Raw genomic sequence first — 71,595 nt, 5'->3', positions numbered from 1 at the left:
AAAATAAAAATGTAGAGAATATTTTTAAAATACAAACCATTTTGAATCAGCTATCCAACTTTTCAAAATTTTATTTTTACTATTCAACCTTTTTTATGTTAGATTTGACTCCATCAGTGATACTTTAACTTCAAAATTTGAATGCATTATTTAGTTTTACAGGTTTATCATACATAGTTAGTTAATTCAGATTTGGCAAAAATTCGATACAGGTATAATTCGGATAAAATTCGTCTTCTAATTTTAAAATTCATTGACAAATACGGCTAAAAAAAGGATTTGTCAATTAATCGGATACGTGATTTATACGGATATTATACGTTCACCAATTAAAAATTCGGGATAAAAAATTCGGCTATTAAATTAAGTTTTTTTCTCTCAAAATTTATGCTATTAGCATAAATATTCATATTTCTTAAGAATATAAAAATTATTAGCTACAAAATTAAGCTAATTAAGTAAAAAAAAGCAAATTCTATTATGCCTCGAAATAAATAAATAATTAAGCAAAAAAAAATTAAGATAGTGCATAAGAGATTAAACCTTTTTGATCGGATGATTTTTTTTTTGGGGTGGGGAGAGGGGCGAACATTCACAAAAGGATTTTTTTTTTTCTTTTTTCTGTTTTGGCGAGACAAACAAGGGTTTTTTTTTTCTATTTTGGGCGAGCCACGAGCTCAATCCCGCGAGCGCGAGCCGCGAGGCCCGCGACCGCGACAGCGACCGCGCGCCTTTTTGGCCGAATAATTTGGCGCGCGCGAATTATTCACGAATAAGTATTTTTTTATCAAGAAAATATATATTTTTCGAATATTTTGGAAAAATACGAATAAGTCCGTTTAATTCATTTCTTCAAAAATTTACAAATAATTCGCGAATTAACTAACTATGTTATCATATACTTCATATAATTTTTATAACTAAATTTATTAAAATAATTAATTAAATTATTAAATTTTTATAATAAAAGAGAAAAAAATTAGATTAAATTAAAAAATGAGTAGTCTTCCATCCAAATTAATGAAGAAAGTAAAAAATTAAAATAAAAATTAAAAAAAAAACTGTCCTATCTCTACCCTCCACCCATACCCTCTTCTAGGTGGGCCCAACCTAAATCTGGCAAACGAGCGGGTTGGGTAACCTGCGGGTGGGTTATTGTATCTGCGGGTTACTTGGGCAGGGATAAAATTTACCCGCAAATTTTTGGGTAGCCAACATTTTTATCCATACCTTCCCACGAGTGGGCGGGTGGGTATGCAGATTATCCGCAATTTTTTTTTGTTCTTATATTTTTTAAATGCAAAACATATATATATATATATATATATATATAAGTTTTAAAAGCGTAATATAACTCATTGCTTAAAATATTATAACATACAATAAAAATATTTAAAGTCTTAATATAAAAATATTTTATAATATGAAAAATACGCAATGAAAAATTAGGATTAGAATTTTTAGGATAGATAAATAAAAAATATATATTAATTGAGAAAATATATTTTGTAATTAAGAAATATATGTGCGGGTATCCGTAGGTTACCCAAAATGTCCACTGTTTAATGGATGCCCACTCGTTTTATCCATAATTTTTTGGGTTGGAAAAATTGGTATCCATACCCGTAAATTTATGGGTAACCCGTGGATACCTGTGGGTTTGGATCAAGATCGTCAGGTTTAGTCCCACCCCCCATTTTTAAATAAAAAAAAACTGGCCTATCTCTACCCTCCATGCACCTACACCCTTTTTTGCGTGGGTCCCACTCCCCAACCCAACCCCAAACCCTACTCCTGCTTCCCTTCCCGCCACCTGGATCAAACTCTCTTTTCATTATATGTAATTATTATATGTAATAGATGTAACAGATAGATTGTGACTTTGTGTTAAAATATTTTCCATTCTAGTGACATCGAGTTAAACTATGTGAAATAATTATTATTTTTAATAATTTAAACTATGTGCCGGTCACTAGTTTCACTATTAGATATGTATAGTAAAATATAATATGAGCAGGGCTGCCGTGCTCTCAGGAGCACGGAGGCCTCCGTGCTCCTGAGAGCACAGCAGCCCTGCTCAATATAATATAATGTAATTTTTTACTAAATAGTATAATATTTGTTCAAATAGTATATAATTCTTTTTACCGACCATTTCTGACGCAAGTGGTAAAACGCTTAGTAGTTGGTACCCGAAATCCCAAGTTCGAAGCCTAACTGTTTCACATTTTCAACTAAGTTTATTTCTGAAAGAAATAAATAAATTTTAAAATAATGCAACATCCTCTCTGTCGTCATCGTCTCCAACTTCGAGGAACTTCAAGCAAAAGTTCACCGTCTTCTTAACGCTCAGGAACACCATAATGTGGACATGATGGAGGAGTTGGTGTGGAGGCGGCGGAGCTTGTATGAGCACTTGAGGTTGCAGTCGATGATAGAGACATGGGCCCGCGAGGAATGGGCAGAAAAATTAAAGGACGTTTACGACTGACGATTTTTTAAATTTCGATCCGAATTTATAAAAATAAAAAATAATCTAGTTTTACAAAAATGTAAAACCATATATATATATAGAGAGAGAGAGAGAGAGAGAGCAGGGCTATCATGCTATTAGGAGCACAATAGCTCTTGTGCTCATAATTTCTAACCATCAATCAATTTTAATAGATAATTAGGATAAGAGAGAGAAGAAAAATTAGGAAAAAATTTAAAGAGAAGAAAAATTAAGACACCAAATTTCTTTCTAATTTTTTTTCCTTTTTCTTACCCTAACCACCATTAAAACTGATGAATAATTAGTAAATTAGAAGTATAAGGATTGCCGTACTCCTAATAGTATAATAGCCATACTATATATATATATATATATATATATATATATATATATATATAGAGAGAGAGAGAGAGAGAGAGAGAGAGAGAGAGAGAGAGAGAGCTAGGCTGGAATACTATTGATAGCAAAATACCTTTTTTGCAATCAAGTTTTTAACCTTGGATCAATTACTTTCATAATTTCTAACCATTGGATTAAATATTATAACCCAGTAGAGACCACTCAATCTTAGGAGTATCATTCAACCCTGAAGGACTAATATCATTCTAATCTTATAATTTTTCATTTAAGGGTTAAAAACTTAATAGCAAAAAATTTTTTTTGCTATCAATAGTATTCCAGCCCCTCTCTCTCTCTCTCTCTCTCTCTCTCTCTCTCTCTCTCTCTATATATATAAATATATTATATATAGCACGAGGCTCGTGCTACTAAGTTGTTTTTAATGATCCGGCTATCCAATCGACGATCGACCGCGCGGCTCCGTTAACTTTGATACTATTTGATTGAAAGATTGAAAATTAATTTCAAATTTTTCGGCATCATTTACCTATTAACAAGTAGTCTAAAAATGAACGGCTGAAAATAAAAATTTCATAAAAAATGATGATAAAAGACTTGAATTTAAGATCAGAGGTACTGATCTTACTCTAAATAGTGAAAAGAATTTTCTATTAAAATTTCATCCCATTTGGATTGTTTTACACCGTTAAATTCACAAACACATCAAATCTACCATTAAAATTGTCAATTTTGAGACATTTTGATCACTAGCCAAATGATGTCAAAAAATTATGAAATTTAATTTCCAAATACTTTTAATAGTGTAGATCAAGTCTAACGGAGCCGATCGTCGATTTGGAAGCCGCATCATTGAAAACAACTTGGTAGCACGGAGGCCTCCGTGCCACCGATAGTATACCAGCCTAGCTCTATATATATATATAGACACGTACACAAAAAGGCTTAAAGTTTTATACGAGTCGCATTGCGCAAACACCTTCACTAGCTATAAATTCATGATAACTCAGGGGATCACAAACATATATTTCCCATGTAAGCATGACATAACTGACACCTCCAGCATATTGGATAGTTATGGACACACAAGTGTGGGATGTTCTTGGCAATGACATGAGATGCTACAAACACACACACCCCTTTCCCAATGGAGCAATTGAAAACCACAACTAGTGATGGACATTTAAGTTCCTTTTTAATTAGAAGATTTTTCTTCCCACTTAATTTTAGAGTTTAGATTAGAAGCAGGACATACTAACAAATTATTATACGGGAGTTCTATTCTGATTGTATATCTTACTTTAAGTAAAACTTTTAACTAGTTGGATCACAATTTTTGGTTACTTACGGAACTATCAATGGAACAGAAAAAATTGCAACGCATGATTAGGATGGAGCTTTCACGATATAGTTTGTTAGCGTGCTTTTTGTCCCACTATTATTTTGGCTCTCAAAGTAGTGTGATCATACACGTAATCACAATTACGGCTCCACGAACTAAATGTAATCATCTAGCACTTTCATAATGTTCAATTAATTAATTAACTACTTGTCTCTCTTCTTATCCATCCATGTGGTTTAGATAAAGGAAAGATATTGAAAGGTTTGAAGGACATTTTGTAGCTCTTGCTATATCAGGATGTGCTCAAACTACACTTGTAGTGAAAAAACAACTATGTCTCTTTCCAATTTTCTTTGGTCCATCAATGGAAGATACATATCCTACAATGAATGGATGGCTTAATATTTTCAATTGTTAGTAAAGACTTTTTTTTTTTTTTTTTTTTGAGAGAGATAGGTAGCACGCTGCCCGCTTCGTTTATTTCATTTAAAAATAAACTTAGCTGGAAATATGAATCAACTAGGATTCGAACTTGGGTCTCGGGTACCAACCACCAAGCCCTTTGTCACTTGCTCTAGAAACGGTCGGTGTTAGTAAAGACTAATTGAATTGGATAGTGATGGGGTCGTTTGGTTTCTAGAAAAAGTATAAAAAAAAAATTTGAAAAATAATGATTTTAATGAAAAAAAATTCTCATTTTTGCCGGTTTGGTTTCAAGAAAAACTATTTTTTTCTATTTTCTTTCGGATTTCATGAAAAGCTCGTATTCTTGTTTTTCAAAAATACTTAGAAAACGAAAATAATTCCATAAGATCTAAAAAAGAATAAAAAAATCTAACTTTTTTTTGGAACTAAACGAACAAAAACCTAAAAAAAAAGTTTTTCATAAAAAAAATTTTCCATTATTTTTGTTTCATACTTTTTCTAGAAACCAAAGAGACCCTTATTAAGATACGGAGCATATAGGTCAAGATCTTGATTCTCCCCTAAATGAAAAACGAAAGGAAAAAGATAAAAAGAGAAGGAATTTAGTAGCTATGCTTTACCTTATACACATTTGATAGAGATAAAACCAAAATTACTTTTTTGTTACACTTGTAGTCATTGTATAAGTTCTGGTAGAAAATAGTACAAGTAAAGTTTGCATGATGAAAACTATAACCTTGGTGAAAATTGATACTTCTGCTTTTCTAAGTTGGTTATGTGGTAGAAAAAGATAAATGAGAAACGTCGATTAAGCTAAACCAGTAGAATTCTTAGCTGTAAGGCACAAAAAAGGCTTGATGGTTGGACCAGTCTCACCCACATCAGATGGAAAAATGATTCTGGTTAGAATATATATGAGACGTATATACTAGTAATAATAATTGGACTTAAGTATGTTGGGCCCGTGGTTTGAACATAACGAGTTATTATTATTAGCAGGTCGGATCGTTACAAATAGTATCAGAGCCAGCTTACCAGTCGGAAATGTGAGAGCTATGCGGGACAAAGTGTTACACCATCGGATTTGATGGGAACCACCTCTTGAACCCGTCCATAGGAGCCAAGATTTCTTGAATCTTACATTGCCTGGTAATTCTAATCTGCATATGTGATCTGGTTTGGACCCAATGAGGACGTCAGGGTCTAAACAAGAAGAGTTTGTAACGTTGATTCTGAAAATGATTCTGATTAAAATATATATGAGGTCTATATACTAGTAATAATAACTAGGGTTAAACATTTTGAGCCGATAGTTTGGATCCAACGAGTTATTAGTACTAGCGGATCGGATAGTTATAATTTTTAAAAAAATAAAAAAAATAAACGAAATGAGTAACATGCTCCTTCCTCCGAAGTGAGTCAAAAGAGAAGGCACCGGAAGGAAAAATTTGGGATTATGAATTTGCACCCGGCAGGGGACTCAATCACTCTGGGTTAGGATCGATATAGGAGGGGACCAAGCTCCTAGTTTTGAAAACAAACAAAATATGTGTTTATCTAATAGATTTAGTGCTTAGATATTACTAGTGAGGTTACCGGTGCATCGCGACGATTAATTCCATAGAAACAAATGAATAAAAAAAAAAAGCAAACAACTGACGAATTTCAAATTGCACGGCCCTTCTTGAACAACAAGTATACTGTAAATCGAACAGATGAAATGATGCAGGAGTCATTTCCCGAAAAATAGATCGTACGCAAGTGACTTCCACTGTAAACAAATTCAAACTGTAAATCACTTACAAAAAAATCAAAATCGAAATCAAAACCAAAACCAAAACCAAAACCAAAACTTTTGATGAGATTTGTAGATGCTTCCAATGTAATCTTGCAAGGGGTAAGGCAGTGACATTTTTGTATACACATGAGAGGATTCAATGCATTAATTATGGGGTACCCAAATCTTGGGCATCTAATAAAAAGGGGACACATGCATTGCACACCACTCATCCCCCACTGTTTGTTACTTGTTCCCAATAATGCACCAGCACAACTTGCATGGCCCCCTCCCTTGTCTTGTCTGTCTCTAGGTTGATTTCCTCATGACCCATTTTATTTTAAATGATAATTAATTGTAGAAATTAAAAAAAAAAAAAAGATAATGCACCATAAAAGGTCAATTGTGTATACAGAGACTTTCTGAACTTTCATCTGTTTTGATTCAGACTACTTCAATCGCACGAATCAAAATTTTTTTTAAAAAAATTTGCGATTGTATTAGTTCTTTCAATTGAAAAGCGAATAGCGTCTGTTATGTCATTCAGAACGACTGTTGATTTATTGAAATTGTAACGCCCCCAGAATGCTAGTAATAATAACTGAATTTAAGCATTTTGGGCCGGGTCGGGTCGTTGAAATACCAATCAAAATCAGTATTCCATTCGATGTGGGACTATTGGGGCGTTACAAACTCTCTATATTTAGACCCTGACATCCTCGTCGGGTCCAAACCAGATCACAGACAGACAGATCTGGACCATTACCAGGCGATGTGAGATTCTAGAGGTGACTCCTAAGGATAATTGTAGAAATAAAAAAAAAAGAAAGAAAAAGATAATGCACCATAAAAGGTCAATTGTGTATACAGAGACTTTCTGAACTTTCATCTTGTATTAGTTCTTTCAATTGAAAAGCGAATAGCGTCTGTTATGTCATTCAGAACGACTGTTGATTTATTGAAATTGTAACGCCCCCAGAATGCTAGTAATAATAACTGGACTTAAACATTTTAGGCCGGGTCGGGTCGTTGAAATACCAATCGAAATCAGTATTCCATTCGATGTGGGACTATTGGGGCGTTACAAACTCTCCATATTTAGACCCTGACATCCTCGTCGGGTCCAAACCAGATCACAGACAGACAGATTTGGACCATTACCAGGCGATGTGAGATTCTAGATGTGACTCCTAAGGGTTCAAGAGGTGGCTCCCACCAAACCCGTTGGTGTAGCACTTAGTCCCGCATAGCACTTAGTTCTCACACTTCCGGCTGATATTCGTCTCTGATACCAATTGCAACAACCTGACCCGCTAGCAACAATAACTCGTTGGGCCCAAACCATCAGCTCAAAATGCTTAAGCCCAGTTATTATTATTAGCGTGGAGGTCTCATATAAACTGATCGAAATCAATATCCCATCCGATGTGGGACTATTAGGGCGTTACAGAAATCTCCATTTTGATTGATTTAAAATGAATTAGAATAGGTGAAAGCTGAGAAGGTGCTGTTTTGTTAGTAAATAAAAGATTAAGTGGTTATTAGTGGTTGTTAAAGTTGAAGAAATTATTGATGAAACCAAAAATACTTCATAGCATTATTGAGGCTTTTTTGAAATGTTTTTTTTTCCTCTTTTTTAAGTAAATTTCAATTAACCCAATGTAGTTTAGTAAATTTATATTTTACCATCTTAAAATTTTATATTTTTATTATATTTGAGGATCTGTCATTAAATTAGTTAGTAAAGTATTATATTTTACAGCTCACATGATGATTAAGTGCCTACTATAAATTTTATAAAAACTTATACATAGTTAGTATACTATAGCATTTTGCTATCCTATCATCTACAAATTTTCTATAGAAGAATAAAAAATAAAACCACAAAAAAAAAAAAAATTAAAATCATAAAAAGGAAAAACTAATAATTAAATGTATTTTGTGAGAGTAAGACACATGTAGGGGAACACCTGGTACACCATGAGCTTGTCAGAGTTGGCATGCGCATTCAATTTTTGCAGCTTTTTGTTGCGAGAACCATCTAGAAATTGGAAAGATAATGATGTATTTTGTAGAAGAAAAAAATTTTAGAAAATATTTGGTTTTTGTTATGCAAGCTAAAAACTTTTAATTCGGCTACAGCAATTTAGGCGGTGACGAGCAAAACTAAATGACTTAAACCTAATGTGCAAGTTTTTTTATATGTTAACAACCAATGTAATAAAATTTTTGTTTTATCTTCATTTTATTTTAGGACATTTCTTGTGGAACTAGAAAAAAGAAAGGCTAAATTACAGAAAATTTTCATGTCAAAATTTAATTTTTTACCCCTTTTTTTTGTCATTTAAAAACTTACATTTTGCCTTCTTGTAAAATAAAAAATATTAATTTCATCTCCTATCATTAGTGATCCGTTAGGATTCCATTATAAAATATTTTTTTATGCTAAAAATATCCTCCGCCTTCTCTACTGCGCTACGCCCTCTTCCGCCTCGCTGTCTCGCCGCCTCACCCTCCTCCACTGCCTCGGCCTGGCTCACATCTTCGTCCGCGTCTACAAACACCTCCTCGTCCTCCTCCGCCGCCTCGCCTTCGCGCTCGTTGCCCTTACCCACCTCTCCATCCACACCCACCTCGATTTTCTTCCTACTGTCGCCGAAATGGAGGGACAACGAGGGTGCAATGAGGAGAAGGGGAGCAGGTGGAGAAGAAAATGGAGAGGAATCGTAGCCTATTGAGACGGCGGATGAGCAAAATGAGAAAGGAAACAAAAATGGTGAGGGACAAAATGATAATTTTATCATCACAGTTCACACCGTACTCCTCCGTGCATATTTTTTATTTTATAAGAGAATAAAATATAAATTTTATTAATAATAGGAGAAAAAGTAAAAAAATTAAATTTTTACAGAAAAATTTTATACAATTTAGCCAAAAGCAAATAAAATGTGTGTTTCTTAGGATAGATGACAGGCCAATTTGCATAAAAAATCCACTTATTTTAGGCTTTTGCAAAATCGGGCCACCTTTTTCGTTTTTACAGATTCGGTCCGCTTTTTCAGCAAACTGACCAAAATGCCCTTGTACCTTTTTCTCTTTTTTCTTTTTTTTTTGTCATTCTTTTTTCCTTTCTCTTCCCAGAGAGCAGAGGCAGAAACGCCACCCCTGCCCCGGCGACGTCGCCTTCGTCCGCTCCGGCGACGTCGCCGGCAACGAGCCCCTCTTCCCTGCCTCGACCCAAATCCTCCGACTCTGCTAAGGCCGCGCCGCCATCCTCTTTTTTTTTTCTCTCTTTCTTCTCTTCTTCTTCTTTTTCTTCTTTCTCCTGCAGGAACAGTTTTCTTTTTTTTTACTCTTTCTTTTTTTTCTTCTTCCTGCGGGAGAAGCTTCCTTCTCTTTTTTTTTTTTTTCCTCTTTTCTTCTTCTTCTCTTCTTCCTCATGTACGCCACCAGTTCTGCCACCCCGCCACCAACCTCTTTGCTCTCGCGCGCCACCAGCCTCTGCGGCTCCGCCGCATCCCCGCCGCCCCGAACAACCGCTCCGCCGCCGGCACCGCCCTCCTTGATTCTTTTCTCTCTCTCTTTTTTTAAAACGGATCAAATCAAGGCGGGCTCCCCTGGCTCGGGATGGTGTGTAGCGAGGAGGGCGAGGCGTGCCGGAGTGGACGTAGAGGGAGAGGGAGGAGGCGCGAGCGGACAGCTACGCTGCGAGGAGAAGCGGCGCGGCAAGGGATGGTCGGCGCGCGCGGGAGGCGCGGCGCATCGAGTGTGGGAAGGGCGCCGACGGAGTGTCGGCCAGCGGGACGTCGCCGCGCGTCCGAGGGCGGCGGTCGACGCACGCGCCCGCGGCTCGGGCGGGCGCGTGCACCGTTAATGGTCTGTATTATCGGCTATTACACCATTAAATGGATGTAATGCGTGTATTTCCCACCATTGAAAGGTGTGCAACCATTGCCACCATCGTTGGTCTGGTACATCTACCACCATTTAACCAATTTAATGGTGTACATGGCTTAATGGCGTGTAACTGCGTGCACACCGATTCCTTCCCATTGAACGACGAAAAAGACAGCGCAGTAGCCGCAGGCCCCCCGTGCTCCCGGCGCCGCGCGTGGCGGGCCACCGCCCGCCGCACCGGCCTGCCGCCGCCCTCCGCCCTCCTCATCGCGTACGCCCGCCACTCGGCACCGACCGCCGCGATTCACCCGCAAGGCCAAGAGCGGGCTGGACGGAGCGCCGTCACGCGAGCATGGTCCTTATGGCATTTTTTTATTTTTGTTCGAAACACCTTGCGGCTAGAACAAACAGAGTATAAACAGCGAGGACTCTCTCTCTCTCTCTCTCGTCTCTTCTCTCTCTCGTCTCTCTCCCTCTACTCTTCGCCTCCTCTGGTGGAGCTCGTCGAGCGTGGAGATAGCATGAGGCTCGCGTCGGTCGTGGGGCGGCGAGAGGAGGGCGTGGGCGAAAAGCGCGCGTGCGGCGGGGCAGCTGCGTGCGGGGGCACGCCGGGAGCAGCGGCGTCGCCGCGCGGGCATCGGCTTGGCGCCAGGCGCACCGACGACCGCGTGCCGGCGCGCCCGGGGGCCTGGGTGCGCAGGCGACCCGGCGAGCGCGGGCATTCAGGCGCTGCGGCCCGCGGCACGGCGGCGGCCTGCGGGTGTCGAGATCGAGCGGAGGCGCGGGGTTCAGAGTCGCGGTCGGCCGCGTGCCACAGCAACGCCGTCCCTCTCCGCTTGCGGTCGCCGCGGAGGAGCCAGCACGATCGACCCCGGCGGCTCGCACGCCTCGTCCGGGGCGTGGCCGAACGGAGTCCGGCTGGCGGTTCTTCATAATGGGTGTAATGGCTGCACCATTTACACCATTAGATGCGCTGATAATTACACCATGCTCACCGCTGTCATGCGGTATGTACAACCATTAATGGCTGTAACCAAATGGTGTAATGGTCTACACCATTAATGGGTGTAATTTTCATCCATAATGGTGTAATGGTGCACCATTACACACCTAATAGGTTGAATTACACCATTACACATATTAATGGTGGTATGAATGGTGTAATTACTACATTAACGGTGCCGCCGCGCCCGCGGAGCGAGCCGCGGTGGAGCTCGTCCGAGGCGCAGCACGAGGAGGGCGCCGCAGACCTCGTCTCCCGGCGAAGCGGCAGGGCGCCTGCGCCTGGCGCGTTGCGCCTCGCGGCGTGGTCCGGGCTCGAAGGTCGGGCGCGGGAGAGGTCCGACCGACTGAAGTAGAGCTTCCCGGCTGAGTGTCGCGCGTCGCGGGTCGAGCGGCTCGGGCTCCGCTGCAGAAGGCCGGAAGTCGCCCGTGTGCGCGCCACGTGCATCTTACAGGAGAAAAAGAAAGAATGCAAGAGAAGACAACAGAAGAAGAAGAAGAAGAAGAAGAGGGAAAAAAAAAAAAAAGCTCCAGCAGGAGGAAGAAGAAGAAGAAGAAAAAGAAAAAGAGAAAAAAAAATTGCTCCTGCAGGAAGAAGAAGAAGAAGAAGAAGAGCCCGCCTAGCGGTGCTCCGGCCGTCGCTTTTTTTTTCGGCGAAAAAAAAAAAAAAGAACGAGAGAACGAAGAGGAGAGAGAAAGAGGAAAGAGAAAAAGTAATAAGGGTATTTTGGTCAGTTTGCTGAAAAAGCGGACCGAATTTGCAAAAATAAAAAAGGTGGCCCGGTTTTGCAAAAGCCCAAAATAAGTGAATTTTTTATGCAAATTGGCCTAGATGACAAATGAAAAAGGAGCATTTATGATTTTTTGTTGTGCTTCATTGCAATAAATCTTTTAAATGCACTTGTTGTACTAATTTGTCTTCTCCATATTAACCTCATTTATCTCATAGAGAGACAAAAAAAAAAAATCTAAAAAGTATTAGTCCCATCAAACAGTGTGGTATCTTCAATCAATTAACTTATTTTTTTAAATTTCACTCATTTCATCCTAATTTTTTTTAAAAAAAATAATTAGATAGACATAAATGTTGTGGTGTAGTGGCTAACTCATAACAATTTTATAATTAGTTAGGGAGTATTTCGTCGTAAAAAAATTTATTTGGAGAGAAAATATTAGCTTTATTATCCATTTTGAAGATATGAGAAAAGTTTAATAAATAGGCATGAGTTTAAATTCTCGAAAAAATAATTTCCTTTGAAATTATCCGAAATCTTTCGTGAAAAGATCCAAAACCTATCCTACGACTAGATAATGAATCTGTCTGATAATATACTAGTTATTGGTAAGATCAATAATTTTATTTTTGCCGGACTCGGAGGCCTCAGCTGCCTCCACCCTGTGCGCTTTATTCATCTTGCTTTATAAATAAAGCAGATAGCTCGCTACCTATTTCTCAAAAAAAAATAATTTTATTCTTGCTTAACTTGATTTTCAGCCAAATTAGAATTGCGTCGATCCAAACACTCGCTAAGGATCTGTCTTAGATTAACTTGGTGAGAGTAGAAATACTAATTTTGTCGTAGCAATTAGGGATGTCAATGGGTACGGATACCTGAAATTTTATCCGAAGCTGAACCCGTACGGAGCGCATTTACCGGATACTAAACAGATATGGTTTTGAATATGAATATCAAAAACAAAAAACCGATGGATATAAATTCTCGGATATGGATTTTGACCTGAACTCGCATTTATTTTACATTATATATTATATGTATATAAAATGTGATGTTATATTTTAATTTGTATTTTAAAAGTTTAGATTTAATGTAATATATTTTGAAATATTGAAAAGAGAAATATTTATTTCGGTTCAGATTTTCGTATTCGGGTTTGGGTTCTGAATTTTTGGTCGGGTTTAGATTTGGATATAGATTTCTAAAATCCGTCGGGTTCGGATTCGAATTCGGATTTCGGGTTTGGAGTCGGGTTCGGGTTCGAATTTTTGAAAATCCGCCCCAAATCCAACCTATTGACATCCCTAGTAGCAATATGCCGAAAAGATCTCGTGGCTCAATTTCGTACACCATCAAAAAATCTTCTCGACACCGTCGACTGATCAAGTCGTTAACTAATGTTTCTGATCTCACTATATATATAATTTCGGCAAAATTATAATTACGCCGGTAAAAATGCCCACAAGTGAATTACTTTCCATAAATTTTCACATAAATTAAAATTTAGTTTCCAACCTTAAGAAAATACGAGTTATTCACAAAGGTGTTTTAACACGATTTAAATTAAATTGATCAATATTAATGAGTCATTTTACATATGAAATGAATAAATGGACTGATTATTTCATAAATAAAATTAAAATATTATTTTATGATCTGAAACTAAAATATAATATATGTGAAAGAATTAGAGAGTAAAAGCGTGAAAATGAAATATCCTATTTCATTTAAAAAAATAAATTTAAAATATATTTTAAACAGTGTTCTAATACAGCTATATATTTTAAATTTATTCTTTTAGTCAGAGTAATAGTGTGGGCCCGGGCCATATGGGGCCCACTCATTTGTACGGATCCCATCCAATGGTTGAGGTGCACGTGGCGAAGCCACAGCCTCTATTCCTTGTCACGTGCCACGCACGTGCCTGTGGTTGGCGAAATAGTAATTACACGTACACCATCTAAATAAAAAAAATTTTAAATACATTTCCAAAAAAAAAAAAACATAGATTTATTAAATGTAACAACATTCAAATATTTGATATATTTGAGGTGAAATTTTACGTGTTATGAATTATTGATATATTATTTAATTTTAGATAAAAATGTACAAATAAAGTTTATGTGAATCATGAATGATTTTAAGTCAAAATTTTTTAATTTATTTGATTTGAGCAAGTTAGTAGTATTTTAACTTCAAAATACTAAGCTAANTATATTTCTATAGAATTTAACTTTCATATGTTATCCCTATAAAACTCTTGATGTTTTTAAATATGTCATTGTCGTTAAGATCCGTTAGAAAAAATTAACTATAGTAAAATATTTAATCTTAGCTAGTTAATAAGGTGAATTGACCTTTTTACTCCTCTTCAATTAACAATTGAAATTTTTTTAAAAATATATTTGTGATGACAAAAATGTCATTTTACTTATAAAATAAACAGTGTTTTAACGGTAACAAACTAGAGAGATATATTTGAAAATATTAGAACTTTTATAAGGACAATATATGAAAGTTGAACTTTGTATAAATATATTTGCAACTCACTATGTTTGTAGAAATCTGTATGAAATTAATCCTTAATTTTATGGCTTTTCAAATTTATTTTATTTGATTGATGAAATAAAATAAAGATAAAATCATATAGAGAAATATTTCTACATTTTTTAGTGGAGCCATATAAAATATATCATGAGCGACTCATTGCGCTATATACTGAGTGCGATAATACGTATGAATATATATATATATATATATATATATATATATATGTTATTTTTTTATCATATTTTCACACTGCTTGTAATGTAATCTCTCTCTGTAATGTCAAATAGAGTCTAAGTGATTTTAGTCATATAAATTAGTGATTAAACAAACATCTTGAATATAGAGATCGCAAGCGATTTAACATTTTGCTTTCTCACATAATTTACACCAATTTATATAAAAATTTATTTAAGAGAATAAAGAATGACAATGATGCCAAATAAGGCTTAAATTTAATGAAACTTTAACATAGCTAACTAAAAAAATTCAAACAGAATACAAAAAAAAAACTAAAAGTTAAAACAACATTATTAGTAAAAATAGAGTAAAACTAAAAGGCCGATTCCAATATACTGTATAGTTGAGGGGTCTCCGTATAATTTTGGCCTATTAAATTCCACAAAGAGGCGCGGGGGTTTTAAAGAAAAGGACGGTTGGGGACGGCATTTCCAAGTCCACAGCAAAAAATGGTTTTGTGGGCCCAAAGAGGGAGGAGAAAAAACAAAAGGAGGGTTACAAATGTATGGAGACCCCTCAACTATAGAGAATCCTGAAATAGCTCCCTAAACCGGAATTATTATTTTGGGTAAAGTTTAAATATCATATCTATAGTTTTGCGTTTTCTAACTTTAGTTCTCTGTTGTTTAAAGTGTATCAATTTAGTATTCTATAATTTTAGATACCCTACCTATAGCTTATCAAATATTTATTCTAGTACCCTTTAGTTTTATCTTTATCACTGATTTAACGAAAAAAATTAACGAAAAGAATAATAATAAAAGTAGAAAAATAAAATCACGCATTCACAAAATAATAAAGTGAGAAAATACAAACCGCGGCAATGGTATTTAAAATTTTTTCTTTTCTTTTTTAATATTTAAGAACCTATCATCACAATATCACATGTAGCATTGCTCGTATCGGGTCCGACTATTATACTATTATGAATACGATCGCCCTCGTACTCATAAGTTGTTTTCGATGATAGAGCTTCCGAATCGACGATCTACACCGTTAAACGTTATTTACAGCATTTAAAATTTCTAGAAATCAAATTTTATAATTTTTCGACATCATTTACCTTACGATCAAGAGGTCACAAATTTGACAATTTTTAACGGCCGGTATGGGATACTTGCTAGTTTAACGGTGTAAAAGAATCAAAATTTGTTGAATTTTTAATAGAAAATTCTATTCACTACATAGATAAAGATCAATAATTCTGATCTTGAATTGAAGGATTCGTAGGACATCGTTCGATTTTAACCGTTCATTTTATGCCCACTTGATGGACTTTATTATGATTTTGAAAATTTACAAAATTTATTTTTTAAAAGTTTCAAATAATCTAGATCATATTTAACGGAGTGGATCGTCGATTCGCAAGTTTCATCATTGAAAATAACTTATGAGTACGAGAGAGTTCTAATACTCATAATAGTACAATAGCCATGGCCTGCTCATATCATATAAATATGTATATCTACAGCAACTGAGGTTGAGAGTTCACCACACTCCACTATTTTCCCTCTCTCTCTCTCTCTCTCTCTCTCTCTCTCTCTATCTAACTATCTGAAGCACACCCCTCACCCCACAACAAAAAAAAAAAAAGAAAAATCAGAAAAAGGAATCAGGGGGGATTAAATTAAATTCCCATACTAATGTGGTTCTGCATCTGAGGAAAAGTTCAGTGCTCTGAACATATTTTATCAGCTCTTGTTGCAGCACAAAAGGTGCTTCATGAGTTTCTCTCTTTTTTTTAGCTCTCCTTTTTGTGGTCATTAAAATATTTGGGTTGTTTAACTTCTCTAATTCTACATATTAATTCTTTCCCACCCCTCTCTTTGTGTTTTTTTTTTCCTCTTTTTTTTTTTTTCCTAGTTTTTCTAATTAATTAGACTACATAAGTATTGTACAATTTTTTCTACATTCTCATCCTAATTATATATATATTTTTTTCTTTTTATGTGAGTAGGTATGAATGGAGGAGTGGAAATATATATAAATCTCTCATTTAATTGAGGCAATAGATTTGAGATTAATTTTCTGGGAGGAGATATTGAGTTACACCTGCAATGCCAGTTCCTCTAGCCCCTTATCCATTTACACCACCAAATGGTATTATTCTTTTCCCTCTCAATCCCCTTAAACTCCTCTTCTTTTCCTTTCTTTTTTTCTCATCTTGAGAATTTACAAAACAAGTATTGTTATCTATTTAGTAATTTAAATTGTTTTTGTTGAAATTTAATGGTTTCTTATCTAAATTTGTTGCAAACCATTAGAAGTTGGTGTTTAGATTATTGTAGAGTTGGGATATTAGTTTGCTAATTAGACTGAAATAATGTAGCAAGATTGAAATTTTGTTCTTAGCAGAATTTTCCTTTTTTCTCCTTTTTCTTCTTTACATTATGTGAAACAATTGTTGTTCATTAAAAGTTTAAATATAGAGGGTTGGCTATTTATTATTGAGCTAAAATAGGTCCAACATCCTGCTCCGTGATAATAGGCTCAGGAGACTAATAAGTTGAGTGGATGTGTGGTTTACAAGAGACCTAATGTGAAGAGGCCTAATAATAGACCCAACGTCCAGGTAGGCTGAGTCAGGTAGAAGCCTGCGAGCTGCGACCGCTGTGGCTGAGCCCTTAAGTGCGACGGGTGCGCCTTTCTTACCAGCATGTGCTTTTGGAATAGTTGGTTAGCGCTTACGATCCACGCAGAGAACGGTGTTGGATTAGGCTCTGATACCATCTTAAGGAATGTGAAACAAGCCTTTCTCTAAAGGCTTCTGCAATTAAATGTGCTAATAATTGGCGAAGCTGATTAAAACTGCGATTACAGCTTATTCCCCCTAAACATTTTCTCAATTAAGAGATCTGTACTTCAGCCTATTTGCAGTGAACTGAATACTTTTTCAAATAGTTACATTTTTACACTCTGTCCCTTTATCTGTTTCTTCGCAATATGATCAATTTGGCATTTTGATTTTTGTCGCATTATCCGCATACGAATTTTCTGTTTCAAAATGGTGGATTGATGAGGTGAAGGGCTAATTTTTTATGTTAATTTTTCTTTTTAGGTGCGCAAAACCAACTTGTGTGTTCAGGCTGTCGAAATCTCCTTCTCTATCCGATAGGCGCGACGTCAGTATGCTGCGCCGTATGCAGCGCAGTGACTGCTGTACCCCCTCCTGGTATGCTTTTCTTATGTTAAACTCTTTTTCTTCTGATGTTATTTCCACACAAATCGCAGCACGCTCACTCGTAATATGTTTAGTTATGATAATACATTCACTTGAGCAAATCCAATGGCATCTACAAAGTATTAGACATTACGCTACGGAATCGAAAAAGGAGAGAAGATTAAAAAAAGGCGTTCTATTCTGACATTGTGCAGGAACAGAAATGGCCCAATTAGTTTGCGGAGGATGCCACACTCTTCTAATGTACATACGCGGAGCGACCAGCGTACAATGTTCTTGTTGCCACACCGTCAACCTGGCTCTCGAAGGTGAGGAGATCTAAATTTTCTCAAACTAGATAATCTAATTCCGTATTTGGTGCTTCTCCAAATTGTTTCGAGTTTCAATGATAAGATGACGAAGTTCCGTGGAATTTTATCTGAGCAATCCATTGTCGGAAGTTCTGTTTGAGTAAAGCTGTTTGAAAAAGTATTATCGGCATTTCCAATGAAAACCCTACCGATATAGCTTACTTCTGCAGCAAAAGCACGCTGCAGATTCATAGATTTCATATTTCTTGAATTCGACGTGCGTAGTGAATGAATTCGAGGTGTTTTGGTGGCAGCTAATCAGGTGGCGCACGTCAACTGCGGGAACTGCCACATGCTGCTGATGTACCAATACGGAGCAAGATCTGTGAAATGCGCGGTGTGCAATTTTGTGACATCTGTTGGGGTTAGTCGCGGGACTCACATTTCGCATTTAATTATTTTGAAAGCAATTATACGAAATTGAAACCTCTTTTTTTTTTTGTCTAAAGAAACAAAAAGAATCGAACCAAAGTTACTGCGAATTTATCTTATTCAATATCGATAATCCACTTTTTCTTATACACATATTATAATGTCTACATATGTGCTTACCAATGTGATTTGGTTTCCTATTGTAACTAGTAATCATATACTTATTTAACTCCATTGTACTAGTCGCAATGCCGAAAATGGTCTTAGTAGTATTTCATTTGGTTATCTCTGAATATTTCATACATGAACTACCATTTGATCACTAATCTTAATGCAATTTTAACATTTTGTTTCTCTTTTATAGGCCTCGCCAAGCGCCGAACAAAAGCTCAGTACCTAAAGTTTCGCTCGATCGTTGACGCTGTTATCTGCGGCTAATAAAAGTACCTCGATACATTCACTTGTATAGAGCTTTCTTTTTCCTTTAGGGTTTTCGCTTCTCGGCTCCCTGAATAAAAGCACTTTTTTCGCATATTCGTTCATGAGAGTAAGATCGTCGAAATGCTTTCGCTGTACAAGTCGGACTACTGAGATATATTGCATGTTAGTTCGTGCCGTTTATTCGAAATTATTGTATGGTATATATATATATCCGTCGAGTTCAGTACTTGTATCTTTGTAAAGAGGTTTCTAAGTGTTCAATCATCAGTTTTGGCTTATATTCCCCTGCTTGTGTGTAGAATTGTGCAAGATACTATTGTAGAGTTAGTATTCGCATGCGTGCCCCTGAATGCGTTACTTAATCTGTAGTGAGCCCCGCTGAGGCCCGGGCGAAAATGTAAAAATAAACACGGTATCTTTGCAATGCTATTTGTGTAATCCACACAATTATGTTTATAATTAATAATAATATTGGCATTTGGTGTTTATGTTGAATGTTTGAAAATTAAAAACAATTTGTTCTAACATTGTTGTTATTATTAAATGTGATGACCTATGCATTGAAAGTGATGTAACATACCTTTTTTGATTGGTGACTTTTGAACTATGAGATCTAACCTGTACATTGACTATTCATACCACTCTTGTTTTATATTTCTCGATCTTATCACAGTGTTCGAGATGTTCGTTTTCGATCGTATCGTTGGTGTTGGTTTTTTTTGAATTTTTCTTCGTGAGGACGTATGCAACTTTAAATAATATTTTATTTTTATTATTAAATGTGATAATCTATGCATTGAAGGTGATGTAACCTATCTTTCGATTGATGATTTTTGAACTAGGAGATCTAACGTGTAACCTACCATTCTCTTTAATCCTATAACTCACAACCTATGTAACTGATAAACTTTAAACAACTAAATGTTATAAAACAAAACCCTACTTTACTATCTCAATTATACTTGAGAGAAACAGGTCAAAGTAAGGTATTCTATTAGTGAAGTTTTGGGCTCATCCAAATGTGCTGAGTTGGTGAAGCCGCACAATGAGGGTCGAGCTGTTGTATCTTGGAGGGGTGTTAGATGTGACTCGAAATTGATATTCGACTCAAGTTCGGGTTTCTCAACTCGCCGACAGTTTCGCGGTGCGACCAAATTAAAAAACTAAATTGTGAAGGAAAAATGAATGTCTGTGGTGGGTAGCGGAGGGCTCGGATCCGAAACCCGTTATGGGTTTTTCTTTTCGTTTTTGCCCTAGAGGCGTGAGATCGTGGTTGGTTGTAATCATCAGAACATTGTATTCCCTTTTTCGTTTGATAGTGAAGTTCTCTCATCCCTCACCTGCGGTTTTTTCCTGCAAAGAGTTTTCCACGTAAGTCTGTATGTTATCTTTAATTTCTGCTTGTGGTTTGAGTGTTTTGTATTCGTCATTTTGTTTCCGTTTGTGCGTTTGTCGTAACAAGGGGGCTAGTCAGTATTCTGCTTTACTGGTTTAAAGGCTTTGCCAACCCTAAAGGACTTTAATCTTTTTAAAGAAAGCGAGATTTTCGTATCTCGACTTGATCGACTCGTCGATAAGTTTTATATTCTTTTGTAATCTAACCTCTATTTTTGTGTATTTACAGTAACACAATTCAAAACATGGGTTTAACAATAATTTATGTAAGTGAAAATTGTTGAATGTATGGATCAAGTTTTTAGAGAAAAATCGTTGTTTTACGTTTACGAATATGATATTGGAGTTGGAGATCAACATTGCCAATAAAGTAAGTAGTTTGGTGGAGACACTACATGAAAAGTATTCACAAGGAAAAGAGTGAAGGGGTGGTACAACATGTGAGGTGGAGAGAGATGCACAAGCTCTAAGAAGAGCTATAGGAGTACTACTCATGAGAAGAACATGGGCATTTAATGTTGTCCTTTATTAGAAAGGTCAGGTGAGGCCCTAGGACAAGGCACCTTTTTCTAATTATCCAAAAAGTAACTAAATGCCACCTTCTAGGATAAGACAAAAAAAAAAAAAGTTTCTTATCACTATGTCAGTAATAAGTTGATCGAAAATCGTGATCTGATTTGTCATAGATATTTTTGAAGTAAGAATCGATACTCCAATGCAGGAAATAATCTCTACTTGAGAGTTTGTAGCCTTACTTTTCGCGAGTTAAAGAAAAAGGAAAAAAAAAAGAAGAAAAAGGCGTTCCCTATCTACTTCTGATTGAACAGAAGAGCTGAGCTGCTGTATTATAGATAGTAGAGAAGTAGCAATTACTATAAACTTTTTAGCTCTTGGATGATTAGGGTTTGTCGTACTCGACGCTCTCAAAGGGTCGATCAATTTGGGTTCAGAAACCCGCTAACTCGAGTTTGTGTTTGAAGGCCTATTTTGGATTGAACTCTTTTGAACAGTGTGGCGATGAAACCGGGCCGGATTTTAACCCCCGACTTGAAGTACAATCGTAACCGATCCAATATTAACCAAGACTTGACCTAACATGGCCCGGAAAAATGCGGGTCAGTCCGAATCCGAACCCGTCTCAAGTTTAGTGCGCGTTTTTCCCTTTTTGGAAATTTTTTTTTTTAAAGAGATCCCTTCTTTATTTATTTATTGAGATTCTCTTACCTTTTTTTTTATTTTTTGTTTAAGTGATTCACATAAAATTTGGAGAGAGAGCGAGAGCCACTCCATGTTTATGGGCCGGCCCATTTAGTTGGGCCACATTAGTTCAAGGCTCTCAGATTATTTTGCCTAGACCCGGTCCGCCACATCAGAAGTACAACGAACCCTGCCTTAATTTTCGACTTTATTTTTATGGATCTCAGATAGATTGAACTTGTGATTATAATAAAGTCGCAAGCATTTGTATTTGTTTAAGCACCAAAATCACGAGACCATTCGAACTCTCACTCACAATTCCATAAAAAATAGGCTTTTTGACTTCAGTGGGGATGAAAAGTGAAGTCGAGTTTGCGAAACTCACGAGTTTTTCGTTTTCAATTTTACGCAGTTCCAAACAGCACCTTTATCTTGCCCAACGATGCAAAAAAATCTGCGGCTGCGATGCGCCAAGTGCAGAAATATCCTCACAAGTTTTTTTTTTTTTTTTTTTTTTGAGAGATAGATAGCACGCTACCAGCTTCGTTTATATCATTTAGAAATAAACTTAGCTAGAAATATGAATCAACTAGAATTCGAACTTGGATCTCGAATACCAATCATCAAGTCCTTTGCCATATGCTCTAGAGACGGTCGGTTCCTCACAAGTTTTTTATTCTCTAATTTTACGTTTTTGAAAAGCNTTTTTTTGAGAGATAGATAGCACGCTACCAGCTTCGTTTATATCATTTAGAAATAAACTTAGCTAGAAATATGAATCAACTAGAATTCGAACTTGGATCTCGAATACCAATCATCAAGTCCTTTGCCATATGCTCTAGAGACGGTCGGTTCCTCACAAGTTTTTTATTCTCTAATTTTACGTTTTTGAAAAGCTCCAGCTCACCCAGGGATGTGGCAAAATTGGCAGCTGTGGTGCACAGACGATGTGGTGCACTGGGTGCAGGATTAAATTACAACACCAATTGTCTGAGGACACGTGTATGGTCGAGATGTATCAGACCGCGGCCACCTAATTTTGCACCACAAAGGGAGACCCACACGGAATTAATACCGTGGGGACTAGGGGTGGAAACGAGCCGAGCTCGAGCGAGCTTATGTCAGCTCAAATTCGGCTTGAAATTAATTTCGAGCCTAAATCTAGGCTCAAGCTCGGCTTGAAATTAATTCGAGCCGAGCTCGAGCGAGCCTAATTTCGAGTCGAGCCGAGCTCGAGCTCTAAACGAGCCGATTGAAATTCTCGACATTATATAATCAATAGTTTAATTTTTATAAAACATTACCTACAATTTGATGCAACATGTCCAATAGTTTAAAATACAAAATAATTATAAGAAATGTGAGCTAGGGTGACTTCCTGACTAGATGAGGGTCTGAGAGAGAGAGAGAGAGAGGAAAAAAAAAAGGGATTTGAAAATTTGAATGTTATCATATTTTAGGGTTATGTGCAACAGTGAAAGTCTGAAAGAGAGAGTGTGTTATGTAAATTTAGAGTTGGACTCAATTGTACGATTGTACTTGTTGGGTTTATTTTATGGACCAATAATAATGGCCCAAATTAAATTAAAGCCTATATATAATTAAAATATATTATATTTATATATATATATATATATATATATATGAGTCCGGCTACTATACTTTTATGAGTATTGGCTCCTTTATACTCATAAGTTTTCGACCCTTAGATTTATTTCATTAATCATTTTCATCCGTTAGATCATACTATTTAACCAACTACCCACTCAACCCTAGGGGACCACTGTCATTCTAAGTGGGGACCACCATCATCCTAACTATACATCCCATCAATCAACGGTTAAAAATTTATGAGTACAAGGGGGTCTATACTCATAAGAGTATAGTAGCCCCAGCCTATATATATATTTTCGAGCTTTTCAAGCTTTTCGAGCCTAATTCGAACGAGCCGAGTAATACTCAAGCTCGGCTTGAAATGAATTTCGAGCATTTTATTTTGTTCAAGCTCGGCTCATTTAATTTCGAGTCGAGCTCGAGCGAGCCGAATATCGAGCCGAACACGAGTCGAACGCGAGCCGGCTCGCTCGTTTGCCAGCGCTATTAAATGGGCCAAGTTATAAGATTTCGACCCTGAGGCTCTAGTGATAGCTCCACTCCATAAAATAAAAATTAAAAGATATATAAGGATGCCCTCAACTAAAACGGCCATTTTACTTTGAGATCTTCTTAACGTCTATTGCTTTCGATTTGAATCATCCAATTAAAATTATAAATATTATTAGATGCATGTAACTATTCAATTTATTATTATATGTTAATCGTTCTACTTCTTTTGGCTACAAATAGGTTAAAGTCAACAAATTTGATCAAATTACCAATATATTTGATAAAATCTATAATTTATTTGATTAAAATTAATTAATTTTAGAAAATCAAGAGTAAAGTTGCAAATAAATGTATATATTAGTGTAAGAACCCGCNCCAGCCCTAGTGGGGACCACAGCATGGTCTCGTTAATCTACGAGTCACTTCATTGGTCCCTTTTCTACGTCTCCTTTATTCCCCCGAGTTACAAATATTCGCGTTTATTAATTATTAATTATTAATTATTAATTATTACTGTTATTCCCTCGCCGTTTCTAAAAATTATTCCCACCGCTCTCTCTCTCTCTCTCTCTCTCTCTCTCTCTCTCTCTCCCCCCAAACCCTACGATTTTACTTACATGTAATGCACATATATAGGATTAGGGTTAGGGTTTTTGAGCACCTTGGTGTCGATCAAATCGATCAAGGTGAGGTCAAAAATCTCTTCTTTTTACTCCGGTCGATCGTTGCGATGTTGCTGGAAAATCAGAACATTTTTTTTTAAATTTTTTTGAAATTTTTGTGGACTTTAATTCTGGAATTATACCTTTGTTGTTGATTCATGGCGAAAAGGCTCACCTTTATTGCTTCTGTTTACAGAAATTAGCGTAATAATATTGCATGATCCTCTGTTACAGGAAGTTTGTTTTGTTTCCTCTGTTATAGGAGTGTTCTTCGTTATCTGTACATTGTTCTTTGTGCATTGTAACCTGCATCTGAATCTGAAAAAGTTAAAATTTTAAAATGGAAATGTGAAAATTGTTTCGAATTCATAACTGTCGTCGCACGGCAGAAAAAGTATGCTATTTTGTAGTCTTTGCTTACAGCATCAAAAGTTCGAAGTTCGAAGTTTGTAGTTCGATCGGCGATGCATATGTTACCTAAAAGATTAATCTAGTAGGAAACAGGCTTAGGAATATATATTAATAGTATAATCTGGGTTTTTGCGATCCAAAGTTTAAAGTTTTGAGTCGATGGCTAAATTTGAGGAGAACTTGGAGGAGATTCTCAATGATGAAACCCAGTTTTTAGTTCTTACGTGTCCGTCGTATACGTCCAAAACACTGTTGTTCCACTTTATCCGATGCGGGACTATTGGGGTGCCACAGCAATCGATTGAAGTAAGTTGATTGTTTATATGGTAAGTTTTAAGTTTTTTTCCAGCTATGCTGATCAACAATCAGGCTAAAGTTGCGGTAGTTGGCACACAGTACCCTGATTTGATTTTGCTAAAGTTTCCTTTTTGTTGTTGTTGTTGTTATGCTCAATTGTATGTATGGTTCATTTTCTCATACAGTAATAAGGGGCTAATGAATTGCGAATTAAATGTTATTAGGTTGGTTGTTATGATCAAGTAGTTTTGAATTAAAGTACTTTACCTACAGTGGTTGGTTGTTAGAATAATGCTTAACAAGTTGGTTGGCATAATAACTAGTCATGCTAAATTTTATTCCTTTCTTTTTTGGGATAAATTATGGGTCCTAACATGCACTAATTTCAAATGCTTTGGCTTAAAGCATCTTCTTAGTCTTGCTTTTAAAGATTTGAGAATCGATGCTTATGTAACTTCATCTATGATACAGAAATCGACCCGAAAGCGAGTCAAAGTTCCATCCATTTTTGCTTATTTCGCCTATCTGAAGAAGAATTCAGCTTGCAATTGAGCATTGCAGCAGCTATTCTGATTGAACAGTAAACAGTGTTTTCGCCATGAAGGCTCTCATCCTTGTAGGCGGATTCGGCACCCGATTGAGGCCGTTGACGCTTAGCGTGCCCAAACCGCTCGTCGATTTCGCCAACAAGCCGATGATTCTGCATCAGGTTCTCATCTGTCGGTTCTCTAAATTCACTGCAGTTTGGTTTCGTTCGTTTTAGTTTCAATTTGTGATTGATAAACAGATCGAAGCCCTTAAATCTATCGGCGTAACTGAAGTTATTCTAGCCATCAGTTACCAGCCACAGGTCAGCGAGAATCAGGCTAATTTAGATATTGGAGATTTTATTTTTTTGAATCATGCTCGAATTTTAACTGTTCTGTAGGTCATGTTGAACTTCTTGGAAGAGTTTGAGTCGAGGCTCGGAATCAGGATCACCTGCTCGCAAGAAACCGAGCCTTTGGGCACCGCAGGCCCTCTGGCCCTCGCCAAAGAGAAGATACTCGAAGAGCCTGACACGCCATTCTTCGTGCTCAATAGCGATATCATTTGCGAGTACCCGCTACAAGATTTGCTTCATTTCCACATTGCTCATGGGGGTGAAGCCTCAATCATGGTCACCAAGGTAGGAGTTCTTTTGTTTCTCGAATTTATATATGATCTCTCAAATTTATCGTTGAGTAACAAGCAAATCGTTCCTAAGAATAATTAATATTGTTAGTAAGTCGACTTGAGTGATTCGACTTATGAGCTAAACCGCTCATTTGCTGTCACATATACAAAACTGACTTGTCGACAATATTGTAGGATACGAACAGCGTCGCCCTTGACCCTGTGCTTTTTCTTTCTCGTTAACCAGGTGGCTGAGCCATCGAAATATGGAGTAGCGGTTGTGGACGAGAACACGCACAAGGTGATGAAATTCGTCGAGAAACCTTCGATGTTCGTGGGGAACAAGATCAATGCGGGAATCTATATACTAAACCCTTGTGTTCTCGATCGAATTCCGTTGCAACCCACGTCGTTAGAGCGGCAAATTTTCCCGTCGATCGTCGAGAGAGGCCTTTTGTATGCCATGGTCTATGAAGGCTTTTGGATGGACATTGGCCAACCAAAAGATTATCTCACTGGCCTTAGGCTCTACTTAGAACACCTTAGAGCTAAGTCTCCTTCGATCCTCGCGGTCGGTGGGAACATCATAGGCAATGTGTTGATTGACGAGACCGCGGTGATCGGTGAAGGGTGTTTGATCGGTCCCGACGTGGCGGTAGGCCGCGGTTGTGTGGTGGAGCCAGGGGTGAGGCTCTCGTCGTGCACGCTGATGAAGGGAGTTCGAGTTCGGAGGTCGGCACATGTCTCCGGGAGCATCGTGGGTTGGCACTCGACGGTCGGAGAGTCGGCGCATGTCGGCAACATGGCAATTCTTGGAGAGGATGTTCATGTGAGAGAGACCATGTTTCTCAATGGAGTTATGGTGCTACCTCATAAGGAGATCAATTCACACTTTGTTAAACCAGAAATTGTAATGTAACACCAAGAATAATGTCATTCAAGGATGGTGTTTTTTTGGGTAATTGATGATGCTTAACAACATTGTAAAATAGTCTACTTTTAAATTTGAAAGCGGTGACAAATGAAGAGCAGTCGTTACAATAGAATTAGATTATAGGAATACATGTTTGGAACATTTTTGTGTAAGTATCGCATTTATGTCAAAACATAAAAAAAAATCTACTCATGTCTAAATATAAAGTCCAATCCAACAAAAAATAAAAGGTTACTATACTCAACCCACCCTACTCAACCCATTCGGTCCGATTACAAATAGAAAAAAAAATAAAAAATCGATTACCATCTCCTCTTCCCCCCTCACTCAATCTACTGAAATCCTAGATGAAGAGCCCTAACCTATTGTCCTCCTCTGCCACCGCAGCAAACGAGGTAGAGTTTCGGCGGTGGCTAAATGCTTAAATAAGTGTTGGTAAATTAACAACACTCTTTTTAGATTATAGCGATACTTTTTAATTGTCACTATATACCTAGCGATCCCACATATAGCAACACTTTTTAAAAATGTCGGTAATTTAGCCAACATCATTTTTTTTTGACTTATACCGACATTTAAAAGTGTCGCTATAGACCGTTTTTGTTATAGTGTTGGCGCTTATGTTATGCGCTCGTGAAGTATAGACTCTTTAATACGTCGAAATTGCACCGTATTTTTTAATAAATTGGTTTGATATAATAGACCGTTCTAATGACTACACTTTTTAATTGAGATGCTCCCTCTTTTTTATAGATTGAGATTCATAACTTTTAATTTTTGATATTGATTTTAATAAAAAAAGGGTTGGTGATTTTACCAAGTTGAATGAGTTTAATCATTTTCTAATAAATAAAATTAGACCGATAACAATTAATAGCTGATAGAATTTTGAAAATTTGATAAATTTTTTAACTTAACTAAGCTAAAAAAAACTTAAATTAAAACAGAATAATATAATACTCAAAATGATAAATTTGAGTATGGACCGGGCTTTGGGACCAAAGGCCCAAAACATACCGAACAAAGTTGGGCGTTTAGGCCCATTTAGAAATTGTCTCCATTTGCTTTTATCCAAGTACGCTACACGTGTCAAATCACCTAGAGATGATCGTATGCATGCATGCCACGTGGCATGCATGTGGCACCCCAAAATCCTCATATCCACTAAATAAATCTACACGGACTATATATATTATTAGGGGTGCCAATCCAGCTTGCCGTTCGCGAGCCAACTCGCGTTTGGCTCGAAATGAGCTCGAGATCGAATTGCTCATTTAGTAAACGAACCGAACACGAGCTGAATTTTTTTTAATAAACGAGCTGAACACGAGCTAGGGTCAGCTCGCTCGTGTTCGGCTCGATAACAACTCGAATACATATATTTTATATTTATATAATTTATTTAATTTATATTTATATATATAAATAAATAATTAGATATATAATATATATTTTTATTATTTAATTTTTAGCAAAATAAAAATATAAGGCGAGTTCAATTATAAAAAGATTCATTTATATGTAAAGTTTCAACTATTAGATCAAAGTCTAAGGAATAAAATTTTATAAATTTATTTTTTATATATATTTAATATAATTTTTTTAACTTATTATTCGTTGGCCAGCTCGTGAGCTAGTTCGTGTTCGGCTCCTTTATTAACGAGCCGAACACGAGCTGAATTTTTCGGCTCGATATATTAACGAGCCAACTCGTGTTTGACTCATTTATTAAACGAGCCGAATACGAGCCGGCCCCAGCTCGCTCATGTTCGGTTCGTTTACACTCCTATATATTACAACGTTAAAGTGTTTAAAAATTTTATAGTAAGGGCCAAAAATAAAGGGGAAAAAAATGCAGAGGGTAAAAGAAAAGGTGAAGGACACGGTGAGCGAGGTAAAGAAGAAGGTGAAGGAGAAAAAGGCGAAGGCTGAAAAGGCGGCGGCGAGGAGGGAGAAGGAAAAAGAGGCGGCGCAGGAGCGGGCCAAGGCCAAGAAGGCCCAGGCCCAAATGGAAATGCACCTCGAAAAGGCCCAACGCCGCGAGGAGTAGTCGATGTTTGAGCATCACACTACAACAAAAACGGTCTATAGCGACACTTTTAAATATAGGTACATGTCAAAAAATGCTGCTAGCTAAAATTACCGACACTTTTAAAAAGTATTACTATATCTGGGGTCGCTAGGTATATAGTGACAGTTAAAGAATGTCGCTATAACCTAAAAAAGTGCTGCTAATTTACCAATACTTATTTAAGCATTTAGTAACCGCCGAAACTCTATCTTGTTGGCTGCGGTGGCGGAGGAGGACGACAGGAAAGGCTTTTCGTCTAGAATTTCAGTAGATTGAGTGAAGAGAGAAGAAAATATGGTAATTGATTTTTCTTTTTTTTTTCTTTTCTGTTTGTAATCGGGTCAAATGGACTGGGTGTGGTGGATTGAGTAGAGTAATTTTTTATTTTTAGTTGGATTGGGCTTTATATTTAGGCATAAGTAGATGTTTTTTTAAGTTTTAGTATAAATGGGACACTTACTCAAAAGTGTCCCAAACATGTGTCCCTATAACCTAAGTCTGTTGTAGTGTCACCACCATCGTCGCCACCACCCCCACCGGGCTGTCGGCACACCCGCGGCTCCCCCAGGAGCCGCTGTGCAGACCTACCCGGCCTCAGGGTCGTCGTACCCACCAGGCGGTTAATATTTACTTGTAAATTCTGTGCTGATGAGTACTAAGAGTACACTTACAAAATAAAATCGAAAATTCAATCTCAACAAGTTATTTATTTTTTTCGTAATAAAAAGGGTGATAAATTGATGTGAGTTTGAGTTTGTAATTTTAATTTTGTGAGTGCTTTTTTCACCTAACTTGAATTTCGTTTTTTTTAAGAGAATAGTAATATGCTACCATTTAGTTTATTTTCTTAAAAAAATGAACTTAGGGTTGGTTCTACATAAAATCGTGAAAATTAATTTTTCATTAAAAAATTATCGGGAGTAAAATGTTTTATATTTTGTAGTGTTTGGTTTATAGGAAGAAAAAGTAGTTTTCTATTAATATTTGTTTGGTTGAAAGAAAAAAAAAATCATATTTGTTTGGTTTGGTAGAAAAACGAATGAACAATGTTTTCGCAACTTGAGTTTTCGTTTTCTACCAAAAAATAGGTAAAAAAATGAAAACATAATTTTTTTTTTAAAATCCATAAAAATACGTTTACATGGAAATATTTTTACATCGAATCGAACAAGCGAAAAAATATTTTCATACCAATAATAATTTTTCGATTTGTTTGCTCCCTTAGCTAGAAATCTAGCACAACTAGATTTAGAATTTGGAATTTCGCACTACAATAGAATTAGGTTATAGGGACACATGTTTGGGACACTTTTGAGTAAGTGTGGGACATTTTTAAGTGTCCCATTTATACTAAAACTTAAAAACACATCTACTAATGCCTAAATATAAAGCCCAATCCAACCAAAAATAAAAAATTACTCTACTCAACCCATCACACCCAGCCCATTTGGCCCGATTACAAATAGAAAAGAAAAAAAAAAAGAAAAATCAATTACTATCTTTTCTTCTCTCTTCACTCAATTTACTGAAATTCTAGACGAAGAGCTTTTACTGTCGTCCTCCTCCGCCACCGCAGCCAACGAGATAGAGTTTCAGCGGTTGCTAAATACTTAAATAAGTGTTGGTAAATTAGCAGCACTCTTTTAGGTTATAACGACACTCTTTAACTGTCACTGTATACCTAACGATCCCACATATAGCAACATTTTTTAAAAGTGTCGATAATTTTATCTAGCAGCACTTTTTTGATATGTACCTATATTTAAAAGTGTCGCTATAGACCGTTTTTGTTGTAGTGTCGAACACTAATTATCAAGATTTTTATTACTTGCATTAGGGACGGTCGGCTACATAACCCGAATTATGAGCAACGAAGGTAAGGGATGTATAGATATATATTTAGGCATGTACATAAGTCTTTTGTTTTTGTTTTTGGTTTTGGTTTTTGGAGAAGCGTACTTTTGTAATTTTGCTCTCGAATAATATGCTTATTGATCATGTTGTGAATGTTGTTAGAGTAATACTACACTAATAAATAAATTTTACAACACTCTGCAAACTAGCATATGTGACGGTATTTAATTGGCGGAGAAGTGTAAATCCCGATGAGGTAATTATATATAACACGCAAAGCATTTTTTATGTTGTAAATGGGTAAATTAAGTTATGAAAAATGGCACTCAAATCAGGGGGGGCATGTAAAGGGAGGATGAGGCACAAATGCTAGATATGTGAAGTAAAGGTAAATTCTAATTAATAGAAGATTATAATAATTATATATTAATTGCTTAATTAGTACAGTGGTTGTTATAGTAAAGAACTGAGTTTTTAGATAGCAGGGGTTTAAGATTTAGGGTTTAGGGGGTTCGAATTCTGAACGTGCATATTTACGAAGTTTAATTGAAGGTTATAGGCCTATGGACAATGTGATAAAAGATTAAGAGAAAAACAAAGTCCACAGCCAAAAAAAAAAATATAATTTATAAAATCTCTTATTTAAGGGTTTTAAAGTTGATTGACGTTCATCTAACACTAATAAAAATAAAAATAAAATAAAATATGTCGTAACTGATTCATCGTAATAATAATATATTTTTTTATTATATTTTTTAGCTTTCTTAATTTGATAATGTTAATTGTGGCATATCCATCCTCTTGGCTCCGCATGTTATTAGTGATATGCTATTAGGAAAGTGAAGCGTGGTTTGTTTTGATATGCTACCCGCTTCGTTTATTTCATTTAGAAATAAATTTAGCTAGAAATGTTAAATGCACATTAAAATACAAGATAATTTTAATCTCTCTGACATATAATTTTACGTTGAACCAAACAAGCTGAGAAATAAAATAGTATCGAAGGAAGTTATAGGTTACAATCTTGATCATGCACAAATTAGATCGATCTCGAAAACAACATTAAGTCTTAGGTGAATCCTAGCAAGAAATAAATCACTTCAACTTAATCCTAATCTATGTCCAAGCGTAATTTATATACATATGTAATGCAAAATTAGATATACATCGTGCAAAATATAATGCTTGATTCTTAGATCATTTGATGTCTACGTTAAATATATAATGTGAAACAAGCATAACTAGCGTTGATCTTCGAAAGCTTAAGCTGTTGTAGGTGAAGGTAACTAGTTCAACGACTTCATTTTGTATCCGATTAGGGGATTGTTGTGTTTAACACTCCTGTTAACACGTGTTGGACACTATTAGCATATTACATAGACCCAATGCGATTATACGAAACCCATGTATTAATCTGCATCTAATAAGTGGATGTGTGGCACAAACAACTTTACGTGCTGGACACAACTGACATGCGGCATTAGACTGGTGACAAATAGAAAGGTATGATCCGAGAGTTACGATACCTTGTTAAATAATATAAAACAACAATTTATCTTTATGAAAACTTAAGTTATTACTCTAAAAGCTTAAGCTGTTAGAGAACGGTGTTTATATAATTTTATATTCAATACTCCCCCTCACGTCTGGGCTCGAGACTTTTTGTTAATCAGCCCATGACGTGGGCTTGAATTAAATGGGAGGAAATTAATATGCTACGAGCCTGGCGTGACTCTAACTTAGGACCTCCTGCTCTGATACCATGTGAAACAACCGTTGTACTCTAAAAGCTTAAACTGTTAGAGAACGGTGTTTATATAATTTTATACTCAATAGATACCATGTACATTATTATATAAAGACAAAGATTGCATTTTCACTCTGTACAATTAATGTATACAAAAGAACTGCAACTCAAGATACTAGGTAGAGATTAATGGAGAGGGAAACAATATATAGCAAATTTTGGAAAGAAATATGCATTTCTCTTACCATTATAGTGTCTTTTCTTCTTCTCAGGAAAAGAAATGTTGAGATTAATTAAGGTGCTTCTCTACAATCAAAGTTTATCTATTACAAAGCAAAATTCAGAAAACAAGTGCAAGTTCACTCGGTTAATGATACTCAAATCTTCCTACATCTACCAAATCAAGTATAAAATGATCAAATTACATATAAAACAATTTACTAATTCGATCGAACAATAAATATGTTTCAATTAATTAAGTAGTAAAACTTCTTGTTGGTGTATCACTTGCTATGTTAACTGTGCAATCTCTTAATCCACATATATTGTCCTACAATAAGAACTAAATTTGTGGAGCTAATGAGGGTATAACAGTATGTATTTAACTATAAAAAACATCGCATTTATAAAAAAAACAATGTGCAAAATCAAAACCAGCTTCTGAGGTTCAATAACTTAATCTCATTATGGATTAGAAGAAGAAAACAAAAACTTCATTATGTTTAAGATTTAAAAACAAAAAAGGGGATGAGAAAAAGAAATATATGGTCTTTGTGTGGCTCTTACCCCTCTTTATTCTGAGGTGAATCTAATTAATGTTTTCTTGATCTGCTGGAAAATTTAGTTGATGAGGAATAATAGGATGTCCATGATCTTTGGCTAGAACAATTAACTCCATTGCACAACTCTTTCTTTTTTTTTTTGAGAGAAAGATTGTATGTTACCCACTTCAGTTATTATTTTTAAAATGAACTCAGCTTGAAATGTAAAGCAACTAGGTTTCGAATTTAGGACCTTATAACTCTTTACTATTATTCAATAATAACTAAATTTATGGAGCTAGTGAGGACAGAAACAGTGTATATTTAACTATATACAAAACCACATTTAGGAAAAAAAAACAAAATGCAAAATCAAAGCCAGCTTCTGAGGTTCAATAATTTATCTCCTCATGGCTTAGAAGAAGAAAACAAAAACTTCATTATGTTTAAGATTTAAAAACAAAAAAGGGGTTGAGAAAAAGAATATACGGTCTTTGCGTGGCTTCTCCCCCTCTTATTCTCAGGTGAATCTAATTGTTTCCTTGATGATCATCTGTGGGAAAATTCAGTTTGCGAGAAATAATAGGATATATATTTGTCCATGATCTTTGGCTAGCTAGAACAACTCCATTTCACAACTCTTTACTCTTATTCAATAAATTAATTGCTAAGATAGTCAACTAGCTCTCTAAGAAATAATACCCAAAGAATTATTCTTATTATCTAAATTAATAGACCATATCTCTAGCTACTGAAGAACATACAATTCATCCAGTACTACTTCCTAAATTAAACATACAACTCATCTAGTACTACTTTCAAACTTAAACATGTATATAACTCACCAAGTACTACTTTCTAAATTGCTTCCATATGTATCTACAATTAAGAGTTTGCTAATTAACGCGCATTAGTTGTAAACAAACTAAAGTCATTACTTGCATATGTATCCTCAAATGCTCATGGGGTATCAAAACCCTTTTGTAAGGTTTTGATGAGAAAAAGAAAAAAAGGAATTAAAGAAAAAGGACTTGAATTACACTTGCGAAAGAAGCCATGATCATATATAAGCACCAAGTATTATGTGTTCTATATATAGCTAGATATTTTTAGTCCCCTTTGAATGATAAAACCAAATTAAGAAAAGAAATATTAGTGCACCAAAACAAATATTAAAGAGTGTTTATGGATGCAAGAGCCACTACTTGCGCGTGGCAAACATCTCTTGTCCTTCTTCTTTTCTACATTTCCAATTTGTCACTGATTTCAATGATCATGCAAGCATGCATTAAGTCCTACAAATAAGAAACTAATTAACCTTCATATATATAATAATCTTATCTCAAACTTATTATTTTAGTTGCCTCGTTCACATCGATTGTTCCAATACCAAGACAAAAGATCACTAACAAATTAAACCCTAACTAGACCTACATATATATATGGTCAATGAACAAGCATAAGGTACATCAAAGGATTGTCCTTTTTTTTTCTTTCTTTTTTTCTTACAATTTTTTCCCTTCTTCTATAGATACATAGTTGGTGTACTTTTCTCATGGCTTGTTACAATAGGGGGCCAAGAAAAAATCTTAAAAAGCGAAAGGAACAAATATATGTCAATTTCCAAAGAACAATTAAAATTTAACATATTGAAGCAAAAGTGGTATCCAAGAGGGTGGTTTTTGTTACTCCCCCACAAAAGAAAGAGGAAAAAAAAAGAAAAAGGGAAACGAAAAACTATAGTTATTGTATGATTGATGTCAAAGATGAGAATAATAACTATGACCGAAATAATCATAACAACCATTATAAATAAGAAGAGGAGGAGAGGTGAGAATTAATGAAAGAAGTGGCGAGTTAAAGTAGATGCAATAAAAGCCAAGTAGTGCATGCAAAATCCACTAGTAACAGTGTCTCCAATATATATATCAAAGTCACAAACAAACACTAATTAATTAACATCATTTGTGATCTTGTGGAATCGATCACTGATCACTCCCATACAAGTTTTAACTCATCAGAGCTCGTTCCATCATCGAAAACCCACATAACAAAATACAAAAAACGAGAAAAAAAAAAAAAACACGCCATAAAACGATCTAAGAGAGAGAGAGAGAGAGAGAGAGAGAGAGAGAGAGAGAGAGAGAGGTAAGTAAAAACTTATTGTACATGGATTGGCATGCATAAGTTGATGATAAAACTAACCTTTTGTTTTTTTGTTGCAGCTCCCACAAACGGATGTACGTACGTACGTATGCATGGCAATTAACGCAGGAGCTACGAGTACGGTGGCCGATGTGCTGCGGCGGCGTTCGACGGAGGCCACGCGACGTGCACTCCGTCCACCGCCATCTGCGGCGGCCCCATGAAGAACGGCAGAGGCGGAGCCACTGCCGCAGGGTCGCCATACGGATTATTATTACCGTTGCCGTTGCCGTTGCCGTTGCCGTTGACGTCAATTCCTTGGTTCTGCACCGCCGCCTCGTCGGTTTCGTCGAGCGGGAGGCGCTCGTAGGCGACGTTGGTGAACGACGCGGCGACGACGATCACCGGGCCTGCGGCGATGAGCGCGCCGACGATGCTGCCGCCGACGACTTGGCCTTGGCCGCCGGAGAGGAAGGCGGCGAGGGCGGTGGCTCCCGGGGGGGCTGGTGGGGGGAGAAAGGAGCCGGCAAGGGAGAGGATGTCGAAGCGGCCGGGGAGGGTGGCGACGGCGGCGGCGGGGGAGGGGGAGGAGGAGGAGGAGGGCTGGCGGAGAGTGACGTTGGTGACGGAGCCGGCGGCGGACAGCACGCAGACGCCGCGCTGGCGGCGGCGGGCGTAGGCCGACAGCGCGTCGAAGATGTCGCAGCCGGCCGCCACCTCGAGGATGTGCGCCCGCAGCGTGTTTGCGCTCTCGCGGGTGATGATCACCGGCGGCTTCGGCTTGTTCTTCGACCCCGGGGGGCGACCGCGGGGCCGCCGCCCCCCGCACCCTGCCCCCACCGCAGCCGCCGAGGGGTCGCCCCCGCTTGGCGGGGAGGAGGAGGTGGGGTTGCCGCTGTCATCGGCGGCCGCGGCAGGGTCGGAGTGGAGGTGGAGAGGTTGGAACTGGTGCTGGTGCTGGTGCTGGTGCTGGTGGAGGTAGTGCGTGCCAAGATCCAGACCCGCCATTAATAAAGTTTATAAAAAATATATATATATACTATTATTGATAGTAATAATAATAATAATAATAATAATAGTAGTAGCGATAGCAATAACAATAATAATAAAAAAGATAATAGTACAATAATAAGGTCAAGTATTAATTGGTGGGGGGAATTTTTTTTAAAAAAGAAAAATATAAAGAAAGGGTAGGGAAGGATTAGGAAATATAAATTTGTGGTTGTAGAGAGAAAAGGAGGGTGTAATTTTTTATGGATTAATTTGTGGTGGAATAAATAAGAGATGAGAGGGTGGAGAAAAAGAGAAAAGGGGGGCGAGGGGGGGGATTGGGGATGGAAATAACCAAGTGGAGGAGGGGAAAAGAAGTGGGAGTTTGAGGGTGGGGATGAGGGAGAGAAAAGGAGAGGAGGATGAGAACACAGGAATGGAGAGATTAGATCTCCTAGAGAGGAGTTTAGAGAGAGAGAGAGAGAGAGAGAGAGAGAGAGAGAGATGCCTCACCCCTTAGGGTTTGATGAGATGAATAAAGTATCAAGGAAGAGAAGAAATTATTGTCTCCACCTGGTGCATCCTTGTATCTTGCACCTTACTTTCATTCATTAGATTTGTTTGTTTTATCTAAGGTGGAGTTTAGATTATAAGTAGACTTTCGAATGAACTAGAGTTTAAGTTAAAAAAAAAAAAAAAAATTCCTTGTTTATTTGTTTAGTTGTGAAACTGTATTCCATATCTATTGTTTGTTTAATAAAAATTGAATATCGTAAAAGCTGAAAGTGCGAGAAATAAATTAATAATTTATTATTTTTTCATTTTTTTTCGTATTTAATTTCAATTTGAAGTGGGTTGAAGTTTATTATATACGCTATTTTAGAGAATTTGAGTTTTACCAAACAATAGAAGTAGATATTTATGGTCAAACTTTTGATGAAACAAACACCCCATATCCATTCTAAAATTTGTTTATATTTAATAATTTCTAAGTGTTTATTTGACTTTTTAAATTTAATAATTTCTAAGTGGTTAATTAATTGACCACGCATTTTGTATTTTTGCTGCAGCTATCATCTTAGAATTCAAATGCTTACAATTCTGAGCTAGCCCACAAACAAAAGCTTTGATTTGGTATACATTTTCTTCTTAATTAATTCTGTGAACGGAGCTTTAGTAGAGTACTTTTCTTCTTAATTGTACTATTTTAAAAAATATTTTATTTAACAATACTGTACTCATAATAAAGTCGAACATGCCCTAAATAAAGAAAATGCCACAACATATAGGGATAGCACATACTAATATTAAAATATTAGGTAATAAGAGGACTAATGAAAGTGCGGTGTACAAATGTACAGGTGAACTGGGTGTAGGCTTATGGAAGTTTAGGTCATGAGAGAGAGAGAGAGAGAGAGAGAGAGAGAGAGAGAGAGAAGGTGATGATATAATGGTGATAATGATGTATAATTTGTGGGGAAATAATTTAAGGGAGCAAGTTGCATTATATTATAATTATAATCCAGCAAGGGTTAAGAAATGGAGTTATGAGTTAAGACATTGAGGTTATTAATAAGGGTTAAGTGGTGGGAGGGCAAATGGAGCAATGGGGAGGTGCTTGGGTGGGTGGGACCCACCTCTCTCTCTCTATCTCTCTCTCTCTCTCTCTCTCTTCATTTCTCTCTAGGGCTTGGCTTAGCTCAACTTGGCTTTTAGTAGAGTAGTAGGAGCCCTAGCTAGGGTTTTGCTATAGGGATTAATTATGTAGGAACATAGTTATTGTCTGTTTGTGGGGGAGGTTAGAAGCTAATCACCTTAATTAGGGGAGGTAGTTTTGGCTTTAATTATTTGACCTAATTACATGCCTCTAATAAGAACATTAATTAATCATATATATGGTTTTAATATATATATATATATATATATATGGTCTCAACAGTTTCAAAAGTCTAGTGTTTAATTTATGAATAAATTAATGGACACAAACTTAGTCATGTTAATAAGATACAATATCGAAATTCAAACAAAATTTCTGATTATTATACTTTGTCAAAGTTATGGCCTACATAGTAAGACCTAATTCAAAGTTTTGTGTTTACTTTCATAATCTTTTAAAGTAACTTTGAATTATATATCTATACTTCAAAGTTTTGAGTTTACTATCTAATTTTATGCTATTTATAAGATTTTTTACAGAATATTCCAACAATTAATAATAGAATTTCTACTATATTACAAAATATTCTATCAAAATGTTATAAATAGCCTTTAATGGTGTCAAGTCATCGATTTAACACCACCTCAATACTTAGAACATGCATAAATATATATTCTAGCCCAATTCCTATTAGTCTTTAGCTACTTATGTCGAGCATGTTGTATCCTACGGTCATTGTGCAAGATATATCGTACTTAGCGCAGTTGGCTAAAAGCTTAATGATTGAAGTTTCGATCATCTCGAAGTCTAGCTGTTTTACATCAAAGTTTCTTTCTCTCACACAAAAATAAATAAATAAATAAATCATCTATATATCAGATGGTTTTCTAAAAAAAAAGGGAAAAAAGAAAAGAAAAAGAATATAATTGTTGGTACACAATTCTCTATCTATATATGTAGCTCACCACTTAGTAGAGGATTGATAAATTGACAAACATATATATAGCTAACTAGGAAGAAGATTCATGTTGGTTAATTACATTAATATTACATTGTGATCTGTAAAGCAAAGTTAATCATGCATGTTATTACTAGAATTTCTTAATTAAGGCACTATAAACTATGCTAAAGTATTACTCTAATCGCGTGGCGCGAGCTAATTAAGCCACCTACTATTTCATGTTGATTAGTCAAATTTGATAAAGTAGAGGGGCAAAGCTCCCTCACCTTTAATCTCAACACTACAAATATGTCCCTTTCTTCTTGCACAAGTAATACCATTAATTGCAAACATAAGATTCTAGATTAATTAATTAATTAGGTCAATGAATCATAGTTGTACTTGGTTCGTGCTTCCCATTACGGAGAGAGAGAGAGAGAGTGTGTGTGTTTGTTATATATAGTGAGACATTTGTGCACTAGAGCTAAATGTAGTCGCTAGAGTTTAATTTTTTTTTTTATTTGTTCCCCTTTAAGTAAAAGTTTAATATGTTCTAATAAAAAATTTGGAAATAGTAGAATTCTTATGAACAGAAACTCAAAAAGGCTAAGGATTTTCTTGGCCTTGTTGTAGAATTAATGCTGTTTTATTAAATTATTTCAGCTCTTTTTTTCTCAAGCAGAATCAAATGTGTTAAATTGGTTTTGGATCTTAGAATCTCATATATGCCTCCTATTTTAGAAGAAATTTTTTTTATAAAATATTTAATTAAAATTGGCAACTAAAATCGAAGATATAAGTGAGGCTGAAAAATTCTAAAAAAATTTTACTATAAAATATAAATATTAAAAATACTATTTTTTGATAGCTTAAATTTTTGAAGATCAATTAATTTAATATAATATGCAGGAGGTACCGAATTCGAATCTTGTAAAATTTTTAATATTATTTAATTTTTTCTTATTTAATAGTAAAAATCATGACCTGTAAACTAACCTTTTAATCTTACCTTACGGTAAAGTAAAATAAATGTGAGTCATTACTTTTTGAGGTGACGGAATCAAATAGTTATATTCTAAATATAAGATTTGTTTACTGTTAGGAAATGTGTGACAAATTATGCATACACATAAAAATCTAGCAAATATAGAATATTTGAATAAAAAAAGCATATGAAGGAAGCTGTAAAAAAGGAACACTGAGGGCTTTTCACAGAATTTATATATATATATAGTTTCTGCAAACAATTAATGAGCAAGCCGAGCTGAGCCGTGCCGTGCCGTGCCGTGCCGTGCTGATTCATAAGCTAGCGAGTCGAGCTGAGCTGCGCTGAGATAGAGATTCGAGCTGTATCATGCTGTGCCGTGTCGTGTCGTACCGTGATCTGCTTAGCTAGCGACTCGAGTCGTATATACCGAGCGAGCTAAGTCGAGCCATGCCGTGTCGTACCGTGGCGTGCCGTGTCGAGCCGAGCGAGCAGACTGGGGAATCACGTGCAACTGGAAGTCTAAAGGGCAGAGCCGGGCAGGTCCACAGGGGGGGCTGTCGGCCATCCACTTTAGTTTCTCGGGAATTGGGTCACCAAAAGAGAGGAGGGAAAAAAAATCGTATGCCCAAGACCAAGTCCACCGCATCTCTCGCAAACTCTGCATTTTCTGATAATCTTTTTAGGTAACAAAAATTTTAAGCTGTCCACTCATTAAAATCTATTAATTAAATTATTAATAATTAATTAATTAATTAATCTGATTTAGAATCTATATATTGTAATAATAGTGTTATATGTATTGAATAAAAACGAGAATTAATATTGACTTGTACATAATATATAAGGTATATTTACTAATATAAACTTAAATTTTTGGATCGAATAGAGTTTTCTAACATATAAGAATCGACTCACATAATTTTTAATTTTACATTTTGGTGAATAGCCTTTATCTCTAGCTAAATAAACCTAAAAAGATGCTTTCAAANTTGCTATCACGTTTTTAGCCATTGGATTTACTTTTTATTACAAATAGTCTTTGGATCAAACACTATTCCACCTACCACCACCTACCACGATCATCTCAACCTCACATCTCTCCATCCAAGGACTAAAAACACATAAGTATCACTTAAGTGATACTTATAAAAGTATTCTAGCCCTACTCTATATTATATAATATAATATAATATATTATATCTATTTATATCAGAGAGCATGCAGAGTCAGAGAGGGACAAATAGGGCCCTCCCCAGTCATTATCTCTCTCTCTCTCTCTCTCTCTCTCTCTCTCTCTCTCTCTCTCTCCATTAATTAATGTACCAAATCCCCTCACCACTTCAAAGTTTTTAATAATAAAACATAACCCCATCAAAATTTGAATCCTCACATGCACCCTCTCAGAAGTGTGTATAGTTCTTATATCTTAATTATGCTAGTGATTATATTAATATATACTGCTAGTTCAACCAATAACATATCAGTTTATCGAATCTAGTTAAGAAAATTAAGATTAAATTTAATGTTATTACTCTGATATGTTAATAGCACCAACTTTACGTAAAAGTTTTAAATTTTTATTGAGGAAAAAAAAGTCGAGCTATAAGCAAATTTATTTATAACACAATCATTCATTAAGCGGCAAGTAAAAAGTTCTCAACAGTGAAAAAAATATAGTTGTTGTAAATAAAATATGTTGAGATAAATAATTATTTTATATAATTTAATATAGCACCAGAGCAGGTGATCTTTAATTCGAGTTCCGCGAAACTGCTAGCGTTATTTAGTTTTATCTCGAACATGGATATCCTCGGCAGTGTATATATTAAAAGATTCGAGTTTAGACGTGACGGGTAGTGTTGAATATTCTTTATATAAAGTTTGTCGGTAATGGAGTACTGATTTGAGATTACAAAAGTTTTGAGGGGGTTAGGTGCAAAGTTGCAGGGGACGTCGCTTTCGCCCACCGGGGTGGGTTGGATTCTCCCGCGCTCTCCTCGCTCAATCCGATCTGTCCTTTGACCTCGTGACCAATCGGTATCCGCCACGTGGAAGGCGGCCCGAACGTGCTCCACGTCACGTCGCCCTCACGGCGGTCCAATCCTCCGCCGTACGATCACCGCCGTACATGTACCGCGCACATGGGAAAATGTGTGCATATATATATATATATATATATATATATATATATATATATATGGAAAATTTTGAGCTCTTATTAGAATTGAATGAATTGGATAATATAGAATATAAAAAATTATCAAAAAAAAAAAAGAGAGAGAGAGAGAAGGGTTTAGTAACTCAGAAGTGGCACAAATTTATTAGATATATTGTATAGGATCGATGGATCGGGCTATTTAACCCGATTTCTCACCTTCGAAATTAAAAAAACAAAAAAAGAATGCACTGGACGCAATCTCTATTTGATCTGTACGTTCTCTATATCGTGCGCATTAGCTTGGAAGTGTCAAGAGTGATCACCAGAAATTGGGATTATTTAACTTGAGAGATTGGAGATTACACATGAACAAGTATGTTCAAAATTTTTTTGTTTTAGTACATTATTAGTTAGAGGCAAACCATATTTGTCATGACCCTTGGCTGAGTATTAATTCGTAGCCAATCAATGAATTCTTCATCTCTTTCTCCCGTATTACTGCGTGTGCACGTCGGAGAGGTCATGTGCCCTATCTGCACGATTGCTGACCTATCGCGTGCCACACACTTGCGTCGGAGATGTCCCAAAAAGATCGATTAAAAAGACATGAAAATCCCCTTAAGGCTAAACCTTGATCGTTCTTAATGAGTCTCCACATGCAAAAAAACGATGCACTTGTGTGACAAGTGACTATTTTAATGAAAAATGTAACGAAAAATGAAAATAGAAACCATAGGGGTACTTAACTGATACAGTTAAAATCATAAGATCTTAAAATGAAAAAATGATAAGCCACACTGAAGTTTTTCCCTTATTTTATCAAATTCAATACTGGTTATCAAATGTGCTCATGTAACATTTCTGTGGGTATTCCAAGAGGTCTCATTAGACATAATTAGTGATTAGCACTTTAAGCGATTTTGTAGGGCACCCAAAATATTACTTATAATGATATATCTCCTACCATATTGGTGGTGATTTAACTTATTAGCAAAGGAAAAAAAAAAAGAAAAAAAAATAGTTTGTTGCAAGGTCGATGTCCTTTTATTTGTTTTTAGCTTTAACGGTCTAATCAAATAGACAACATGTTAATCATATGTTCGAATTCTTTAAATATAGGAATCATTTGTATGTGCACATGTGTGCAAGCTCCATCTAGGTCCTATTTGGATGGATACATAACTTGTTTAGCATTTCCATTTTTCACTCTAGTTTAGGACATTTGGAGCATATTAATCATAAAATTCATGATTACTTATGGTTTATGAGGACCTTATGTATTGCAGAATTTAATCTGCAAGCTCTTATGCTGCAATCAAGAAAGAAAATATCTACTCTAATTAATATTTATATCCAACCAAAGCCTTAGTGTATATGGACAAAATTGAATTATATATACCAAGCCAATTCAAGCTTTTAATAATCCCTTTATTAACAGCTTATTGCCCTGCTTAATCTTGCTTGATATGTCTGTACCAGATCATCATTTGTAATCTCTCTCTCTCTCTCTCTCTCTCAACTAGAACAAGATACCCACTAGTATGAGATTAAAATTTCTATCATTCATATATTTATATAAGGTCCAATTTTAAAAATTTATTCTATAATGTAAATGTTTTACAATTCATGTGGCTCAAATTTACTTCTAGTATTTTATCTTCTAATATACTAAGTCATGTTTTACAGTATCGATCATCAATTAAGTGGTCTCTCTCTCTCTACTAGTTTGAAATTTAAAATTTCTATCATATGTATACTTAGGTAAGGATATTCTATTTTAACAATTCATTCTGCGACTATTTGTAATGTAAATGTTTTAAAATTTGTAAGCTGTGGTTTCAATTTATTTCTAGTGTTCTATTTCTAGTATACTAAGTCATATTTCACAATATTGATCATCAATTTAGAGGTCCTAGTACCAAATTTGACATGTAAGCTCAAAAGTACCAAGCACAATTCTCCCCCTTTCTCTCTCCCCCCGAAAACTTAGTCTACGATTTAATTGTTTATTGTCGTAGCTTTTGACATATTCATTTGGACACAGATTAGGAAACAAGATTTGGTTCTTTGGTGAAGTTTCATGGAGAATAGCTTGCACATATTACTTGCCTTTTGCTTTCTAGAGGCGATTATAAAAATGCTTTTGCCGATCCTTGTGATCTGCGTCGCCATCACGCAATGGCGTGATGCCTTTGGATACAACAAGGTGGAGTGGAACAAATCAAAGTTCTTTTTTTTTAATCCAAAGTTGTACATAAGTATTGCACTAGGCTCCATATTTTATGCATGCAGTCACTTTCCTAATTTGAATTCTATATACCCCGGCCATTAAGCCTTTTCTGTTTGAATTAATCTCATCAAAACATGAAAAACATTGTTAACCTATTTTTCGTGATAACTAGGTGCGCATATATTGCTAGTGCAATGCATAGGCTAGTTTAAATCCAAACAGTGAAAATTAAGTAGAATTACTTGATTAATTGGTTTGAAATTTTAGATAGATTAATCAAAATTGCAAAAGTTTGAAGATTAGAAAGATATGTCAGATTTCATTCATAATTAGAGACAGCTCAATTACTCGGATAATTCTAATTGAAATCTTATTGAATCAAAGTTAATTACATGGAGCAATTTTTGAATAGATCTAATTCATATGAGATTTATAAATATTTAGCACTCTATTTGCGATAAATTGATGGTGGATTATGTTAGTGTCACAAAAATATATGCATTCACCTCTGCATACATATGTTCAATACTGTATTAATATGTGTTTTTATACAAATTATTTTTATGTATATAATAATGGCCTGAACTGTCATATCTAATTGAGTTCATAGTATATCAGCTATTGAAGAAGTTAGTTAACTTAATTAACTTTAGCTATTCCACTTAGAAAAGTAAGGACTAAATTATTTCATTAAATATTTAAATGATGCTTTTTAAAGCATGCATGCAAAGTGCATGGTTGCATCTATATCTTATCAAGCAAATGTTACTGTTCATTTCATCATTTTCAAAGGCACTTGGGAGTTCCCAATTAAGTCCATTAAAAACTCTACTTGATATATATAGTTTAAATCATTAGAATTTGTATAAGCTATATATATTCTCTTCCATACAAAATGTCCTGTCCATGTTGAATTTGATTGGAAGTATGGACAATTGAAATGCCCAAACATATGGAAAGATTCTTTCCATCCAATCATTAAATGATGAGTAACCTCCTTTTCACTCTAACTAAGATCACCCCAATACATATATATATATATATATAGACATAAATATAATTCTATAATTCTAAAACATGGATGTTGGTACTTCATATAAAGTAATTATTTCTTTTGAAACTTACTTTAATTTTATATTGGGTCACCTACAGATATATATACATTAAACAATATATGATATAGTAAAAATTAGGCCACTTATTGTGCATTCATTCCACAAGAACCACATTTATATAATTAAGAAGATTATCTGTCGCAAAAAGAAAGACTAAGGTTGGAAGCTTTTTAAGTTATTATAAGGAAAGGAATGCCAATTTTACTATTTCAGTCATATATTTACCTTCACTTAAGTATTATAATAACAATATAATTATCATGTTTATATATATTTCGCACCAGCATGTGGGTCCAGAACATATATATAACACATATATAAAACTTTGAACTAAAAAAATCTTAATCTATCTAAGATATCATAAAAAGGTTCTTTTTGGAAGTTTTCCCCTGAAGTAAATTAAAATAAAAAAAGAAAACTAAAAATATCTGCATGTACTCTTCCTGTAGGAGATCACACAATGATAATGATTTCATATTGAATTAATACTTTGAAATGCACATGCATGTACTTTTGTGAATATATAGTACACTCACAATTCTCTCTTTTATTGCATATATATAGTGCAAGAGTGTACAAGTCATTATTCTTTAAAGAATATATAATATGATAATCTGAGTGGTCTATTGCAAGTTTAATTTTCTGAGCAGTTGAATAAGTGAATAACTAGTATATGTTTACCGCGCCGCATTATTAATGTATAACTATTACTTTCCTATACATATCTGGCTTCTTTTATATGCACATTCTAAACATTCTATGCACATTTTTATAATTTCTACAAGCGATAAAAATGAAATACAAATGTTAAAAACTCGATCTATATATGTAATTTATCTTAAGATAACTTTTAAAATCATACTTTCAGATACAATAAAGACAAGATATTAGATATAGATGTTAATTACCTCTTATAAACTAATACAATAATATATAGCATGAATCTTGGACTAAAATCTAGATTTAATAATATAATTATGGTTTTAAAGAATGGGAGTATGACACTTGTTACAGTTAGCTAGGTTGGGGTGTCTAAGAGAGAAGAGAGAGAGAAAATAAAAAAAAACCTTAATATTTCCACTTAATTAGTTTCTAATGCTAGTGCAATGGAATCTATACGATCCACACATTTTAAATTGATGTAGAAAATTATTTTCTCATGTGTGTATCAATTATGGACTAAAGAGATGGTGAGATTTAGAGGATCTCACACATAAAAAATGTAACGCCCCTAATAGTTCCACATCGGATGGAATACTGATTCCGATCAATTTATATGAGACTTACACGCTAATAATAATAACTGGGCTTAAGCATTTTGGGCCGTTGGCTTGGGCCCAATGAGTTATTGTTGCTAGCGGGTCGGGTCATTACAATTGGTATCAGAGCTGAATACTAGCCGGAAGTGTGAGAACTAAGTGCTATGCGGGCCAAAGTGCTACACCAACGGATTTGGTGGGAGCCACCTCTTGAACCCGTAGGAGCCACATCTAGAATTTCACATCGCCTGAAAATTCTGGTCCTGATCTGTCTGTGATCCTCTAGAATCTCACATCGCCTAAAAATTCTGATCTGTCTGTGTGTCTGTGATCTGGTTTGGACCCGATGAGAACATCAGGGTCTAAACAGGAAAAGTTTGTAACGCCCCCAATAGTCCCACATCGGATGTGATCTGGTTTGGACCCGATGAGGACATCAGGGTCTAAACAGGAAAAGTTTGTAACGCTCCCAATAGTCCCATAACGCTCCCAATAGTCCCACATCGATCAGTTTATATGAGATTAGTCCCACATCGGATGGGATACTGATTCTGATCAGTTTATAGCTAGCAATAATAACTGGACTTAAGCATTTTGGGCCGGTGGTTTGAGCCCAACGAGTTATTGTTGCTAGCGGGTCGGGTCGTTGCAAAAAAGATATATAATATGTTTTTAATTTCTATTTAAAGTCCAGAGTTGTTGAAATTGATCATTCAACTAACTAATCTCAACATCATTAAAAGAACAAAATAGTCGAGTTTGAAAAATCTTGGCCATTAGGTAGATAATATTAAAAAAAAATCATGTATTTGGCTCCTGAAAATTTCAAATATTCTGAATCATGTTTAATTAACTTTATGGACGATTCATGATTTGGATACTATAACATCACGAATTAATTGAGGCGGAAACTCAAAGATTTTACTAGTATTTTTTCTTTCTTTCTTTCTTTCCAGAATAAATTAGGTGGAGCTAACTAGTACCTAAGAACTTTTACACTTCATTAAATATTTATTATGAGATTTGCTAATATTTCCTTTATTAATTATAGTCCGTTATCGGCAAACTCGATCACACGGGTACACAATGTTCGAATTTCGATCGCCATAATTAAATTTTTTTAACCTTTTCTTTTTCTAACAGAAAACCATTCAACCTAGAGAGATTTGCTTATATTTCTTTTATTAATTGTAGTCCTTTATCTATAGACTCTGTCACATGATCACAATGTTCACCACATTAATTTTTTTTTAATCTTTAATTTTCCTAAGAGAAAACCATGCATAATCCACAAAGAAGCAAGTTCTTTAATTTAAATATTGCACAACTGATGTAGGGACACACTCAACATAAACCAATAAGAGAAATTGTAATTGTATTAGCTAATACAAACAAATTCTATATATATAGATCACATATGTAGCATTCTTTCATCTGTGTAAATTTAATTTTCGCACAACTAATTTAGGTCTCTTTAATTTTCCTAAGAGAAAACCATGCATAATCCACAAAGAAGCAAGTTCTTTAATTTAAATATTGCACAAAAGTTGTAGGGACACACTCAACATAAACCAATAAGAGAAATTGTAATTGTATTAGCTAATACAAACAAATTCTATATATATAGGACACATATGTAGCATTCTTTCATCTGTGTAAATTTAATTTTCGCACAACTAATTTAGGTCTCTTTAAATTTTGGTTAAGTCTCTCTACAACTTTCTCATAAATGGTGGAATAAAGGACCAGTTCACTCCACAGATCTAGAAGCTAAAAATGCAAATTAAGGATTAATTTTCATGTGGTTGGTACCAAGAAAAAAGTTTCTAATTACAGCGAAACGAAGGGACTCACTTCTTTCGCTGCTATTTGGTGGGCAACATGGCTCAAGAGAAAATGTGTTACATTCCAAAACAGTTGTAAGATTTACGGGCGTGAAACAATTTGGTTAACAATTGTGTTCTCCTTCTTTTCTCCTTTTAATTTTTTTTTTATGCTCTTTCTCTCTCCCCCTTTTTGTTTGGCTTTTTTTCGTCTGAGACGTTACTGTCTCACTTTTGTAGCTTAGTTCGTTTAACTTAATGAATAAACCAAAATGAAAGCAAAAATTAGGAAGTAATTATATCAGTAACATAGATGGTCACCAAATACAGCTCAATAGTACATCTCTCCAAAGATCAAAGAGAGTTCCTATGTGATCAAATTAGGCCTCCTATTGCATGCATGCTTATTTTTATCTATTTCACCAGATCCCTACACATGAAACTGCATATATTACCATATTATTCACTTTATAGTAAACTATATGCATAAACCTCCTTTTGGCTCATAGGTACTGCATGTTTTTAGCCTGATCATATAGGAATAAGCTTGACATAATCCTTCTTCTCATTCTCCTTCGGCACGGTCACCGTGAGAACTCCGTTGTCGAGCACCGCCTTTGCGCCATCCACAGTCGTGTTTGGCGGTAGCTTCACTTTCCGAAGGAACTTCTCGGTGCTCCGCTCAACGCGGTGCCACTTATTGTCCTTATCTTCGATCCCTTTCGTCCTCTGGCCACTTATCTTGAGAACTTTCTCTTCCTCCACCTCGATCTTCACCTCATCTTTCTTCATCCCCGGGAGATCGGTTATGAAGACGTGCGCTTCGGGAGTCTCTTTCCAATCCATATTTGCCATGCTGAATGCGGGAGGAACCACGGGGACACCGGAGAAGGAGAAGGCCTCGAAAGGGTCCCATACATCGATCGTGATGGGCTCGCTCGTTTTGCGGGTGAACAAGCTTTGAATGATGGACATGGTGTTAAGTAAACTAGGGTTTATGGCTTTTATGGTTGGCTATAAGGGTATTGTGATATTGTTTTGCTATTGGCATTGGCCTTTGGTGCATTTATATAGGTAGGAGCTAACTAGAATGGGTGTTAAAGCTTCCTGAGCAATAATTTCTAGGGTATTCTAGCTTGGTTGTGATGTTGATGCACACATGATGTTAAAACCATACCTTATCTGCACCATTTGTAATGTACCATCACTTCTTTTTCATGGGCACTTTATTATGCCAATTGTTATACAAGCATATACCTCTTCTTTTTCTAGAAGATCATATGTTTTGGAGAGTGATAAAACCCACAAATGATATTGTAGGGGTTGGTTTAACTTCTCGAGTGTATGTTACTATATATGCTTATGTATGCTACCTCCTTGTCTCTCGCTCCTTTTAGGGGAACAAAAAAATCTCATGTATGTTAGTGATTATTTTACATCGATGCTCTGTCATTTCATCTGTATCACTTGAGTTTCTCGAGACTATAGAAAACTTTGTTCGTTCGATGGTCTATATACGTGTCCGAACCAACCAAAGTGGCGGTGCCAGGGCGTGACATTATTATTCCAGTTATCCAGAAAGATCTTTAAATCAATCCCAAAGAATCATGTAATGCTCTGTGATTTCATCTGCATCACTTAAATTTCTCGAGATTACTATTTGAGTTATCCAGAAGGATCTTTACGTCGATCCCGCTGGAACAAGGGTTCTGATTTGCTTGAATCCAATACCAAATTCTTTTGGATTGCGAGTGAGTTAGAACCTAAGTGAGACAAACAAATTCACAAACATAATCACATGTAACACTGATATATAGGGCTTCTCTTTTGGTGGGAATAAAGACCCTCCTCATCTAAGGTTTCTATCACTTGGAATATTTCTAGCTTGAAATTGGTAGCTGCACCATTCATCTTTAAGTATTTCTTCCTAAGAAGAAGCTAGAAGCTAGAGAGAATCTAACCAGCCTAATTAAGTGAATAAAGGTGTGTGGAATGGTGAAAATATATGGATAGGATCCTATTCCCACTAAAGTGCTTCTTTTTAAAGCTTTGGAATAGCATCTTCATTGGGTGTCTAGTTTACAAAAGCTAAACCAGTTTCTATCAGTGAAGCAACAACATATATGCATGCCACATCAAGGATTAATTCCATCCAAAGAAGCAGCAAGGTTGAAAGGGATATCAAGCCCCATAGCCAAAAAGAAAAATAAAAAAAAAAAATTAAGCCAAGAAGAATATATATGTACACACCAAGCTTTGGCAAGTAGTTAGCTTGAGAAGGATTTTAAGTTTTCCAAATTTGAAGTGAAAAACAAAAATTTGAAGTACAATACACAAACTGTTCTCTCAAAAAGAAAAAAAAGTACAATACACAATGATTTTCAACTTGAATTAATGATTCAACAATGAATCATGATCCTGCAACTCAAAAGATGTAAAAAAAAAAGTACTATAATAATTATCAAATAGGGTCATCATAATGTATAGACACATAAAATCACATGGGTTCATCATTAATTGTGCATGCACACATTTAGGACCATCACAGTGCATGCTTATACACAAGACTCGAAACTTCAAAAATAAATAAAGTTTGCTTTTTGCATACATAGGGCGGAATTATTTGGAGAGAATTTTTGTCGAATTCAATCAAAATCATCAGTGAAATATAGGGTAGGTCTAGTGAATCTCCCTATCAATAAGTTTCGATCTGTCAATAACACCATCCTTTCACAAATGTAGCGAATGAGGGAGCCTTTTCCGGTCTTTGATTCCAAGATATTTACCGAATTTGAACAAATACTTAGCCAGAGGGCACAAATATGGAATAAAAAAAGGAAAAAGAAAAAGAACCATAACTGCAATTTTGCTGAAAACTGCAGTTAACCTGTTAAAATTTTACTGCGCCGCTGTTAATAAATAGCAATGTATTTGAACAACAATGACAGTGACAATAATAGTAACAATAACAGAACCAATGACTCGTCAATGCAGTTCGCGAACAACTAATTAATAAGCTTTTTGGTACAAAATTTCAGGCTAAAATTCAACTAAAAAAAAAAAAACAAATCAGAAGGAAAAGCAGAGAAAAGAATGAGTAGAATCAATCCAAGCTTACCAAAAAAAAAAAAAGAGAAGTTCCGAAAGTTTTTCTTGGAAACAAAAAAGAATTAAGGAGAAGATGTGGGTATGAGTAAATGGATTTACGCAACATGGTCCTTTGTTGCAGGAGTCATAAGGGAGAGAACCTCAATGATAGATGCCATGGAACTCAAAGCAGCTTTTAACACCTCTTGTGAACAACCAGGTTTTACTATTTTCCTCACCTGCAATAGGGCCCAAAAAAAAAAAAAAAACCAAAACCGTTTTTTAGTGAGATTTTAGTCTCCCCCGAAGAACAGTACAAGAACAGCAAAATCATGTCCGCAATTCAGAGCATATTTGAGTCTTATGATTGGACTGGATAGGATTAGATACGAGAGCGATGTTAGAGAAGAGGGAGGTTTAGCGAATCAAAGAGATCACGAGTGGCAATAGATTTGGTAGGTGTGGGTCTAGTGGGATATAACACGATTCCCATGTCCAAGCACTTTCGAAATTTGATCCCAAAATTTAATGACACACCGATTCAACTGACTAAAATAATTAACAATCCACGCAAATGAAGGAAATAAAATCGATGATCTTTTCAAAATCGCCTCTTATCCGGGAATTACTGTATATTTTTACCCAAGAAAGAACATAGGAAACAAATTCTACTGTAGAAACATTCGGAAATTAATATACCTTGTCAATATAAGCTTGCAACTCCTTGACTCTCCCCATATAGTCCTGGTCCTCCACACTCAGGCACATGCTCTTGCTATTTGAACCTGGCCCTTCATACTGAATAGGTCCGGAATTGGCGTAGAGATCATCCATCAAAAATCTTTCCGAATCACGAAGCAACAATCTGTAAATGAAATATTTGGTCAGAACTTCAGTTTTTCATGAACTTTTCAGGAAAAAAAAAAATTTATTGACAGTTTTAATGCTTTCAAAATTGGTACAGTTCGAAGCTATTGTCAAGAGATCGCAACGATTTTTGAGCGAAAGTTGAAGCTCGATATCAGCTCTTGAAAAGTCTCAGGGTTTCAGCGACAGTGTCATGCATTTATCCTGTTCTATTCGTGGCGAAAATGGAAAATCTACAAAAGGAGAAGGGCGCTCCAAATCGAGATAGAAAACTAAAATTAAGTGTTTAAGACGGAGTAGCCATCGAAATACATTCATGGTCTTAAATAGTTTCAGTAGGCTAAACAATCAACAAGTTATGGACTTCAATTTTGGAACAAATTAGATAACAGCAGATGCAAATTTCCCTTAAAACTAAAAACAAAAGAAGAAAAAGGAAAGTTCTTACTTGTATGGCTTTCCCTTTAAGTCCACTGCAACTGGATGAATTGACGGTTTCCCTATTACAGAAGACCCAAGGCCGCGCAGATACCTCTTTACAGTCATCATAGCCTACAAAAAGTAGTAGCAGTAATAATAACAGTAACTGCAAAATTAGATTTTTCTTCTTCTACCTTGAAAGTATTTGCTCTGCTCTTTTTGGAATCGGATGAGAGCACTCTCCAAAATTTTTAGAATTCCTTTTTCAATTATTAGCAGGTGATTTGATATTATGATAACAGTACGAGGCCAAGAGTACTAACAGTAAATGGCGCGCCGCCGCATTGCCACTTAGATACATCGTCTTTGAGGTTCGTCACTGTAGCCATGTAACCATTCACCCCAGCTGCTAGAAGATGATGAGAAACATGTCCGAGAACCTGAATTTTCAAATTATGTGAACATACACTTTTTTGTGTGATTGAACCAAAAAAAAACGTTAAAAATCAATTAAAACACTCACGTATGCGTAGTCGCAATCAAACTTTGAAGGAAGTGATCCTCGTGCTTGATACCCGAAGAAATGGCATATTGCATTAAACTTTTTTCCTTTGTATGCCCCACTCTTCTGAAATTCCCAAGTTTCATTAAGCAAAGTTTACCAAGTAGAATATATTGTCAAAAGTAAGGAAAATCACCATAAAGAACCATAAAATTGATTGTGAATTATAATGATAATAAGAACTCCAGCTGATTTGTAGCTTACAGTTCGCGCTTCCATTTCCTTTTCCACCAATTGAGCTATTAGTTTCTCTGTCTCAATCTGTCTAAAGAATGGGGTTATATAGCAATTATCGCATATTCAAACAGCGAGAAGAATAGCTCTCACCCGGTATTACCTGCGATAGCTGAGCTGATTCATCGGAATCGGGAGAAAGCAGAAGCTGCAGGATAAATAAGTTTTCATAAGCCTTTCTAAATAAAATTTACACGAGAACTTTTATAATATACCAAGAGCTTAATAAATTTTGGTCAAACTAATATTATCTCAAATCACATAACATTAACAATACCTGCTTCTTTATGAACGGTGGCATCGACTCAAATAATGCAGCTGCCCAAGGAGATAACTGTGCTGAAATTTTGTCGACCGAAACACCATCTTTTAGAAGAACATGAATTTCCTAAATGAGTAAATTGATAAGCTCACATTAGGCCAAAATCACGAGTTCTTTCACATGTATCAAGAAGTAAAACAAACAATCTCCATATTTCATAATCATGAGTTATTATTATTAATGTTTTTCCAAGGAAAAGGGTTGTGGCAGAACATGCCCACCTGCAAAAGGGCATACACTTCAGGTATACATTCAATGAGACCCTCAGGTAAGAGAATCACGCCGTGATTTTTGCCTGCGAATATAAGAGGCAGTTCGTGATGATATCGGTAACCAATTCAACTCTTTTTCCACTTTAAGCTCGAATCTTTTATTCTTTGAGAAAAAGTCAAAAAGATAGAAAACGAGCAACATTTGAAAAATGTTCTCTTCATGTTACATAGTAGCATGTAAAATTCCGATGCACGAAAGATTCAAAATGTTTGAGAATGTAAGAGCATTTAATCTTTCAGTATGAGAGAAAAACTATCCAAAATTATCACATCAATGAAGTAGACAAGGTAATAGGCTAAGCCAGGGTCAGGATGACAAGGCTAGCGAGACAAGTCTCACATCACTTGGTGATCTTGGGCTGTATGTATGTTTAGGGCTGACGAGAACGTTAGAGCCTAAAAAGAGGGGGAGTATATAACACTCCAATAGTCCCACATTGAATAGGAATGAGATTGTTATTGGGTATATAAGAGAACTCCACCCTAGTAATAATAACTGGGCTTAAGCATTTTGGACTAGCGGTTTTGGCCCAACGAGTTATTATTGGTAGCGGGTGGGTCATTACATACAATGATTGAAATCTCCAGTAAAATGCAAAACTTTTGGATATAGCAAAAGAAAGAGAAAAGGAAAAACAAGACAGATGAAAATTCACCTTGTTCAGCTCTGTCTTGAACTGCATCACAAATCCGTTTTGTTATATCATAGAGGGTAAGCTTTGAAGAAGCAACCTCCTCGCCGAGGATCACCTAGTTAAGTAATTTGCAAAGACTATGTCAGCATTTCCTGAAAGATTACAAAAAAGCTTCCACGTATTATTTCCGAAATGTAGATACCATATTAGGGTGAGCTTGAAGGGCACACTCCAATGTAACATGCGAAGCCCTCCTTCCCATGAGCCGAATAAAGTAATAATACTGCGAAGTAAAACAGAACCAAAAAAAGAAACAAAAAAGCAACATGATCTAATTTCAGCAAATCAACTACATTATTACTATGGATCAGTGATCAATCAAAGCAAGAAACCAAATAATTATGTAGGTCTCGGAAGATTCTTCAATCAAGAAGCTGATGAAATTGCAGGATCAATGTCACCACATAAATTGTATTACCTTCTCAGCTGAGAGAGCGTCAGTGCATATATTGCTGATGAGTTGAGAATTCACCTGAAGAAAATATTTCAAATGTTGCATGAATCTTCTTCTTCCTCCATAAAAATCCAGAACAGAAATTAAATGTGGAAAATTGCAGAAGAATTTGTTAAAAAAAAGTTCATCTTAATTTGGCATAATTCAGTACAGTACCTAACTGTCATTATGAAACATATTGCTTATCTTCGTAGTTTGCCATAGAAGATTAAGCTAAATTCTAAGGAAGTGAGATCATTGTTTACCTTGCAAATTGTATCAAATCCAACATTAGCTTCAACAAATTGATTCTTTAGGTCCCCATAATATGTTACAGGAACACCAACAACCTAGAAAAGATTGATTTGTCAGTATTCTGATACATCCAGGGCTTGATATGATGAGTTGTGGTTGATGTGAAATACTTTGCTTTACAAACCAATAAAAGAGCATCTTTGGCCAGGAATCTAAAAGAGCTTCGCTAATTTCGATGAGTAGCAGCTAGCAAAGCATTTAGCAAACGAAAATATATTGTTTTTGCAGTAGTTTGGAAGGATGTAAATTGGCTCCAATCAAAAGCTTCAATTGAAAAGTTGTTGGGAGTAATCTTGATGAATAAATTGTCCATGCTTCTCCGAAGAACTATACTCAAAGCACTTCTGCAAAAGCTCCAGTTGGGAAACGCAAGAATCTTGATGTGTGGAGTAAGAGACCAGTTACTGTCGAGAAATGGGAGAGTTAAGCACCTTTGTTGTGCACTTAGCTTCTGCAAATGTCTCTGCTAGCTGAGCCGCATCGGTATTCGAAGTAACACCTTTCCACGGAATCGGAAAATGAGTCATGTTCACAGTTCATACTAAACATTTTGCTACCAACGTAAATTTTTCCAAGCAAAAGAATTTACCTCCAATTATAACAAGTCCATCCAGCTTCAGTGCTTTGCATGCAGTTAATGCGGCATTCACTTGCTCCCCTGTTCTTATTTGATCTTTTGTTCTTCCCAGCATATCATAACCCCCTAAATATGACAAAATCGAGGTGATCTATAAGAAATGATTTTTTAATTTCCGCATACATGTGTCTCTTTTTTTTTGGGATAGATCAATTGAAGTGGCCAAAAATGTCAACATTATAGAACGAAAACTGAAAAAGGAAGATGCAAAAGAAAAGTAGATCATTATGAACCTTGATTACGATAAGTTGCAACGATTGCCTCTGTAATTTCTAGGGTCTTCTGTGCAAATAAGCCTTCAGTTCCTCCTGTTATTATTATAGAAGTTAATTAGCTATCAAGAAGAAATGCGATGACAATCAACTAACAATATATACTTTTCATAGTGTGAAATTATATCAGGTCTCAATTCGTGGTTCACGGTTTTGATCATTTGAAACTATCGTACCACATGATCCTTACTGATACTATGACACCAACTATGGATGTAGTTTAGTTATTACAAGTAACTGATTAGGGCATCATATCTCATACATTAAACAAGAAAATAAGTTAATTTATCATGCAAATTACAACATAAATATATCTTTGAGCACTATATAATGTATGAGAATATAAAATTTATCTTCGCGATGGATAAGACTTTTTTTAACTACTGAAGTGGTCAATAAAGTGAAACAACTGCAATAATAATTAGTGAATTATTGCTAACACGCACCACAGAATCCAATCAAGGTACTCATCGGGTTGTGAGACTTAATAGCATCATAAAGGCCACAAATAATATTATGTCCACCCGGAGATTGGCGACCACAGAAGACTACCCCGACCCTGGAGAGCACCAAAATAACATTGTTGCGATTTCATTACACAGCAAAGTTACAAAGAAAGCCATTAGAATGAAACAGCTAAAAGCAAACAGATAAGGAACAAATCTCTCACAAGAACAAAAAGAAGGCGATGATATTTGGAGTATGGATTGAGCAAAAAACATGATGGTATTTTAGCATCGCCCAACTTATTTCTCTGTACAAACTATCTAGGAAAAATGGAGTTTTCTGCAATTCTAAATAAAGGAATACACAACTTTTGTAGATCATATGCTAATAATTAATGAATATAGGATGCAATTAGAGGAGAAGAAGAAACTTCAGTACCTAATTGGTTGTCGTTGTTCTTTCTTAGAATGAGTATCATGACCTGCTTTATTTAGCGAGGTTACAAAGTGCACCAATGGTTGGCCATAGGTCAGAGGGAAGGACCGGTGAATCGATTGAGCATCCAATTGATCTGCAACGGTTGGGACCTCGCCAAACTCGACTTGAACATTCGAACCCTGCGGAATCACATGGAGGTTATTAAGGATAATTACTCTGTTTAATTACTGCAATTTTTACCGTCTTCATGTATACTGAGCCATGAAAAGTGAAAAAGTAGCACTGAGAGAAAGCAATGCAACTGAATTGAGATTTTCGCTGTAGTGAGAAGCTGAAAAAAGCTCATAGGACCCAAAAGCAGAAGCTTTCGATCTACTTTGGCTTCATGAGATTAAAAAATGTTACAAAAGATTAACAGAATTTGGTGCTGGGTGATTGATCGAATCAAGTACAAAGTTTATGTAGTTGATGGTAACTTTTCAAAATTTCAGATGCGATTTGTAATCGGGCTATGCTTCAGGCTGGGGGTCTGGAACTCAAATTTTGCTTAAACAAATAAAAGATCAAAAGAACATAAAACAGGAAAGAGAATTACAAGGTATCTAAACAACAACAGAGTCACAACTGAGTGTTAATTAACTATAAACATGAAGGAAGAATCTTGCTTGCATAATACTAGTCATGTTCATGTTTGCAATTTTCCTCTTTTTTGTCACATGCCCAATCTATGACTATTCCTGCACCATTTTCTTATCATATCAAACTTTCTCAAATTCAGTCCTACAGCGTCCTTAGTTTCGAGAGGTTTCGGGTTCAATTTCTACATTCGCCCTTTTTTGGCATAAACTACCATCAGATATTTGTTGGGCTACCTCTCCTATTATTATGCATTGCAGTTCTCACAGTTAAAGAAAGAGTGTTGAATATAAATATCAAAAACCATATAAAATGTTAAAAACATAATTTTTTTTGTGGTTTAAACTTTTGGAGATACACAGTTGTTTCACATTAGTTTCACCTGGTGTAGGGCCAGTGGTCTGAGTTCAAATCTTACTAGAATCCTAACCTTATTTAATTTCCTCTTATTTAATTCAAAACACCATTCTTTGGCAGCTTGGGCCATGTATGGATGTCGAAATCAGATATCCAATAATAATTTATTCGGTGTGAAGATTTTCTCCAATATGGAAGGTGTGAGTTTGACTTTTGTTCCTCGAAATATCTTGGCATCCATGATTCAATAGAATAGCATATCTTACCTACAAAATGATTTATCTTATTCTGGCAAAATGACTTGAAGGCCAAATATGATATCCATTCTAAACATTTTATCACACTTCCCGTCTACCAAATATTAAATGCTTCTTGAAGAGGCACGCTGAATAAGGTGTTCGTGCATTCAAATAGTTAAGCTTTCGGAGACAAACAGTTATTTATATTACTTAAAAACATATAAAACTTACCTGAAAATATGGACCATTTTTAGTTGGCTATGCAACTTTTTAAAATTTTGATTTTGCTGCCCAATCTTTCAATTTGACGGAACTTTGACTTCAGAAATTCAACTTTACAGGCTTAATATATTTCATTCAATTCTCGTAACTATTAATTCATTAAAGTAAATAACTAGCTTAAATTTGAAGTCGAAGTGTCGCTAACTAACTCAAATCAAACAAGTTGAAAGGTTGGGCAGTCGATTCAAAATGACCCATAGTTCAGACAAGTTCTATACAATTTTACCTTCATTTTGTTAATTATAAAAATATATAAACACCGTTATCTAACAGCTTAAACTTTTAGAGTACAACGATTGTTTTACATGGTATCAGAGCAGTAGGTCGTGAGTTCGAGTCACGCCAGACTCCTAACATTATTAATTTCCTCCTATTTAATTCAAGTCCACGTTATAAGCCTTGCAAAAAGTCACGAAAAACACCATTCCCTACATGTTTAATCTTTTAGAGTACGACGATTGTTTCACACATTTAAGCAAAATATAATTAGCTTAAATTTTAAAGAAAAAGGGGACTCAAATCAAACAAATGGAAAGGTTGGACCGTAGAATCAAAATTTTTAAAAATTAGGTAGTTCGAGAGAGAGAGAGAGAGAGAGGGACCTGAAGAGAGGGAGGGAGCTCGGGAATGTAGAGGCTTCTTTGCTTCTGAAGAACAGAGAAATCCATAAGCTCCTAATTAAGTTAAGTTAATAATAATAACACCAAAATGAGGAGTAGAGAGTAATATAATAATAATAATAATAATAATAATAATAATAATAGTAATTACGAAGCAGCTACGTATGTATACAAAGAAGAGCGAAGCTTTAAAAGTAGAAAAGAAAAGGGCGAAATACCGAGAGTGCCCCCGACCGTTGGAGCCCCGGGGTGGGACCCACAAACCAACGGTTGAAATAGTTAGATCCGCTATCGGGTCGGATCTCATTGGACGGTTTCTCATCCCAATTTTATTATTACTTTTTTTTTGCGCTAATAATTCTTTATTAATTTTTTTTTGTTCTGTATTTTATTAATTATACGATTCGCAGAAGCTCTCTTAATCAGTACAATAAAATTATAAACCTCATAATCAGAAACTCTAATTTGGAGCTTTTATTTATTTTTACCACAGAGAAAAGTAAGTAGAGGAACTGTAAAATAGTGGTTTGGAATAATATGGATAGAACCTATTGGTGCTGTTATGTACATTATGAAATAAATATTTCAGGACTTTATTATAAAACAATGAATAATAAATATAGATAAATAAATAATTTCTCAGCTAAAATGAAAAAAGAAAAAAGAAAATTTTTGTGGACCGACTAAAACATTAATTTAGAAAAATCTTTGAGCTGCGTATTATAATATTCTCAGAATATCTGAACATTTTAATCTGTATTTCTCAATATTTTATATCGATGCATATTTGAGGACACTCGAAAAGTATTTATACACCATGAATGGTTTTCATATCTGTAATGACCCACTAACAATAATAACTAACTCATTGGAGCCCAAACCATCGGCCTAAAACGCTTAAACTCATGTCACAGACTCTCCCCATTTAAAACAGTTCAATACTAAATGTAACGATCCTATCCATTAATAAGAATAACTTATTATGACCAAACTACCGGCTCAAAATACTTAAGCTCTATTATTATTATTATTATTATTATTCAAAATCTCTTATATATCTCTTATATACTCAATCATAATTTATTTTTCATTCAATATGGAATTATTGAAATGTTACAATATCATGGAAAATGTTAGATGCGGATAGTACGAGACATACCCTAAGGGATTTCTAAAGTACTTATTTTGTTCAAAAGTGCTTTATATATTTCACTGAGTTCTTTTCCTTTTTCTTTTTTTTTTNTATTATTATTCAAAATCTCTTATATATCTCTTATATACTCAATCATAATTTATTTTTCATTCAATATGGAATTATTGAAATGTTACAATATCATGGAAAATGTCTTTTATATTTCACTGAGTTCTTTTCCTTTTTCTTTTTTTTTTTATCATACTTTGTAGTAAAACTTCCTTGTTGGTGTAAAGAAACTTTTTTAGTACCATGATGATGGTTCCACTAATGTGGAGACTTAGACCTTATATTGGTATTGTTATTACTTTTCTATTTTTATAGATGAAAAATTAGTGTAATTAGTGTTCGCATGTAGGCTAGGCCAGGTTCAACCTAGTCACACTCAAAACTCGCACCCGTTTGGTTCGGGGTTAAAAGGTGGAATAATCTTTTAACCTGAAGTTATTCCCAAAGACTTAATTTGGAGGGTGAGGTTAGCTAACCCCATTCCAAATGAACTATTCCGGAATAGCCCATTTGAGGTGGGGTGGGGTTAGACCCCACCCCGCTACTCCAACCAAACAAAATATTATTTTACCCACTATCTTTCTTATCTCACCTACTCCAACCAAACACTATTTTATCTATATCTGAACTAAACGCAATTCTCAACCAAATACAAAATTACTCAAACCCCATCTTAACCTTGAATTTAACTCTATCCATGAAATAACAAATTTTTACTTAACCCCGAACCAAACGGTGAAATCCATATTGGAATAAAATTTATGTAAAAATTATTTCTCATTCGCTATTTATTTATAAAGTTATAAAACTAAAATTTTCTAATTTTACTGATTGTTTGGTACGAAATAGATATGAATTAATATTTTATTATTTTTTTTCTTTTTCTTTTGTAATTGATTTTAACTTGGAATAGGCCAAAGTCAATTACATTATTTTGAAAAATATAAATTTCGACTAAATATAAAGTTACGATGAATCAAATAACATAGTGAGCATTCATAATCGAAAATTACTTTACCTTTCTCCGCTTTTCGCCGAAGCAAATACACTCTTAAATGAAGAGATTGCTCCATTCCTAACAACTCAGTTTAAGAATCGTGGATCAAAATTGGAAAATGGATAAAAATTAATGCTAATTATAAAAATATAAGCTTTTAAAAACTAACGGTTGGGACATATTCTTTAACATCGTATTAGAAGAGAAAATTTTAAGTTTGAATTTCGTCGGACTTGTAAAATTATTAGTTTTTTTCTATTTAATTCAAATCGAAGTTTTGAACACATTAAAATATCTCGAACCCAAATATGAGAAAAAGTATATAGCATAAGTATTAAAAAATATATTATTTTTTCAAAATTTAAGCATTTGAAGAATAACTATAGTTTTATGTAATTTAACAGCTAAGGATGTGGATATGAAAAAGAAGGTTGGGGAATGGGGATTATTATTATAAAAAAAAAAAATAAGGTAAATAATTGAGATCAATGTCCAATGGTGCAATTAACCCAAAAACCCAAAAAAGTCCAAAAAAGAGCGAAAAACAACGGAAAATAAACCGAAAACACCGAATAAACCCGAAAAAACTCAGATAAGCATAACATCGAACACAATAAGGGCAGGGCACCAAGAAGAAGAAGAAGAAGAAGAAGAAGAAGAGGAGCTAAGAAGCCACCATACCCATGAGAAGCGACCACATCCCCGTCGCCGGAACCCTAGCTCTCCTCCGATGCCCCGTCCCCACCACCACCACCACCACCCACCTCCGCCGCCGCCGCCGCCGCTCCCGATACTCCTCCCCGTTGCCTTTCTCCTCTCCCTCCTCGCCCTCTTCCTCTCCTTCTACCTCCTCCGCCTCCTCCTCCTCCGCCTCCGCCTCCGCCGATCGGCGTCGGCGTCGGCGTCGGCGGCGGCGCAGGGGATCGACGCGGCGGCGTTGGAGGCGATGTTTCCGGTGGCGGCGTACGGAGGCGCCGCGAGGGGGGAGGGTTTGGGGGAGGAGTGCGCCGTTTGCTTGACGGCGTTGGGAGCGGGCGACGGCGTTAGGGTTTTGAGGGTCTGCGGCCACGTGTTCCACCCCGGGTGCATCGACCCCTGGCTCAAGGCCCGGCCCACTTGCCCCGTTTGCCGATCTACCGTCCGCTTAATTTAGAGCCTTGTTTGCGGCGCGAATCTTAAAGCAGAAGAATTTTTCTTTTTTCCTCCCACTTTTTCTCTTCAGTAAATTGTAAATTGTAGACGAAATACAAAACCGTATATCCATTCAAAACTACGCATTTGCATGACAAATATTAATTGGTATTGACACAGCAATTTCACAAACTGGGAACTTCACTGCAACAAATAATAAAGATTAGAAACTTAATCGGAAACAAAAAAAAAAGAGTAAGGAATCACAACGAAAATTCAGATAAAGGTTGAATACCAATGGTGCAGTTAACACTACCGTAGAGTAGGAAACTCAACTAAGAACTATATCAGATTATACAAATCACTGCCTAAGGTATAAACTATAGTGCTATTAAAATCTTATAAAGATATGTCCCATCACATAGTAGCTAGCTACGTATAGGGAAAATTCAAACCGGATCGCCGCCGATGAGATCAAATTGATAGTTCGCGTTGTTGTAAACTGCAACTTGTTGAGCTTTGGATGGAGATTTACAATCAGATCAAAGTTACTGGAGAACCAAGGCAAGTCGATCACCGTAACCGTCCCATGTTCTGTAAACGGAGGCGTTTGTACCCTTTCTACTTCTTCGACGCTCTCCTGCGAGTTTCGTACTTTCGACCAAGCTCTCCGTTTTACATTTCACACACACAGGAATTTGATTCCCTATAACTGAGCAAAGAATCAGAGTACCTTTGGCAAATCACAACAGCAGTTAAAGAATTTACCGTGAATAAATAAGAATATCAACAGGATATTCACATCCGCCCGAGATATATCTGATATTCTCGGCATTCAATTGGGTCCTGAGAAATGCGGTTAGCGGACATCCGAAGCCTCAGTAATCAAATCAGCATCTGACTCAGACGATCGTGCGATTCCTTCGGTGAAAGCAAACTGGTCGGCGGCGTTGAAGAAGTTGGCGAGCCGCAGGATACAAGATTGGGAGAGAGCGGCATCTGGATCAAGGGATTCGGGTAATTGAGGGGTGCAGCCAGGAAGGAATTCCTCCTCGCCGTTTGTCAGTTTAAACAGCGCAAGAGAAGCTCGACAAAATATAAATCTGCAAATGAGAAAAACCAAATAGGTTAACACATAACACCAACCAGATTAATGAATTGAACCATGTAAAAGAAAATCTTAAGGCATGCAAAGAAAATACAGGTTTTTATTATTATTTTTTTTTTTCTGATCCGATCACTACTTATTGGCATTACACCATGCAGTGATTACAGCTAAGTATTTGGTACAGATAAACAGGGAAAAGCATGGTTTTGAAAACAGGAGTTTCCATCAAGTTCTAGAGCTAACAAGCTCAGCATGAAAACTGCCTGGAAAATTAGAAACTCCAATGAGAATTACCCATGTTTTACACAGATAGGCATTTAGTTCATTAAGGTTACATGCGACACATTTAAAAGAAAAGGTTACAATATACAGGGTAGAAGAACAAGTAACGAAGCTTCAGATGCGATATCTAAGCATGGAAAAGAAGAATAAATCAGGTATCTAACTTTCTTTTCTACCAATTTTTTGTTGGTAAGAATGTATGGAGACCCCTTATGTCTCCATACATTTTCACCTTTTCCATTAAATAGGTTCAGATATAACCTGAGGATGAATCGCCTTAAAAAGGGATCACCCAATGCTTGAATCCAGACCGGATGGAGAGCGTCGGATGCCACCAAAGTCGTTTCCCATTCCTTCAGGGATAATGAGAGTAGCTTCTCAGCCGCAACATATTTCTCCTGTAACATTTGCCACCAGAAATTACAGATACGCTTCTGGAAGAAGATAATGATAAAAGAAATTAAACAGAAGAGAACAAGGTACGGACGCACAAAGACCTTGTCGATATTTGTGCCCGAAATTCCAATCAAGAAGCAGAAAGCTTGCAACGGTGCTGTGAGGAACATTGTGAATTGGCTACCATTTTGGGAGCGAGAAGAATCATCGCCAGCCGCAGCTGTCGGAGGTCGAGAGATTGGGGAAAGAAGCATAGCTGCTGTCTCTCCCTTCTCTGACCCATTTATAGCCTGCAGAATTCACATATCTTTACACGTAATACACTAAACATGTGAACTACATGTATCAAATATCTACAGTTACAAACATCAAGTTCAATTTAGAAAGCAACCCGACATCACATAATATGCTGTACGGAAACAAACAAGGGGAGTGCAAGTTATCATTTTGTTTACAGAAAATCTGATATAGGATGTCTAAATATAAAACTTTGTGTTTTCTCCTTTCTTTTGTGTTTTAATGAGCACAACAGAAATATGTGAAATGCCAAAAACATGATGAAATTCACATAGAGCATGGTCAGCTAAACTGTTTAAAAACAACTTAAAGTAGATATACATGTCTGAAACAATATCGAAGGAAATGAGCGACTAATTTGATGCTCCAAAAATTATGATTAGGACCAAACAAGAATTAGAAAACCTGCCTTGAATGCGTGGCTGCATTTACTGTCAATCACCAGAAACAGAGGTCTTCTTGTAAATGGTACCAAATCGCAAGGATAAATATACTTTGAACCTGGAAATATCGTCAAATTTAGAACCCACCACTAAAGAAAGAAGACCACTAACAAATTATGTATGGACTAAAATACGGAAAAAAACCCATGAAAATATTGTTATTTGTACTCTGACCCTTTGAAAAATAAGAACTTAAATTTAAGCCCCTCAATGGTTAGATCTTTAGCACTTAACCTCTATCAATCACATCTCTTGTGCAAGAACAGTTAGAAAATATGCAAATGTGGCAGAAATTATTAAAATGGGCGCAATGTGCGTTTTGAATCATATTTCAATATTTTCTTAATGTTCCTGGATGGAAAATGGAATTGGAGTTTAAGTTCCTAAAGGTCTTCAGATTGAGGGGATTTAATGCAGATATATATATATAATACTGAAAAAGACAATTTGCAATAAAAGTAATTGATTCCGAAGGTTTTTCTACATTATAGACTTATGTACAAGCAACCTCAATCACCAACAGATACGGCAAACAGATATTTCTGGGTTCATCACAACATATACATGTTTCAGCATCAGAACAAGTACCTTCACTCCCATGAGAACCCAGCCATAAGTGAAGTTCATTGTTTATTTTCTGGGACCCTGTTATGGGGGAAGAGGATTCAGGAGGGCTATTAACTGGCGAGTTGCTTGGAGAGGATATATCGAGTTTCCTAAAGCTCCCTGTGATCTTCTCTGCAGTATCTGGAATCACAGCAAGATTCAATCCACCCTTCCATGCAAGATATTTGTGGCAATATTGAATTATGTAGGACAGTATGCTAACAACAGAATAAACAAGAAGAATCAATAATGCCAACCTGCAGCTGAAAGATATATTAACAAGATCCCATCATGAGGCAACTCTTCGCACATCGTCGCAAGGACCTGAATTCAAAAGCATAACGTACTTCAGGGAAAATAAAAGATAACCATCTCTAACATTAAAAAAAACAAAAACAAAAACAAAAGGGGAAAAAAAAAATCCAAAATCACGACTCCAACAAAACATTAAACTGTTTCAGATAGCAGAATGCCATTAAAACAGCAGCAGACTATTAAAACATCATGTCACTAGATAATATATACATTTCAAGACAGTGCGCTGTATCATTGTGATATCTTGTTGAATTTGAAGAAATACAATAGAAATTTAACTCGTAATTTAAATGGCATGCTAGAAGACTGACCATAAGGAAATGGGTGATAGATGGACGATACAGTATCAATTTTCGTGGATTTAGCGGCAAAGAAGGATCCCGTATATCCTGTAGTAGATTGTGACTATTAAGCCCCATTCCACTATGGGTACCATCAGCTCCACTCTTCAGTGAGAACATCCCACATGGGTCCCACTCTAGACACTGCAGCATTCTGAAAGTATCTAGTGTAAGCTCTCCAATCTTTACCTGTGAGTATCATACATATAAAGAAAAACATTACCTACACCAGATTTTATCAATTGCTCGAGCAGCATAGACCGAAGTACAAACCAGGACAAGTAGAAAATTTATAATTTACCTCGTTGTGGTAGTAGCTGCACAGGACTGCATCACGCAGTGCTAGACTTCTCTTTGTGCCGCCAGGCACCACACTTGGAAGCGTGTCTGGGGGGGGATCAAAGGCAAAGCTATACCTTAAGGGCCTCATGTTCATAAACGGTGTATCAGCTTTAAGAAATCTCACAACTTCTTGAACCACATGTTTCCACTCTTTATACTCTGTTTCCTACAATGATGACTCAAAACTAAGAATATTATTGCATTAACCATTCAAAGTTAGCATTACTGACACATGAAACAAAACTGACCAATCTGATGGTTTCAAGATGCTCCCTACTGACTACAATGTCATCTATAGTTTCCACTAATTAAGGCATAATCAGAATGAAGTTCCTAGAAGTATATAGAATGACAACATGAAATTTCCATTTTAAATGATTCTGCATTTAAAAGAAAGAAAGAAAAAAAAAAAAGCATTTTTTATTAACGAAAGGCAATTTTGCAACTGTTTGTCACACACTGGTCATTTAGAACTTGCCAATTTAGATACTATACATAATGTAAGATGTCTTTGAAGTTATCTTTCAAATTTTTAAAAATTCTCTCTCCTATCTTGAGCATGGAAGCTGCATTGTTCCTTACACACCAGCCTTGAGTAGAGGTGACAACAGATCAAATAATGCTCAATACACTTCTACAAGGCATAGATATATTAAACGGACACCACAATTCAATACCATCAATCTCAATATAGATACAGATAGGAATGTGCAACGAAACGCATATTAAATGGTTAGGGTATGAATATGATATGAATCAAACACTAAAGGAATGCAGCTACAACTTGGATATGATAAGGAACATGAATACAAATCAAACCAGTAACTCAATTTTACATATATATAAAAGAGTTGCCATAAGATTCCGCAATACTTCGGTGCAGCATGTGAGAACAAAGAAGTACTAATACTATGAAACTATAATCATATCAAACAACTCAAGCTGAATTATGTAGAGCAGATATAGAAATAAACAACAATGTACAAAGAGACAAACAGATGTATACCTGAAAACCTCGCCTGTGCTCCTCGAGGACGATCCGGAGGAGCGATGCGAGCCGCAAGACCATCTCGCGGCGCCCGAGGATGAGCGAAACGTTGAGGAACCTTACGAGTAGGCGGAGCTGCTTGTGCGCGAGGGCGACCTCGGCGGCGGCGGCGGCGGCGGAGGGGGCGGAGGGGGCGTCGCGGAGGTACTCGCGGTCGAGGACGGCCTCGTAGAAGACGAAGGCCTCGGCGAGGTAGGAGGAGTCGCTGGTGCGGCGGTACTGGCCGTAGTAGAGCTGGGCGATGCGGGACGCGATCTCGCCCACCTCCCACCGCCGCATCCCGGCATCGGTGAGCGCCGCGCGGTGCTCCTGCTGCATCTTCCATAGCCGCGTGTAGAGCTTGAACGCCTTGTGGAAGTCCCCGTCGTCCCTGAATCGAAGAAGGAGAAGAAGAAGAAGAAGAGGATGCGAATTAGGGTTCGGGGTGAGAGGTTTGGGGGAGGTAGGGGGTTAGGGCTTACCGATTGCGGTCGTGGGAGGGGCGATCGCGGACGCGGGAGAAGCGGCGATCGGCCTTGTCGACGAGGGACCAGAACTGCTCGGTGATGGGGATGGCGCTGTTGTTGCTCTGCGCCATGGACGAGGAAGGGGTGGAGAGGACGCGAGAGAGGAGGAGGAGGAGGAGGAGGAGGAGGACGCTAGGGTTTTGGGGTGGAGAAGGGGAAAAGAGGAAAAGAGTAGGGGGGTGGAGAAGAAGAGAAAGAGGAACACGAAGACGAGGAGGAGGAGGAGGTCGACGAGAGTGAAAGGCATCGGGTATCGGGTTTCGGATTTCGGGTATCGGGTTTGAAGAATTTGTTTAACCGCAACGGCATCGATTTTGGTTGGGAAATACAGATATTTGATGATTTAAATGGATCAGCATTCTACCCTGTAGCTTGGCGAGAGATCAAGCTAGCCGAGTCATATTTGAAATGACATGAGGCTGGCCGAGTCATGTTCGAATTTGCGTGAGACTGAATGGGTTGAGTCACAATCGAGATCCATGAATACTGTGTTTGTACGTTTTAGGGGCCGTTTGGTTGGATGTAGTTGTAAAAACATTGTACTTAAAAGTATATGCAGTTGTAAATACTATAGTCATAACTATACCTAGTCTGTTTGACTTTATACAGTTGCAACTGCTGCAGTTACATTTCTTCTATTTGGTAGTCTGCAGTTGAAATTCATATTTGTAAATTCTGTCAATTTTTTGATAAAAAGGTGAAATTGCCTCTTTTGAGCATAACGTAATTATGTTTTAATTATTAATTAAGACTTTTATATCTATATATAATTTATATAATATAAAATTATATATGAATTTAATAAATTTTAAATATAAATATATTATAAATTTGGTCAAAATAAAAATTAAGATATTATTAAACTAGCAGACTGAAAAGTAAGAAACGAATGAAAAAAATTTATTGACCCTAAAAGATATTACTAAATCTTACAAGATTTCATGAATATGTATTTTTGGAAAAAAAAAATAAAAAAAGAAACGTATGAAAAAAAAAAAAAATCACACTTTGTTTATTTTTTTAATGGGTAAGCCGACTCCGGCTCAACTGCTGCAGTTGGTACTACGACCAATTTGGTTGCAGTACCAACTGCGACCAATTTGGTTGCAGTACCAACTGCTGCAGTTGGGCCTTCTCGTGCAGATGCAACTGCAGCAGTTGGGCCTAACTGCACCAAACTAAATAAAAAATTAATAGATGCACATGCAACCAAACAGCCTCTTAGTGAATTAGTCGCGTATTTCTAACGGCTCGAGTTTTTGAAATTAATGATTAACACCAACGATCCGACAATATTTACCTCTTTATTGTGAATCATGAATTGGAAACCCATAAGTTTGAACTTTTCTTTTCTTTTTTTAATAAAAATATATGAAACATGAAACTTATATAAGTATCATTTTATTTTAGCTATCTAATTTTCTAAAATTTTAATTTTACTATTCAATTTTAATTTATTTGATTTGGGTCTGTCAATAATACTCTGATTTTAAAATTTAAGCTAATTATCTACTTTAATAAATTTATAGTTGTGAAAATTATATTAAAATATATTAATTAAATCTGTAAAAATAAATAAAGTATTTAAATTTTGAAGTTAAAATTTTGTTGACGGGCTCAAATCAAACAAATTAAAATGTTAAATAGTAAAATTATAATTGTTCATAGTTTATGCAAACTTTATACGTTTTTACTCCCTTTTTTTTGTAATTAAGGAATTCGAGTTTTGGATCCTAGATATCGATTATTAAGCTCTTGGCTAATTGTGCTAGGTACGATAGATAAAATCTAATTTGATATTGTCCAAAATAGTCTTAAAAAGTGCCAAATTTTGCTGAGATGTTATTTATATCAGATAATATTATTTGGTTGACTTTAGCTACACTATTATCACAATTATCATCTTTATATTAACAAATTGTTTTCTCTGATATAGCTTCCAAATTGAAAATTCATACTGTAAAATATGATATGGAGCATTTAAAATTTTTGAAAACCAAAATTTTACAAAAGGATACATTATTTATTTTACAATCAAAAGTCTTTAAAATTGACAACTTTAGCAATCAGTACGGAATGCATGTTAGTTTACCAGTATAAAAGAATCGGAATCTAATAAATTTTTGATAGATAATCCTATTCACTATCTATATTAAGATTAAGAGCTCCAATTTTCTATTTTTAAGAAGTTGTTCGATTTTGGCTATTTATTTATATCTGTTTGATAAATTTTATTATAATTTTAATATATTACGAAATTTGGTTTATAGGTTCTTTAAATGTTCTGATTATATTTAACGATACGAATCGTCGATTCGGAAACTCTCTTATTAAAAACGACTTATGAATTCCCAGGAGATCACACTCATAATAGTATAATAGCTCTACT

At 35.9% G+C, this 71,595-nt stretch overlaps 6 protein-coding genes across 8 annotated transcripts; 2 read left to right on the top strand and 4 right to left on the bottom strand.

Annotated features, from left to right (window-relative positions):
- On the top strand, positions 16,305-19,629 carry LOC109728486 (protein LSD1). The gene is made up of 6 exons (XM_020258896.1): positions 16,305-16,534; positions 16,777-16,919; positions 17,878-17,991; positions 18,195-18,308; positions 18,605-18,714; positions 19,087-19,629. The coding sequence occupies exons 2-6, from the start codon at positions 16,877-16,879 to the stop codon at positions 19,120-19,122; spliced, it is 417 nt and encodes a 138-aa protein (XP_020114485.1). The 5' UTR covers positions 16,305-16,534; positions 16,777-16,876; the 3' UTR covers positions 19,123-19,629.
- On the top strand, positions 24,398-27,412 carry LOC109728559 (mannose-1-phosphate guanylyltransferase 1-like). 2 transcript variants are annotated; one of them, XM_020258984.1, is made up of 5 exons: positions 24,398-24,547; positions 25,703-25,940; positions 26,019-26,081; positions 26,160-26,399; positions 26,634-27,412. In XM_020258984.1, the coding sequence occupies exons 2-5, from the start codon at positions 25,830-25,832 to the stop codon at positions 27,303-27,305; spliced, it is 1,086 nt and encodes a 361-aa protein (XP_020114573.1). In that variant the 5' UTR covers positions 24,398-24,547; positions 25,703-25,829; the 3' UTR covers positions 27,306-27,412. The 2 variants fall into 2 exon arrangements, with proteins under 2 accessions (XP_020114573.1, XP_020114574.1); XM_020258985.1 differs by lacking the exon at positions 24,398-24,547 and adding an exon at positions 24,586-25,240.
- Positions 36,031-36,906, bottom strand: LOC109728489 (AT-hook motif nuclear-localized protein 23-like). The gene has a single exon (XM_020258900.1). The coding sequence runs from the start codon at positions 36,904-36,906 to the stop codon at positions 36,031-36,033; it is 876 nt and encodes a 291-aa protein (XP_020114489.1).
- LOC109728546 (18.1 kDa class I heat shock protein-like) lies at positions 49,334-50,124 on the bottom strand. The gene has a single exon (XM_020258967.1). It carries the CDS (start codon positions 50,031-50,033, stop codon positions 49,590-49,592), a length of 444 nt encoding a protein of 147 aa, XP_020114556.1. The 5' UTR covers positions 50,034-50,124; the 3' UTR covers positions 49,334-49,589.
- LOC109728625 (pyrophosphate--fructose 6-phosphate 1-phosphotransferase subunit alpha-like) lies at positions 52,037-60,301 on the bottom strand. The gene is made up of 19 exons (XM_020259088.1): positions 60,176-60,301; positions 58,060-58,238; positions 57,621-57,733; positions 57,136-57,210; positions 56,855-56,968; positions 56,697-56,764; positions 56,217-56,300; positions 55,936-55,989; positions 55,660-55,740; positions 55,479-55,572; positions 54,772-54,845; positions 54,506-54,616; positions 54,332-54,376; positions 54,199-54,255; positions 53,956-54,060; positions 53,756-53,872; positions 53,461-53,564; positions 52,845-53,010; positions 52,037-52,384 (listed from the first exon to the last, which is right to left on the bottom strand). Exons 1-19 carry the CDS (start codon positions 60,239-60,241, stop codon positions 52,262-52,264), a joined length of 1,830 nt encoding a protein of 609 aa, XP_020114677.1. The 5' UTR covers positions 60,242-60,301; the 3' UTR covers positions 52,037-52,261.
- Positions 63,706-69,928, bottom strand: LOC109728732 (protein SCAI). 2 transcript variants are annotated; one of them, XM_020259237.1, is made up of 10 exons: positions 69,162-69,928; positions 68,659-69,070; positions 67,612-67,818; positions 67,281-67,499; positions 66,912-66,978; positions 66,637-66,795; positions 66,015-66,106; positions 65,404-65,598; positions 65,174-65,310; positions 63,706-64,625 (listed from the first exon to the last, which is right to left on the bottom strand). In XM_020259237.1, the coding sequence occupies exons 1-10, from the start codon at positions 69,275-69,277 to the stop codon at positions 64,382-64,384; spliced, it is 1,848 nt and encodes a 615-aa protein (XP_020114826.1). In that variant the 5' UTR covers positions 69,278-69,928; the 3' UTR covers positions 63,706-64,381. The 2 variants fall into 2 exon arrangements, with proteins under 2 accessions (XP_020114826.1, XP_020114827.1); XM_020259238.1 differs by having other exon boundaries at positions 65,410-65,598; positions 69,162-69,924.

This window comes from Ananas comosus, linkage group 24, assembly GCF_001540865.1.
Source record: "Ananas comosus cultivar F153 linkage group 24, ASM154086v1, whole genome shotgun sequence".
Taxonomy (NCBI): Eukaryota; Viridiplantae; Streptophyta; class Magnoliopsida; order Poales; family Bromeliaceae; genus Ananas; species Ananas comosus.
The sequence above is the reverse complement of the archived record's forward strand: the minus strand, read 5'-3'. Positions and strand labels throughout refer to the sequence as shown.

What these genes read in the sequence shown, in the direction of transcription:
- LOC109728486 (XM_020258896.1), top strand. Translation starts at nt 16,877, where the DNA reads ATGCCAGTTCCTCTAGCCCCTTATCCATTTACACCACCAAATG. An exon ending in GACTGCTGTACCCCCTCCTG is followed by an intron (nt 17,992 to 18,194) that starts GTATGCTTTTCT and finishes GACATTGTGCAG; the next exon opens with GAACAGAAATGGCCCAATTA. An exon ending in CGTCAACCTGGCTCTCGAAG is followed by an intron (nt 18,309 to 18,604) that starts GTGAGGAGATCT and finishes TTTTGGTGGCAG; the next exon opens with CTAATCAGGTGGCGCACGTC.
- LOC109728559 (XM_020258984.1), top strand. Translation starts at nt 25,830, where the DNA reads ATGAAGGCTCTCATCCTTGTAGGCGGATTCGGCACCCGATTGAGGCCG. An exon ending in AGCCGATGATTCTGCATCAG is followed by an intron (nt 25,941 to 26,018) that starts GTTCTCATCTGT and finishes ATTGATAAACAG; the next exon opens with ATCGAAGCCCTTAAATCTAT. An exon ending in CCATCAGTTACCAGCCACAG is followed by an intron (nt 26,082 to 26,159) that starts GTCAGCGAGAAT and finishes ACTGTTCTGTAG; the next exon opens with GTCATGTTGAACTTCTTGGA.
- LOC109728489 (XM_020258900.1), bottom strand. Translation starts at nt 36,906, where the DNA reads ATGGCGGGTCTGGATCTTGGCACGCACTACCTCCACCAGCACCAGCAC.
- LOC109728546 (XM_020258967.1), bottom strand. Translation starts at nt 50,033, where the DNA reads ATGTCCATCATTCAAAGCTTGTTCACCCGCAAAACGAGCGAGCCCATC.
- LOC109728625 (XM_020259088.1), bottom strand. Translation starts at nt 60,241, where the DNA reads ATGGATTTCTCTGTTCTTCAGAAGCAAAGAAGCCTCTACATTCCCGAG. An exon ending in GAACAACGACAACCAATTAG is followed by an intron (nt 57,734 to 58,059) that starts GTACTGAAGTTT and finishes GGTGCTCTCCAG; the next exon opens with GGTCGGGGTAGTCTTCTGTG. An exon ending in TTGATTGCGACTACGCATAC is followed by an intron (nt 53,873 to 53,955) that starts GTGAGTGTTTTA and finishes TTGAAAATTCAG; the next exon opens with GTTCTCGGACATGTTTCTCA.
- LOC109728732 (XM_020259237.1), bottom strand. Translation starts at nt 69,277, where the DNA reads ATGGCGCAGAGCAACAACAGCGCCATCCCCATCACCGAGCAGTTCTGG. An exon ending in AGCACAGGCGAGGTTTTCAG is followed by an intron (nt 67,819 to 68,658) that starts GTATACATCTGT and finishes TCATCATTGTAG; the next exon opens with GAAACAGAGTATAAAGAGTG. An exon ending in AATGCAGCCACGCATTCAAG is followed by an intron (nt 65,599 to 66,014) that starts GCAGGTTTTCTA and finishes TGAATTCTGCAG; the next exon opens with GCTATAAATGGGTCAGAGAA.